General features: G+C 46.4%; 1 protein-coding gene and 1 pseudogene across 1 annotated transcript; one reads left to right on the top strand and one right to left on the bottom strand.

Moving 5' to 3' along the window:
- The window catches only part of LOC136533134 (uncharacterized), a 6,992-nt pseudogene extending 6,973 nt beyond the window's left edge, over positions 1-19 (top strand).
- A 50,215-nt stretch (positions 20-50,234) lies between these two features.
- Positions 50,235-53,429, bottom strand: LOC136533131 (uncharacterized). The gene is made up of 3 exons (XM_066525696.1): positions 51,298-53,429; positions 51,126-51,213; positions 50,235-51,038 (listed from the first exon to the last, which is right to left on the bottom strand). The coding sequence occupies exons 1-3, from the start codon at positions 53,427-53,429 to the stop codon at positions 50,235-50,237; spliced, it is 3,024 nt and encodes a 1,007-aa protein (XP_066381793.1).
- Positions 53,430-63,777: the final 10,348 nt, after the last annotated feature.

Genomic DNA, 63,777 nt, shown 5'->3' on the forward strand with positions numbered 1-63,777 from the left:
CCACCGCCCTATTTCTGAAACGACCCTAATTTCCGCGAAGGGAAATCCACAGCGTCGAAGTGTAATAAGATCGTTGTAGATCATATTACCCAAATTCCAGTCGAATATCACATCCATACAACGATAATATCAGAGTACAAATAGTGCAGAATTACATAATTTATTACATCGCCGCATTGGCGGAATCAAAAGTAGCATTCATTCAGAACAGCTTGAAGATAAGATCGCCAAACTCGAGCGTAGGCACGAACCCCTCATCCGTCAAACTCCTCGGAGCTATACTCCTCAGCAGAACCTGTGTGCCAAAATTTATCAGTACGATTTGCACTGGCCACTCCCATCCCTATGAGCATTGCTTTGTGGAAATTGGATGCAAGTTGGGTATAAGCAAAGTGAACCTATAAAGCTGGGGTTTCCTATACAATAGCATATCAAGTAAATAGTAATAGTTTGTCCAGTTTTAACACCATTCCCACACCTATTCCACCCATTCCCATCCCAGAGCCAGGTTTCGATCCTAGGATCGACATACCACCATCTCCACACCATCACCATACCATACCATCGCTCAGTCGATAGGCCAACTCCCTCTCGGCACTGTCTCAAGGCCCGTAGCCCCTGGCTACGACCGACACTCTCTCACGGGGAAAGAAGAGAAGGACTCATCTCACTATCTAGTTTAAGCGAAACCCAGGAAAGGTCCATAGCCGACAAGTCGGCACATATATCGATCGATCAACCATACACTCTATAGAGGTTTTACATAACCACAAGATCCGCCTTCCTCGCTGACCGTCGTCAACTAGGCTGATTCCGGCTGCTTGCTAGCCTAGGATACTGCCACTCTACCATTCAGCCTGGGTTCACCCCAAGTCAAATCTGGGGTGGCTGAAACTGTGAGTCATGAGCCGGGTCCACAAGGTCTCCATGAAGTCTCGGAAGGGTGTGGGGGAAATCCTCCACGCCCCGTACCTCCTTACACTATCCGCTATCAACCTAGCAGTAGTGGCAATATCCTACCAAGTAGTCCAGCCGTCCCGCACCATATAGGGCGAGTGGTACGTAAGGCTTCCCGGTGAATCTGAGTACTAGTAAGTCCTTAGGGGTGACTAAGCCAGAATGTCTCCATTAGGGTTTCCATTTACCGTGCCACCACAGCACCTCCATCCCGGGCTCCACCCGTTATAGGTTCACACCCAGGTCCACCTCATATACCATTTTACCCACCACAGGTATCCATTCCAGGGGTACCCAGGTAGCACCCCATGGTAAGACTTGCCCCAGGCTCATCGTATACTCCAACTTGGTCGACACAACCCTCACCCTCCACACACCCAAGTCACACACGCAGCACTCCCCATAGTCCAGGTAACACCAGTTTCCACCACATACGTAGTATAAGCGTAGAAGTATAAGCAATGAAATATATATAGCAAGCGTGTGTCTAGCCTAATAGCAGGGTATGCAAGGGTAAGGTTGCGTCAAGGTGAAGGCTTTCAAGCAAGCATACTACCATGCAAGTCCTAGCATAATAAATTTGTAGCAGTAAAGTAAAGCGATAGCAGTTCTATGTTAGCCATGCGTAATAGGTGCTACGAGATTGGGTGGGATGTGGCACCTTCAGTGTAGTCGTCTCCGTTCTCCTCACGGTACTCACGGTCCTCGTCCGTCAGATTCTCCACCGAGTCTACAAACGACCGCATTATAGTCGCGTTAGCGACGTCTATAGAATAGCACAAAGAAGCAATAAAAATTCAAAAGAACCAAATGCACTCAATCATGGGTCCATTGCGTAGAGCTTGATTTTAGATGAATTTTGGTCCTAGTTTCGTATTTTTCTGAGGTCATATGAATTAGTTATGAATTTCCGAAGATTAAATCTATTTATGAGAATGCAAAAAGGCTGAATTAATCCTAGGCTGACACGTGTCATGCTGTGGTTGGTCCACGTGGCTTGCTGATGTCAGCATGACGTCATCAACATCGTCCACACCGACAGGTGGGGCCAAAGTCTATTGGGTCACTGACACGTGGGTCCGGTCAAAGTCAACGCCAGTCAACGTCAGTCAACGGTCAACGGTCAATGGTCAACAGTCACGGTCACTGACATGTGGGCCTGATCTGCTGACGTCAGCAGCTGATGTCAGCGTGACATCATCATGATGTCACCTCGGCTGTGCTGGCTTCTGACATGTGGGTCCCACGTGACGTCATCATGACGTTAGCATCTGACGTGTGGGTCTAGGGTGTCCGTGTCACTGACAGGTGGGGCCAGGTCAACGGTCAGCATTGACCAATCAATGATTAATACGGGCCGGGTTCGAACTGGGCTAGTTGGGCTTCAGGTTGGGCCGGGCTAGGCCGAACACGTGGCACGCTGTGACGCGGCCACGTCACGGCCGTGGGCTCTTATTGGGCTGTGTCCACAGCGTGGCTCACACCGTGTGGTTCACGGTGGACCAGCGCTCATGGTCCATAGACCTACGGCAGGGCACATGGTGAACCGAGTCCACCGCCTCTTCTCCTTGGCTTGGCTCATGTGCACCGAGCTCACGCTCGAGTGCCAGCGAGAGGGGGGTGTTCCCCTGTTTTTCCCGCGGCGGCGCTCCTGTCGGTGGCGAGCTCGCTGTGAGTCCCTACGGTGGCGCTGGTGTCCAATTGGGGAGGGGAAAAACTTCCTCGGGCCACGGCGACTGTGTCTACGGGGTCAAGGTGGCGACCAGAGCTCCCCAAGGTGCTGGCCATGGCGAGCAGCGGCTCGAGCTCCACCGGCGTGCGGGAATGGTGCGGAGCTACGGCATAGGCCGGTTCTGTGGCGCGCGTGGGCGACACAATGCACCAGCGGGCATGTTGGGCAGGTCGAGGGGTCCTCCAGGGCCTCCGATGGCTTTGGCCACAGCGGCGCCCTTCCGAGCACGACGGCGGCGTCGGTGAGGTGGCTACGGTCATGGTGAAACATCTCGGCGGGGCATGTATGCTTCTACGGATGCGTGGGGACGCAGCAGGGACGTCCAGGCTCAAGGCGAGGCTCCGGGTTCTCCTGTGGCCGGTAGGGCTTCCCGGCGGCCACAGCGAACGGTGACGACGGCGAGGCGCGCGGGTCGCTATGGGGCTCTAGTGAGGTGGTCACGACGTGGTCACAGACGTGTGCGTGGGTGCGGGTGTTCCAAGTGGCTGAGGCAAGGCACTGGCCTATGCGCTCCAGGCGTGGGGCGCCATGGCCGAACAGCAGGGTCCGGCGGCGAGAGAGACCGGAAGGCTCACCTTAGGTGGCGTGGGAGAATGGATGGCGGTGCCATGATGATTCGAGGCCGTGAAGCTACGGAAGCCATGCAGTGCCATGCCGAACCGCGTCGGTGATGTAGACGATGGCGTCGCTCCCGGCTCTGGCGATCTCCCCTCCTACAGCGGCTTCGGCGTTTGCCACTCTTCCTTCCCTTCTCCCTCCTCTCTCTTGGTTCAGGTGCGCAGTGGATGGCCACCGAGGTGGTGGCGGGCAACGGGACAAGTGCTAGGGCAACCAAGGCCGTGGCTTTATAGCTGGAGCTCCGAGCTCCATCTTTGGCGGACGGGCAGACGGTTGGTGATGCACCGTGGGCATCGAACGGCATTGCAGCGTGAGGTGGTTGGCGCGGAGGTCGCGTGGGCGACGCGCTAAGGGGGAGACAGGACCATGCCCCGGGCATGACCCCTGGCCCACCCCTACCACCGCTGTCGGCTCTTGGTTGGGCGGCAGTTGAGCGTGGCGTGGAGAAGAAGAACAGGAGGGCTGACATGCGGGGTCCAGCGGCAGCGGCTGCAAGTGAGACGGGGAAACGCGCGGGCGTGGGCGACGTGTGGCTGACGCGTGGGGCCAAGTGGCAGCGACTGCTAGCGGGGCTGACGGGCACGCGGGCGTGGGCGGCCTACTGGGCCGGCTTGCTGGGCCGCGTGCGCGCGCTGAGGCTGGCTGGCCGGCGTGGGCCGAGCAGGCCGAGCCTGCGAGGCCTTCTTCTTCCTTTTTCTTTTTCTGTTTTACCTTTCTTTTCCATTGTTTGAATTTCAAATTTGGTTTAGAATTTGAATTCAAAACTAAGGTAACTTGTTCATTGGAGTTTAGGGAATTTTGTTTAATAATAACTTTATGGAATTGTTAAGCATAACATAAAGCAATGAGAATCCAAATCACAATTTAAGTTAACATTGTATGCAACCTTTTATTTTGTTAGAAAATCAAATAATCATAATCAACAAATGACATGCCATGCTTATGTGTTGTCTTGGGTTGGGGTTATGCCTAATGCAGCTCTTAGGGTTGGCTCCTACAATGTCACTCATCATCACATGGGAGTTTTAAGAAAAAATTTGTAGTTGTGATTTTTGGTGTGTGGATTTCTGGGTTGTTACAGTCCTACCCCCTTAACAGAATCTCGTCCCCGAGATTAAAGCGTAACGTACCCTTCGAAGAGGTAGGGATATCGTAGCCGGAGGTCAGACTCTTTTTCCCATGTTGCTTCTCTCTCAGTATGATTACTCCATTGAACCTTGCACATAGGAATAGTCTTGCTACGGGTCTCTTTGGTAATGGGCCCCATTCTCGGTAATAGATCAATGATGAACTCGACATCATGGTCTGGTGGCATACCCAATAATTCTTTAGGGAATACATCGGGATAGTCTCTGACTACTGGCACATCATGAACTGTCTTCTCCTCTTTTCGTGATTCTGATCTTGCTTTAAGGGCACATAGGATAGAGGTGGACTTTCCAGACTGGGGTTCACATCTAACGACTTGGCCTAATGGGTGGGTCGCTTGGACATATCTAGGTGAACATGATATGATACCTCGGTGAATGGTTAACCAATCCATACCTAAGATGACATCTAGGTTAGTGGAAGGTAGCAGGATTAGGTCGGCTCTAAAGATAAGACCCTCAATGGTAAGACTCACTCCCTTACAGATGTGGGTGCACTTTAGGTCTCCTAAAGGTGAGCTGGTGATGATAGGATCTTCACGTGGGGTTACAGATAGGTCATGATCTCGTGCAAACTTGGATGATATGTAAGAACAAGTTGCTCCAGAGTCAAATAGAACTGATGCAGTATTGCCATTAACTAAAAACATACCATACACAATGTTAGGGGCAGCTTGTTCTTCCTCGGCGTCCAGATGGTTGAGACATTCACGAGTAGCTGATCCCTTGAACTGAGACTTCTGTGCAGCTGAGTTCTGAGGGCACTCAGTGGCTTTGTGACCTGGTTGGCCACAAGCAAAGCAGGTGAAAGGCGTACCGCCTGTAGGGGTTGACGCGGGTGCCTTCTAGTTTCCAGTGCTTGGTGCGGAGCGGTTCTGTGTTGGGTGCTCATTCACTGTGCGGGGATAGTTGAAATGGTCCTGACTGTTGTGGTCCTGAGCATAATGGTCTCGGGTGTAACGATCCTAAGCAGGGCAGGAGTATTTGGTGGTGTAGCCTCCACTTCCCCTACTCGATCCTGGGTTGTCGTCCCTGTTATGGCGAGAGCATTCCCTGGATGGTGCATCTCTACGGAACCTCTTGCGATCATGACCACGGAGAGACTCCTCAGGCTTATGCTTCCTCTCCCTGTACTCTTCTCCAGCTTCAGCATGGTCCTTCTCAATCTGGATGCAGCGATCCACCAGAGCACGCAATGTGTTGCTCTCAATACCGCCAAACTTCAGCTTGATGTGCAGGTTAAGTCCCTTGCGGTAATAGTACAACTTCTCCTTCTCAGAGTTCACAACATAAGAAGGTGCATAGCGTAGAAGGTTGGTGAAACGAGTAGTGTACTCAGTCACCCTGTCTTTTCCCATCTTGATGTTGCGGAACTCCTCGGCTTTGGCCTCCATGATACCCTTGGGAATGTGATACTCAGTGAATGCTTCGGCGAACTCATCCCACGAGATGGTGGCAGGGTCCTCATGGGAATCACTGAAACTGTCCCACCAGGCATGTGCTGCACCTGTGAGCTGGTGTGCGGCTGCTCCGACACACTCATCATCGGTGAAAGTAGTGAGGTCAAGCTTCTTCTCCATTTCCTTGAGCCAGTCATTGGCTACAAGCGGGTCAGGGTCGGTGCCATCATAGGTAGGTGGCCTTAGCTTTAGAAATCCCTCTAGCTTCCTTTGGAAGTCGTTCTGCTGACCTCCCTGGCGACGGTTTGCCCCTTCAACAAGAGCTGCAAGAAGCTGGGTCTGTTGTGCCATCACTTCTGCCAGGTTCGGTGGTGGTGGTGGAGGAATGTTCCCCTCAGGCGGCGGAGTATTCTCCAGGTGGAAAGGTATCCCTCCACGTCCACGGCCATAGCCACGACCACGGTTGTTGCCACCACATCCCCCATTGGGTTCAACTGGTTCAGGGGTGGGCGCACGTCCTCGATTCATTAGGCGATTAGAACGGCGGTTCGGCATCTGCAACACGGATCATAGAGAGTTTAGTGCTTGTGCCATAAGTGCTTATAATTCAATATGATTACATGATTTTGACGATTTAAAGAAAAACATTTATGCTATGCAACACTCATTACAAAAGAAGCAATAAGATTCATAAAGATGCAATAAGATCCGAAACATTCATTACATGGTTTTTATTACATAGCATCATCTCCAGTAGCTACACTTGAAGACGTGCGAGAATCGTTCTACTCATAGTGTCTCATAATACATCTCATAAGGGGTACATCATGGGGTACAACTTACGGAAGCTACTGACATGACTCATGACCACGTAGGGTCATCTACTCTAACTCGTACACCGCAGCTGGGATACGACTGTTCTCGATCTCGATCTCTTCGTCAGACTTGTGAAGTCAGGACACGTACTTCAAGGCCTCGGCGAGCTCCTTAGTAGGCTTGGCTCCAGGTAGGGTAGGGCAGGCATCTAGGTTGAGGCGAGTCAGGGGTAACTCAAACTCCTCTATCCTAGGCTTCGTCTTGCTGCGAACCTCCTTGGGTAGCTGATCCCACATACCCTTCATCTCCCTGAGGCGCTTCCTGTCAGACTTCTGCCAAGCCTGCCAGGTCCTCTCACACTTGTCTTGTAGGTACTCGGTCTGCCTGAGTGCCTCGATCAGGTGACCCTAGTTGTGAATGGCCTTCTTCCTGAACTCCTCCAGCTCCTGAGTCAGGGTCTTGTTCCGAGATTGGATCTTCAGCATATCAATCCCCTTGGATCTCTCTCTGTCTCCTCTACGGTTGAACTCAGCCTTCTTGTCATCCAACTCACTCTGCAACTCCAAGACCTTGCTGTCGAGGTAGCAGTTCCTGTTGCGTAGGTCGGCTGCTTTGTCCTGTAAGTCAGCGACCTTGGCTCTGTGGTCCTCCTCATGACGGTTGAGCTCGTCCTACAGCTTGGCAACTGTCTCTAGTAGACTAGCTCGCTCCTATGCTCCCTGCGAGTCTCGCTCCTGGTACTCCCACCGGAGGGCCTGGTCCTGACATCTCCTCTGCTCCAGCTGGGTTACATACCTATCCTGCTCTAGTAGGTGAATGGCTGAGACATGAAGGCATCTATCCTCCTCGGCATGGATAACTCTGCCTACTGCGAAACTCTACTCACTGGGGGTAAGGCTGAGGTCGAGGGCCTGGGGAAGTAGACGGAACTCTATCGTCTTCAGGTGCTCATAGTGGTCCCTCATCACTATGCGAAGTGCCTTGTGTGAGATAGCTCACAGTCCCTCCCCGACTGTGTCCTCTGTAGTCAACTTGGTGAAAGCTGGGACAGAAGGTAAGGTAGTGCTAGCTGGGAACTCCACTGAGGTGACAATCGGTCCTTCGATTCCTCCTTCCTTAGCTGGCTTCCCGGTGCAGGTGACCTTGACAAGCTCGTCGGGGCACCTAACGTGACGAGAACTCGGCAGAGGGTCTGTGCAAAACCCCTAAGCTCACATAGGTCAAAGGTAAGCTTGGCATGGTCTAGAGGTAGCGGTCCTAGTGGCGGCCAGTCGATGTTCGTTGCCATCTGCATGTTTTAAGGGGACAGGTGTTAGCAGGTCAATAATAGACAAGCCTTGCATAAAAGTAAATGCAGGGTCGGTATATAACCGAAAGAAGGGTTGTTCACGTCCTATTCTATCATCCATTTATAAGGGTTTCGTCCTAAGGTCAAGTATGGCTCTAATACCAACTAAAACGACCCTAATTTCTGCGAAGGGAAATCCACAGCGTCGAAGTGTAATAAGATCATTGTAGATCATATTACCCAAATTCCAGTCGAATATCACATCCATACAACGATAATATTAGAGTACAAATAGTGCAGAATTACATAATTTATTGCATCGCCGCATTGGCGGAATCAAAAGTAGCATTCATTCAGAACAGCTTGAAGATAAGATCGCCAAACTCGAGCGTAGGCACGAACCCCTCATCCGTCAAACTCCTCGGAGCTATACTCCTTAGCAGAACCTGTGTGCCAAAATTTATCAGTACGATTTGCACTGGCCACTCCCATCCCTATGAGCATTGCTTTGTGGAAATTGGATGCAAGTTGGGTATAAGCAAAGTGAACCTATAAAGCTGGGGTTTCCTATGCAATAGCATATCAAGTAAATAGTAATAGTTTGTCCAGTTTTAACACCATTCCCACACCTATTCCACCCATTCCCATCCCAGAGCTAGGTTTTGATCCTGGGATCGACATACCACCATCTCCACACCATCACCATACCATACCATCGCTCAGTCGACAGGCCAACTCCCTCTTGGCACTGTCTCAAGGCCTGTAGCCCCTGGCTACGATCGACACTCTCTCACGGGGGAAGAAGAGAAGGACTCATCTCACTATCTAGTTTAAGCGAAACCCAGGAAAGGTCCATAGCCGAAAAGTCGGCACATGTATCGATCGATCAACCATACACTCTGCAGAGGTTTTACATAACCACAAGATCCGCCTTCCTCGCTGACCGTCGTCAACTAGGCTGATTCCGGCTGCTTGCTAGCCTAGGATAATGCCACTCTACCATTCAGCCCTAGTTCACCCCAAGTCAAATCTGGGGTGGCTGAAACTGTGAGTCATGAGCCAGGTCCATAAGGTCTCCATGAAGTCTCGGAAGGGTGTGGGGGAAATCCTCCGCGCCCCGTACCTCCTTACACTGTCCGCTATCAACCTAGCAGTAGTGGCAATATCCTGCCAAGTAGTTCAGCCGTTCCGCACCATATAGGCCGATTGGTACGTAAGGCTTCCCGGTGAATCTGAGTACTAGTAAGTCCTTAGGGGTGACCAAGATAGAATGTCTCCATCAGGGTTTCCATTTACCGTGCCACCACAGCACCTCCATCCCGGGCTCCACCCGTTATAGGTTCACACCCAGGTCCACCTCATATACCATTTTACCCACCACAGGTATCCATTCCAGGGGTACCCAGGTAGCACCCCATGGTAAGACTTGCCCCAGGCTCGTCGTATACTCCAACTTGGTCGACACAACCCTCACCCTCCACACACCCAAGTCACACACGCATCACTCCCCATAGTCCAGGTAACACCAGTTTCCACCACGCACGTAGTATAAGCGTAGTAGAAGTATAAGCAATGAAATATATATAGCAAGCATGTGTCTAGCCTAATAACAGGGTATGCAGGGGTAAGGTTGCGTCAAGGTGAAGGCTTTCAAGCAAGCATACTACCATGCAAGTCCTAGCATAATAAATTTGTAGCAGTAAAGTAAAGCGATAGCAGTTCTATGTTAGCCATGCGTAATAGCTGCTATGAGATTGGGTGGGATGTGGCACCTTCAGTGTAGTCATCTCCGTTCTCCTCACGGTACTCACGGTCCTCGTCCGTCAGATTCTCCTCCGAGTCTGCAAACGACCGCATTATAGTCGCGTTAGCGACATCTATAGAATAACACAAAGAAGCAATGAAAATTCAAAAGAACCAAATGCACTCAATCATGGGTCCATTGCGTAGAGCTTGATTTTAGATGAATTTTGGTCCTAGTTTCGTATTTTTTCGAGGTCGTATGAATTAGTTATGAATTTCCGAAGATTAAATCTATTTCTGAGAATGCAAAAAGGCTAAATTAATCCTGGGCTGACATGTGTCATGCTGTGGTTGGTCCACGTGGCTTGCTGATGTCAGCATGACGTCATCAACATCGTCCACACCGATAGGTGGGGCCAAAGTCTATTGGGTCACTGATAGGTGGGTCCGGTCAAAGTCAACGCCAGTCAACGTCAGTCAACGGTCAACGGTCAATGGTCAACAGTCACGGTCACTGACATGTGGGCCTAGTCTGCTGACGTCAGCAGCTGATGTCAGCGTGATGTCATCATGACGTCACCTCGGCTGTGCTGGCTTCTGACATGTGGGTCCCACGTGATGTCATCATGACGTCAGCATCTGACGTGTGGGTCTAGGGTGTCCGTGTCACTGACAGGTGGGGCCAGGTCAACGGTCAGCGTTGACCAGTCAACGGTCAATACGAGCCGGGTCCGAACTGGGCTGGTTGGGCTTCGGGTTGGGCCGGGCTGGGCTGGGCTAGGCCAAACACGTGGCGCGCTGTGACGCGGCCACATCACGGCCGTGGGCTCTTATTGGGCTATGTCCACAGCGTGGCTCACACCGTGTGGTTCACGGTGGACCAGCACTCATGGTCCATAGACCTACGGCAGGGCGCATAGTGGACCGAGTCCATCGCCTCTTCTCCTTGGCTTGGCTCATGTGCACCGAGCTCACGCTCGGGTGCCAGCGAGAGGGGGGTGTTCCCCTGTTTTTCCCGCGGCGGCGCTCCTGCCGGTGGCGAGCTCGCTGTGAGTCCCTGCGGTGGCACTGGTGTCCGATTGGGGAGGGGAAAAACTTCCCCGGGCCACGGCGACTGTGTCTGCGAGGTCAAGGTGGCGACCAGAGCTCCCCAAGGTGCTGGCCATGGCGAGCGGCGGCTCGAGCTCCACCGGCGTGCGGGAATGGCGTGGAGCTGCGGCATAGGCCGGTTCTGTGGCGCGCGTGGGTGACACAACGCACCAGCGGGCATGTTGGGCAGGTCGAGGGGTCCTCCAGGGCCTCCAGTGGCTTTGGCCACGGCGGCGCCCTTCCAAGCACGACGGCGGCGTCGGTGAGGTGGCTACGGTCATGGTGAAACATCTTGGCGGGGCGTGTATGCTTCTACGGATGCGTGGGGACACAGCGGGGATGTCCAAGCTTAAGGCGAGGCTCCGGGTTCTCCTGTGGCCGGTAGGGCTTCCCGGCGGCCACGGCGAACGGTGACGACGGCGAGGCACGCGGGTCGCTACGGGGCTCCAGCGAGGTGGTCACGACGTGGTCACAGACGTGTGCGTGGGTGCGGGTGTTCCAAGTGGCTGAGGCAAGGCACTGGCCTACGTGCTCTAGGCGTGGGGCGCCATGGCCGAACAGCAGGGTCCGGCGATGAGAGAGACCGGAAGGCTCACCATAGGTGGCGTGGGAGAATGGATGGCGGTGCCGTGACGATTCGAGGCCATGAAGCTACGGAAGCCGTGCAGTGCCGTGCCAAACCACGTCGGTGATGTAGACGACGGTGTCGCTCCCGGCTTCGGTGATCTCCCCTCCTACAGCGGCTTCGGCGTTTGCCACTCTTCCTTCCCTTCTCCCTCCTCTCTCTTGGTTCGGGTGCACAGTGGATGGCCACCGAGGTGGCGGCGGGCAATGGGATGAGTGCTAGGGCAACCAAGGCCGTGGCTTTATAGCCGAAGCTCTGAGCTCCATCTTCGGCGGACGAGCGGACGGTTGGTGATGCACTGTGGGCATCGAACGGCATTGCGGCGTGAGGTGGTTGGCGCGGAGGTCGCGTGGGCGACGTGCCAAGGGGGAGACAGGACCATGCCCCGGGCATGACCCCTGGCCCGCCCCTGCCACCGCTGTCGGGTCTTGGTCACGCGGCGGTTGAGCGCGGCGTGGAGAAGAAGAACAGGAGGGCTGACATGCGGGGTCCAGCGGCAGCGGCTGCAAGTGAGACGGGGAAACGCGCGGGCGTGGGCGACGTGTGGCTGACGCGTGGGGCCAAGTGGCAGCGACTGCTAGCGGGGCTGACGGGCACGCGGGCGTTGGCGGCCTACTGGGCCGGCTTGCTGGGCCGCGTGCGCGTGCTAAGGCTGGCTGGCCGGCGCGGGCCGAGCAGGCCGAGCCTGCGAGGCCTTCTTCTTCCTTTTTCTTTTTCTATTTTACCTTTCTTTTCCATTGTTTGAATTTCAAATTTGGTTTAGAATTTGAATTCAAAACTGAGGTAACTTGTTCATTGGAGTTTAGGGAATTTTGTTTAATAATAACTTTATGGAATTGTTAAGCATAACATAAAGCAATGAGAATCCAAATCACAATTTAAGTTAACATTGTATGCAACCTTTTATTTTGTTAGAAAATCAAATAATCATAATCAACAAATGACATGCCATGCTTATGTGTTGTCTTGGGTTGGGGTTATGCCTAATGCAGCTCTTAGGGTTGGCTCCTACAATGTCACTCATCATCACATGGGAGTTTTAAGAAAAATTTTGTAGTTGTGATTTTTGGTGTGTGGATTTCTAGGTTGTTACAATTTCACCCGAGGGCAACGAGTTGGATTTATAGCCGGGGGAGCACCGCCATGGTCACCACCATGGGTGTGGCGGTGCACTGCCCTATTTATCTAGAGAGGAGGAAAGACAAGGGCTTGGCTAGGGTGGCACCACCACCCCCTGTCTGGTGCCACCTCACCTGTCCGGTGACCCAACGGCTAGTTAAAATAGTCGTTGAGTCGACCGTTGGAGGGCACCGCCACCCCTTGTCCGGTGCCCTCGCAAAAAGCAGCTCAAAGGGGTAATGGCTCTATTTGCTTGTGTGGCTATAAATAGAGGGTGTGTGTGGTAGAACCGCCTAAAATAACTCACTTCCGGAGGTGTTTGCCTTCCATTAGACACTAAACACCCCAAGAGTGAGCTAATTTAAACAGTTCTGTCGAGCACACCCCATGGGAGAACCTAAAAATCCACATTTTTCAACAGGATCATAAATGGAAGAATAAAACTTACAACATTTTAGCCATTTCTTACATCACTTTCCATGCAACATCACAGTATAATATTTATTGTTTATAACAGCAGAATATAATCATGTTATCAGAGTTTTAGTGGAAATAAAATCATTTAATGATAGGTTAAACATTAACATGATGATCCGTTATATACATCATAACAGGTTATAAGTTTTTCCATTGTAAAACAGTTTGGGTGGAAGTTTCAAATAAACTCTATGTCCGCAACGTTAAGGAAATCCTCGCTGAGCCCACCAGGAGGTTTCCACACACAAGTGTCAGCTCTAGCATCCACCTATCACCTGCAATAGGGTAGAACAAATCCTGAGTACTCAATTGTACTCCGCAAGACTTACCCGTCAGGAGGAAAGAAAAGACTCCAAGGATATGTAAGGCTATCTGGCTTGTGGATTTATTGTATCTACAGGTGAAAGATCCTTGTGTGGTTTTGGTAATTGAGTGACAACCTAGGTGGACTAATTGTGTTTATGTGAGATACACAGGTGATTAGTCCACAGGTACATGTGTGTGAGAAACATATGCCATGAAGGTGAAAATGGCTCAGAGATGTTGCAAAGCTCACACATATGATGATGAAGGAGCTTATTGCACATGAGACATGACATTGAGTCATGTGATCAAGGTGGAGAAGATCAAGATAAGACTTGGCTTGATGGACCGGTTGCAAACGTGAAGGGCAAGTCGGAGGCTTTGGAGCGATGGACCGCGTGGCGGTGAAGCTTGTGCAAGACTTGGTGCCGATGGATGAAGGCAACGGTGAAAAGCAAATGAAGTCAAGATTGATGAACCAATATGATCATGTGATGATATGAAGTGGATCATATCATTGTTGATCATGTTGGTGCATGTGTTGCATCGATATTGGAGGAGATGGAATGGAATGCGCAAGGCAAAGGTATAACCTAGGGCATTTCATTTCACCGGTCATAGATGTGTAGAGAAGTTGATGACTGGGTTTAGGATAGATGGCCGTACTATCAAAAGGGGCAAACTTGTTTGCATATCAGTCATCTACTGCCACTCGAGTGATCTAACTTTGCATCATCGCTAGGATCGAGTGGCGTGGCAAGTTGAGTGGCTAATCCTTTGGAAAATGATTGTAAAAATGCTAACACACATACACATGGTGGTGTTGGCACATTTACAAAGGAGATGAAGTTGGAGTTGATATGGATCAACTCGGCGATGAAACAGAGGCGAGAAGGGTTTGAAACTTCATCGGCGGAGTGTCCACTCGTAGAGTGCGGACAGTCCGACGGTGCCATCAACGCCCTATATAGAAAAGACAGGGTTTCATAGAACTAATCGGACGCTGGCCTCGGTAGGACCGGCGCGTCCGGTCAGTGGCAGCAGTGAGCGCGTAGTCTCGGTCTCATGACCGGACGCTGGCGCGAAGAGTGACCGGACGCTCAGGGTCTGCATCCGGTCAGTGCTGACGCATGGTGATGTAGGTAGCGCTGAAGTTAGGCGCGTGGGCATAGAACTGATCGGACGCTGGTCTGCATCCGGTCATGGTGGTCTGGACACGTTCGGTCGCAAAACATAGGCTTGGGGAGCTCTCTGGAAACGACCAAACTCAAGCGCAGCAGCGTCCGATCATTCACTGTGAAGCGTCCGGTCGCAACTTAACCGTTGAGATCGGACGACTCTAGTTGAACGCAGAGCGATATGTGGACGGCGTAGAGCGATCGGACGCTGGCAGGGTGCGTCCAGTCGATCTGACCGGAGCGTCTGGTTGTCCTGAAATTTGCCCAGTGTAGGGTAACGGCTAGTTTAGCCCATGGGGCTATAAATAGAAGGTGGTCTCGGCCATGGCTCGTACAACAAAGAAAGCTCTCTCATACCATGTGCTACCGGTGTCATGAAGCGGGACACCTTGCAAATGGTTGCCCTAACATTGAGAAGCTCAAGAAGATAAGAGAAGAAGAGAGGCTCAAGCATGTGAAGTGCTTCAAGTGCCGCACTTGGGGTCATCTTACCTCAATGTGCCTAACCAAGCAATTGGTGAAGCAACTAGAAGAGCCTCAATCAAAGCCACAAGTTGAGCAAGAGAAGACACCCAAAGAGAAAATTAAGATCAACCATGATGGTGGTGACTTGATGACAAAGAAGAAGAAAACAAGAAGGGGTGAAAAGGCAAGGCATCCAATGCAAACTCAAGATACCAAGATGATGAGCAAGAATGAAGATAAGAAGAAAGATTATGCTCACATCAAGTGCTTTAAGTGTGGAAACACGGGACATTTTGCTTCTAAGTGTCCTACCAAGCTTGAGAAGAAGGCTCAAGCAATCCATGAGAGGCAAGGCAATGAGAAGCACCACATGAGCAAGGAAGAGAATGCTCAATCAAAGAGAAAGTGCTACTCATGCCAGAAAAGGGGACGCATGGCACATTCATGTCCCCTAGGTAACACTCATAAGCTTATTTCAATTGATGATGATTCTATGCTTAGGAAGGATGGCAATGGTACCTCATTGGTTGCAATTGCAAAACATCCCGCTATTTATACTAAGGCTATGCCTAAGTATGTTGCTCCTAACTTGAGAGGACCCAAAATTATTTGGGTACCATCAAAAAGTGGATAATTGATTGTAGGTACCATCAGCATTGGAGACTTGATTCAATTGATTTCATATTGATCATCATATGTTGAGTCAAGATATGAAGTTTAGTGCACATCCAAACCCAATGCCATGATAATTGAGTAAAGTCCAAATATGCTAGATCATACAAGTGCTATAATTCAAGTTGTTGGTGATTCATTGGATATATTTGATGGTTTGCAAATAATTGAGTTGAAGCTTGCAAGTTGAATGATCATGAGCTAACCAAGGTATATCTCTTGTTGATCATTTCATTTGGATGCATATAAGTTGATTGAATTGGACAAATATGCAAAGTTGCTTGCTATAAGTTGATTGAATGGATAATTGATTAGTAATAAAGTTTGGATTGATTTGTGTTGGATAAATTCATGAGATGACTTTTAGTAAGTGGTTTGAATGAATATATGTCTTATAGAAGTATTCAAACAAGTTAGTTTCAAGTTTGATTCATATTTGATGAAGTATACCTCAATTGTTGAAATCTGTCCTATATTGCAAAATCTGAGCTAGCTGTGATCTTAGCCATGTTTGAGTGATCAAAACTTATTGGATTGGCATAAAAATTGGTTTACATGCTCTAGACTTTTGGTATAAGATTCTGTACAAATTTCATAAGAATTGTATAAGAGATGCTTCGGTTTTGGAGTGGATCTTTTCAGCTATAGTGCAGCAGTTTTCAGCATGTAGCAGTGGTGGAAGAATTAAAATCTGGTAGCAATCTAGAAGTCAAATGAATCTCAAATTTTTATAGCTGCTAGATAGCTTAGTGATACACACCTCCGCCAAATTTCGTAGTATTTAGATTTGTACTTTGGGATATATGCATTTTTCTTTGAAGAGTACAAAATCTGCCAGAAAAGTGACAAATGTTAGATTAATCTAGAGTCACTTTGATTGAAAGGTCCTCAAGTTGGAAACATATTTATAAGAAATTGAGGTACCTAAGTTTGGTTTTGAGATGATCTAGAAGCATGACAAGCAAATAGTACAAGGCCATTTGAATGTGGAGTGTACTTTACACACATTCGGTACTCAAATTGGAAGATCAAGATCAAACTCAAGATGAAGATGAAGTTCAAGTTCTAGTGACTATTGGAAATCATTTGGTAGAAAGAAAATAACTTAAACAAGTAGAAAAAAAATGACTTAAAGAAGGAATCAAGGTTACTCATCAAGTTAAGTCCATCACTTGGATCAATCAATCAAGTTATTTTAAGTGAGTGTCAAGAATGGTTCTTGGAGAGAGGTCACTTCTCTCTATTGTAGAGGCTTGCCGCCTATGAGTAGGTAAACCAAGTGTGGTACTTGGAAGGCTAACATGGAAGTGGTAATCCGAGAAATATTTGAGATGCTTAGTTGAAGCAATCAAAAGGGTTGACCAAGAAAAGCAAGCAACACCCAAAAGAGAGCTAATCATAATATTTCAATTGGTATTCTCACGTTGATGCTCTCATGCACGCATTGATCAAAAGATGAAGCAAGCCAACCATAACAAGAAAGTGCACTTGATCATAAGTGGTATTCATTTCATATGGGTGAAGAATGGAATTCAAAATGTTATCTATTGGTCTTCACCAAGCTTATAATTGGACTTCACATTGCTATTAGAGTAATGAATTGGAATCTATATGACTATCCTCTACTCCAACATAGCAAAGGTATCATTGTAATGTGCATGATCATTTCATCCCTTACTAGTATGAGGTTAGTGCATATAGTACATACTTCATAGGATCATGCATAACAAATGAAATGTTTACATTCATAGCCTACCACTATTGCTTGAATGATTAATTGATCTAGTGGTTAGTATATAAATTTGTTCATGAGCTAAGTACACCCAAGTACTTGATTTAATTTGGATTGCCAACAAGTGATAAGTACAACATTGGCAAGATAACCCTTGCAAGAGGTGTGAAGAAGCTTGCCATTGGTTCAAACCAGACTTGGAAGCTTAGGCAAATCAATTTAGTTCAAGAAGCTCATGATGGTGATAAGAGTACAAGCATAAGACAACAATGCAAATGGATATCTAGTTTGTTTGTTACAAGTGGTATCTAGACTCAAGTATTTCATCAAGAATCTACAAGTGATGTCTAGATCAACTCACAAGTGATATCCTATAAGTGGTACTCATGAAGATAGCAAATGTTCAAGAAATAGTTTTTATTGATAAATCCAATAAGTGTTTCCATACTAGAAGATTCTTTCAAGTGGTATCACATCTACACATTGTATCAATCATGCAAGACGATGGTTCCACAAGTGATCCTCAACTTTAAGTAATCATCAAATAAAGAATGCATCCCTCACCTACAAGAGCTCAAGTGTATTAAATGGATGACCCATGCTATCACATAGGGGGAGGTGTCCTATAAATTGATATCAAGATCAAAGATCCTATGTGTGGTATCTCAAGAGCCCTACACAAGATACAAGTGGTATCTACAAGTGGTGTCATTCCAACAATCAAGTGATGTCCATAAAAAATGCAAGATTCAAGCCTCAACCATCTACCCTAAATGCATACCTTTGCATCAATGAGAAGCACACCTTTTATGGAAATTGATGACAAAGGAGGGAAAGATTGTACAAAGATGTGAAAGCTTTGAGATTGAGATTGTACAAGGGGAGAGATAAGACATGAAAGCTTTGGGAGAGATTGAAACAAAGAAGTAGAGGTTGGACATGGATATGGACAAAGAGGGAGCAACGTTGAAGAAAAGAGATGGATCAAAATTCTTGGACAAGAGAAGCACACAAGTAGGGGGAGCAACCTCATGAACTTTGATTGATTGCATTTGATATGTGCATACTCATGTGCTTGCTTGCATTGCATAAGTTCCTAAATCCAATATGCATGCTTGTGTGATGTATGCTAGTTGTAAAATTTGATTGATGAAGCTAGACACTTGGTATGTTTTTCAAGTAATGCTAGTACCTTGCTTTTATTGTTGATCTCACGAGGTATCTAGTGCTTTTTATTTCTCCAAGTGTTATCTAGCTAACCATGGTGCTAAGGATCAACTTAAAGGTGCAACTCTGATTGGTACACACTTCAAAGGTTTACTCTATACACCTTAGCATCATTCGGTAGTAATTACTCTCCCACAATTTCAATCTATGCATATGTGCGAGCTTCAAATCAAACACTCTAGTACGTATGTAGGGGGAGCTAATACTACCATCTCGGGTTTCTGGTACTTGTCCAAAATCATTTTCACATAGTAAAATTGCTTGGGCAAGCAACATGAATCCAAAAGAGCTTAATTTCCATATCTTTGTAGAGTTGTCATCAATTACCAAAAAGGGGTAGATTGAAAGGTCCTTGTGTGGTTTTGGTAATTGAGTGACAACCTAGGTGGACTAATTGTGTTTATGTGAGATACATAGGTGATTAGTCCACAGGTACATGTGTGTGAGAAACATATGCCATGAAGGTGAAAATGGCTTAGAGATGTTGCAAAGCTCACACATATAATGATGAAGGAGCTTATTGCACATGAGACATGACATTGAGTCATGTGATCAAGGTGGAGAAGATCAAGACAAGACTTGGCTTGATGGATCGGTTGCAAGCGTGAAGGGCAAGTCGGAGGCTTTGGAGCGATGAACCGCGTGGCGGTGAAGCTTGAGCAAGACTTGGCGCCGATGGACGAAGGCAATGGTGAAAAGCAAGTGAAGTCAAGATCGATGAACCAATATGATCACGTGATGATATGAAGTGGATCATATCATTGTTGATTATGTTGGTGCATGTGTTGCATCGACATTGGAGGAGATGGAATGGAATACGCAAGGCAAAGGTATAACCTAGGGCATTTCATTTCACCGGTCATAGGTGTGTAGAGAAGTTGATGACCGGGTTTAGGATAGATGGCCATACTATCAAGAGGGACAAACTTGTTTGCATATCGGTCATCTAGTGCCACTCAAGTGATCTACCTTTGCATCGTCGCTAGGATTGAGTGGTGTGGCAAGTTGAGTGGCTAATCCTTTGGAAAATGATTGTGAAAATGCTAACACACATACATATGGTGGTGTACACTTGCTGGTGTTGGCACATTTACAAAGGAGATGAAGTTGGAGTTGATGTGGATCAACTCGGCGATGAAACAGAGGCGAGAAGGGTTTGAAACTTCATCGGCGGAGTGTCCACCCATAGAGTGCGGACAGTCCGACGGTGCCACCGGCGCCCTATATAGAAAAGACAGGGTTTCATAGAACTGATCGGACGCTGGCCTCGGTAGGACCGGCGCGTCCGGTCAGTGGCAGCAGTGAGTGCGCGGTCTCGGTCTCATGACCAGATGTTGGCATGAAGAGTGACCGGATGCTCAGGGTTTGCATCTGGTCAGTGCTGACGTATGGTGATGTAGGCGGCACTGAAGTTAGGCACGCGGGCATAGAACTAATCGGACGCTGGTCTGCGTCCGGTCATGGTGGACCAAACACGTCCGGTCACAAAACAGAGGCTTGGGGAGCTCTCTGGAAATGACCGGACTCAGGCGCAGCAGCGTCTGATCACTCACTGTGCAGCGTCTAGCCGCAACTTAACCATTGAGGTCGGGCGGCTCTGGTTGAACGCAGAGCGACATATGGACGGCGTAGAGCGACGGATGCTGGCAGGGTGCGTCCGGTCGTCCTAAAATTTGCCTAGTGAAGGGGTAACGACTAGTTTAGCCCATGGGGCTATAAATAGAAGGTGGTCTCGGCCATGGCTCGTGCTGAGCACCTCAGGGGACTTTATGTCCATCCTTGAGAGTGCTTGGGAGCCCTCCATCTCTCATATGCTTGATAGTGATCATCCGATTGTATGAGAGAATGATTCTAGTGTGATTGCATCCTGAGGTTGCATCGAGTGGCACAACGTGATCGAGTTGCAAGGCGGTGGTGCTTGTTACTCTTGGAGGTTGCCACCTCCTAGATGACTTGGTGGTGGTCTCCGTCGAAGCCGCAAGTAGCTTGTGCGGTGCTCCGGAGAAGAGCTTTGTGAGGGGCATTGTGCTCGCCCCACGGGAGCTACGAAGAGCAACTCTAGTTGAGCGTGTCATTGAGCTACCCTCACTTTCGGGGTAGGTTCTTGCGGTGCTCGACGTGTAGGCTTGGTGGGTGATGCCAATTAGCCGTCGAACCACTAAGTGAGCGGTCGACACAATGGGGACGTAGCATGTTGGCAAGCACGTGAACCTCGAGAGAAAATCATCGTGTCAACATTGTTTTTCCCGTTGGTTTGCAATACCCTTACACAAGCTTGTAGTTACTTTCATATACATTGTGCTTGTGTAGTTGCTCTTGTAATTAGTTAGCTTGTGTAGCTCACTAGTTACCTTCTTGCTTGTGAAGCATAGAAGTAGCTCCCTTGCGTGGCTAATTTGGTTTGTGTAACCTTGTTAGTCATATTGCTTAGTTTGTATAGCTAAGTAATTTGCGCTCTATAATTTGGCTTGTGTGGTCTTGTTATTGAGCATTGCTAGTGAGCTTAGGTGGTTTTGTGCTTTTACTTACTAGCATGTGTAGGAGCTCCACCGTTGCTTGAAGTACTAGTGGCATAGGTTTGTGTGACCTTGCTTCTAGAATTGATTAGGTGAGCTCCAGCTAGCCCGATACCTTAATTGCTTAATTAGGATCTTTGCAAGGTGCTAGAGAATATAGATAGAGGGGTGTAGTCTTGGCTAGAGCGATAGTTTTAATTCCACATTTGTTTCGGTAAGCCAACACGATTAATTTTAGAAAGGACTATTCACCCCCCTCTAGTCCACCATCTCGACCTTACAACAGGAGCATTACTAAACATGCATCCTTATAGTCAATTTTATTAGCAGTCATCATTAGTTCATTAGTTAATCATTCTATGTAAGCACCTATGCTACTTTTAAGTAGATGGTAAGCAATCAGAACCATTTTACCATCTTTCAAATTCTAGTTCTTACTATGGTGCTAGATCGTAGCCAAGCCGTACCGTATCATATGGCGATTCGTGAACCAATGTATCCCAGCTGGGTACCCCAAAACATATGTCCCGCTTATACCCCAGACACAAGCAAGACCAACCCACCACTCTCCTGTCAAGGGGTCCTAGTCCCCGTCCAAACTTGGACTCCAAGCCCCCACTCCTGAGTCCCGGACTTAGTGTGGTTCTTAGACCTCCACCATCCCCATCTCCAATCAGTCGGTCCAGAAAGAGCTAGAACCCACGATAAGAGAGCAACGAGCCTTCCCGCTCCCATAAGCAAGTATGTGCTTATGATAGTAAGTCTGTGACCTGACTAGAATCCAATGCAATGGACGGTGCTCAATCAACACAGGGGGAACAAGTGCAATCTGAGCCTCGCTCGAATGCCAAACCAAGTCTAGATCCAAAGTACCATTCTGCCCGGTCTCCAATTATCATTCATATATATATTCTAGGTCATAGTAATATAATAAGAACAATAATATCTTTTCTATCTCTTGCGAGTAATAGGCAATCACTCGACTACTACAGAAGTCATGTAGCATAGCAATCTACACGATCCTGTCATACTATATGCAAGTGGGTTTCATTCAACTCCTTAAACTTAATGCACAAGCATAAAATAAAGTGCAGAATAATAGGGGTTATGCGTCGGGGCTTGCCTGGGTAAGATATAACCAAAAGTTAGCATTCCATCATAGTGACATGATCATCAAGGCACCATCTTTTCTGCTACCTCAGTCGACTCCATGATCCATCGTTGTTCCTATTATGATATACGTGGATGCAACACAGAGATGTAAATAATCAATGGCAACTACAATTCTAAATACGATTATGCTCCGCAAGCTAACAAGCTAGCTTTAATGACTAACGTACTAGCCTATGTATCCACGTTGTCGAATAAGGCGTTGTTTCCTGGAAAATGTTCTAGTTTTAAAATCCCAAGGTGTTTCAACATTTTATTGCTTAAACATATATTTTTGAACTAGGACTCATTTGGCTACCTTAGCAAACTAATTATTATGGAGCTATAAAAATTACAGTGACCACCTAATAATATGAGGAATCTACTATAAAAATTTCAGAGCCAACACTATCACCAATTCATCACAAAAATTCCTACAAGTTTATATCTTACAATATTAAGCATTCCAAATTGATTAGATAACCCCTGAAAATATTATAAAACTATATGAACAAAATATACTAACAGATAGATCATAATTTTATGAACCTAACAAAATTGGTTTCATAATTTTTTGTCCACTACACAAATTTATACTGAATTTACAATTTTAGCTTAGAAGCTAAATTAGCAATTACTTGGAAAAAAGAAAAGGGCCGACCTTAGCCCAATCCGGCCCGATGGCCCAGCGTGGGGTATGGGCGCGTGCACACCGCGATGGCCAAACGCGGCCCAAGGCCAGGATGCCCATGCGTAGTGGCATTCTTACAAAAGAGACCCTGTTCTTCTACGTAATAGCACAACCTCCCTACATACTATTCTCCTAGTCATCATTTTTGCAAATGCCCCCCCCGAATGTTGCCGACTTCACCACAGGGAGGTCCCAGGACTCCCCGTGCTCGCTAAGATAGGAGTAAGGGGCCAACCTCAATCCACGGCTAAACGCACACGACTAGGTGGTGGTTAGGGGCTCAGGGACGTAGTACTACGAGCTACAGTGGTGAGCGACCATTTGCGGTGGCGGCGTGGCCGTTTCCCCGAACCTACACGCTCATGGGAGAGTTAAAGTGGTGGAGAAGCATTAGGAGCTCACCAGGGTTCGTTCTACAGTGACGGTCGAGACAGAGGAGTGACGAGGCGACCTGGCCACGTGCGCTCGCACCTCATAGCGGCGTGCCGAGCATGGCACCGACGCGTCACCGCACCGATGGTGGTCCTCCTAGACAAAACAACATGAGCTCCAAGTGGAGGGGGTCAATGCGAGTTTAAGGTCTCAAGCAATTGAACTTCTACCGCTCCAATCCTACCTCTCTCCCTAGTTCCAGGTCACGGCGGCGACCAAGGCCCGCGATGAGCAAAATGCCCAATTGACCGTTGATAGCCCATGGCCAGGGGTGGAAGAGATGAAGTTCCAAGTGGGCTTCCGGTGCCCTCTTCTAGCGCAAAGAATCGGTTTGTGGAGGACAGGAGCTAAATGAATTGGAGGGCAAAAAAGGCGAGCTCTGGCCGTGCCCTGCTGTGGAGAAGCACACGTGCGTGGGCGGAAGGCTTAAGACAACCAACCCTGGTCACTGGCTGTGACACGAGCAAGTCCACGCGATGGACAAATAGGAGACTTGGCGCGACGCTCTTAACTCGGAGTGACCAAACCCAAGCCGAACTCTCCATGGTGTCTAGCGGGGCAAGGCAAGGCAGGGAAGCGTCCCATCGCTTCTGTGGTCGGGCCACCATTGTGACACGGTGCTAGGGCTCCAAGGCATAGACTGGTGTGGTAGGTAGAACGAGGGGTGGTGTGAGCGCCACGTCGAACAAGCGATGCAGCCACAACCTCAGCAAGGGCCAGCGGCCGGTCATGCGAGCACGGCACGCACGTAGAAGCAGGACTAGGCCACGGCCAGCTAGGCCTAGCCATCGCCCAGGGCAAGGCTGTACGGCGCCAACCAACGTAAGCTGGCCAGCGGCCGCAGCACGGTCAAGACGCGAGCCCCACACCAACAACGTACACATGCGCGGTGACTGTAGCTCAGGACTAGTGGCAGCAAACTATGTCATGCACGTAGTTTAAAGCTAAATAAAAACAACTAATTATCTCATCTAAGGTTCAACCACTTATGCTAGTTGAAAGCCAACAATACCTGGTTCCTAACGAAACAATCATTATGATCATAGAGCAGCTAGGGGGAAAGATAAACGAGTGCCAAGGTAAGCTCGTCACTGAAATGTCGGTTCACAAACAGAGAGCCAACGACATGGTTCACAGCGTGTTCCAACGTAGTTCGGACAATTTTTACGAGTTCCACGCGACAACCAACATGACTATAACCTACACCATGCCCAAGTGCTTGTCTTGATACAACCAACTGTACAAAAACATGGATGTATTGATTAATCATTTTTGTTGAATTTTAAATGCCAAAATGGCATTGTCTACAATTGTTTTCCGACTTGGACAGAGTAAAGGCTTGGTTAGAACTAACAACCTTTAGCGCTTTTGTCGTATTTATTAAAGGGTCTAAACCTTGCCGGTTTCAACTAACAATCGTACCATGACCCAGCCCATACTACATACTAACTTGTAGGAACAAAATATTAAAGCACTATTTAAGTATGTTCCACTATATAATTTACCAAAGATAGCACTTTAAACTTAAATCGTTTGTTTACCGACTTAACCGTGAAGAGTGGATTTAATTTTAATTTGATTTCTAAGCTTCCCAAAAATACTAGCTGATATTATTATTCTCCAAGATTTAAAATTGCATGCCTAGCAACATAACTTGCCCTCAAATATTTATTTCCACACTATACTACAGTTATAATTGGTCGTTATTCATAGAAATTGTTTTCATGCCAACAATTAACACAACTCAGTCTATTCTTTTTGTTAGGAGTTTTCATCACCACCTCTTTATGCTAAGTAAATGAACTCACTATATTATTACATCTATCTCTCATGCCATAATCTCAGTGCTTAGTGAGCTCATAACACCAGAGGTGTTACAGTGTGGCCGGCCTTGGCCATTCTCTTGGCACCTCATACACTTGTGCACACCCTTTGGAATCTGAGCAACACACTCCACTCACTTGTTCACTTGATTTCATCATCTTGAGTGAGATTGGAGAGCCTCTAGTGCATTGCATTGAGTTGCATAATCTCGTGGCACTAGTTGGGTGATTTGAGCTGGTTGTGAGCTTGTTACTCTTGGTGTTTGCCGACACCTAGACGGCCCGGTGATTAGAGGATAGTTGAGTAGAGTTGGTGATTGTCTCCGGCCTCGATCGGTTGCTTGCGAGGGGTCTTGTGCCTTCCCCAGCGGAGCGCCAAAGGCAACTCTAGTACATTGCTCGTGTCATTGAGCTACCTCACTTGTGGGTAGATTCTTGCGGTGTCCAATTGTGTGGACCAGGTTCGCGCAACACCTCTTAGCCGACGAACCACCAAGTGTTGGTTGACACAACAGGGATTAGCGTGCCGGCAAGCACGTGAACCTCGAAAGAAAAATTGATTGTCTCTTGCCATTGGATTTCTCCCGGTATTCATATTGTGTTGATTGGTTCATTGGTTCATCACCTCTACACGGCGGTATAAACTTCTCCATCCTCTCTTCACTTTGTGCAAACTAGTTGTAACAAGCTCTTTAGTGTAATTAGTTTTTAGAGCTTGTATTACCTTTGCTAGTTTAGCTTCTCACCTAGTTGAGCTCTTTAGTGTAGCTAGCTTTTGAGAGCTCTTAGTGACTTAGCCATTGATTGTCTTAGAGATTATAGCAACTAGAATTATTGGGATAGTAGTCTTGCAACACTTGTTAGAGCTAGTGCAAAAAACTTTATAGCCTTTTAGTTATCTAACAAGTTTGTCTAGTGTTTTGTAGTTTTTAAATTAGGCTATTCACCCCCTCAAGCCAATTAGGACCTTTCAGAGGGGAGTTCTTATCAGACAACTCGATCATCTAGTGCCACTAGGTTTTTAAATACTTGTATTGCATTTTAGGCCTAGTGCACAATCGGTGAGAAGTGAATAACCTTTGAAAAATGTTTGTGAAAATGCTAACACACTTGCACGTGATGGTGAAACACTTGGAGTGTTAGCACATTTGCAAAGGTGGTGAAAAAGGTGAAGAAAAGAAGGTGTAGCCGGGCTTGTGTTGCTGCCCCGAGGGCACCACCACCCTTGTGACGGTGCACCACCACCCCTATGGCGGTGACTGATAGAGGAGGCCGAGAGGGAGGTGCTCTGGGAGGGACACCGCCACCCCTAGGGCGGTGGCCACCTGGACATGGGCGAGAAGGGTTGATGTTGGGGCTGGCACCGGAAGTGGCACTGTGCACCACCACAGGCGCGACGGTGCACCACCGCCGGTGGCACCACTCCTTTTTCAATAGAGAGTGGGTGCACTGGAGTTGGGCACCACCACCCCTGGGCGGTGCACTGCCCTATTTTCTAGAGAGCATGGATTTTAGGGTGTTGGCTGGGGTGGCACCACCACCCCCTGTCCGATGCCACCGCTCCCTGTTTGGTGCCACCACCACCTGTTCGGTGCCGCAACTAGCCATTGGATGATCATTAGAGGGGTACCACTACCCCATGTCTGGTGCCACAACGACATGTCCGGTGACCCCACAAAAGCTGACTCAAAGGGTAACGACTCTATTTGCTTGTGGGCTTATAAATAGTGCTAGTGGCCGGCCTTGGCCACTCTCTTGGTACTTCTAACAGCTGCATACACCCTTTGAGAGCTGAGCACACCAGTCCACTCACTTGCACACTTGATTTCATCATCTTGAGTGAGATTGGAGAGCCTCTAGTGCATTGCTTAGAGGCACTAGTTGGGCGATTTGGGCTGATGGAGATCTTGTTACTCTTGGTGTTTGCCGACATCTAGATGGCCCGATGATTGGTGGATCATTGAGCAGAGGAAGGTGATTGTCTCTGGCTCTGATCATTGTGATTGTGAGGGGTTCTTGTGCCTTCCCTGGTGGAGCGCCAAAGGCAACTCCAGTGGATTGCGCGTGGCTTGTGGATCCTCATCTTGTGTTGGTTGTGCGGCACCCGGTTGCGGGTTTGGTGTATGATGCTGAACCTCTAAGTGAGTGAATTGCCACAATGGGGACTGCCTTGCCAGCAAGCAAGTGAACCTCGGAGAAAAAATCATTGTGTCTTGATTGTCTCCTTGGTATTCATTGGTATTCATTGATTGATCACTTGCCATGGCGGTATACCTCTCTACCACTCTCTTGTATTACATTGTGCCTTTACTTGTGTAGAGCTTGTGTAGTTGAAACTAGTTAGTGTAGCTCTTAGTTGTAGTTCTCTTGCTAGCTTTCTCACCTAGGTGTAAATTAGTGACTTAGCCTTGTTGTGATATACTAGAGATCATAGATTTTAGAATTGGGTAGGTGGTTTGTAACACAAGTGTAGTGCTAGCGCAAAATTCACTTTGCCATATTATTTACAAATCACTTGCCTTAATTTTATTGTAGAATTTTTAATAGGCTATTCACCCCCCCCTCTAGCCATTAGGACCTTTCAAGTGGTATCAGAGCCGTGGTCACCGTAATTTGAGGCTTAAAAACCATCGGTGTCAAAATGGCTCAAATCAACAACACCAAGACACCACCCCAATTTGATGGCTCCAATTATCCTTATTAGAAGGCTAAGATGACAACATACATGTTGACGGTAGTTAACAACCATTATAAACCATCAATATAACATGTATAAGGGCATAAATATAATCACCAATGAAGGTTTAGGGGTTTAAATTAATAAATTCCATGAGTTTTGGTGAATCTGTATTTTTTGTAGGGTTTATTCAGAAAACCATCAAGGTGGACCTACATATCTGATTTAATTGCGCTTATCTGTAGCTAAATGGACTCTAGAACACTCTAGAAGACTCGGGAGGACTCCACACCGAAGCGGAGGGAGAGACGCTGCCAGGTGGGGTAGGTCGGCCCCACCTGTAAGCCACCCAGTCCCTGGGGCCCACCTGTCAGTCCCTCATTGCAATGTCGGTTCTCCACCGCCTCCTAGGTTGCATCTATGCCATCCTTTAGGTCGGTTTGATCTAAGGGCTCACGTTGGATGCTCCAGCCTATATATATTAGCCCCTACCCCCTGAAGGCATAAGTCATTTGAGAAGACAGAAACCCTAATCGTCCTTAGAGCTCCACCATATTCTAGGGCATAGCTAGTTAGGCTAGGTCTAGAGGGAGGCAAGCTGGCTTCGCTTGCATTCCCGATCTTGTCAAGAGCGTGGTTCAGTATAATCTTTGTACCCCTTCTCTTTTGTATCTTCATTACTTTTATATGCTAGTTACAATTGTTATGACAATATTAGTATTCATCTTATTCATGTTCTTTGTTATAATGTTCATCGTCTGCTTTGGTTATATACTTAGTATAGCTAGTTTATCGTTATATCCATGCATAAGTTCGTATAGCACTCACTCCGCTACGCACGCGGTGAGTGGTTGACATTGTGTAAGCATGGTGCTTATACATTGTTTACCTGCGGATACACCCTATATTCTGGGTCATGTGGTAGATCGCGGATGTGACACTCCTGTTAAGTCCTTTGTAGTCCACTCCTCGAATATAGGCGCACGTAGGGTCCGATTACGAAGGAAGAGCAAGCTCTGTTCTTAACCTTCCTTAGTAATATCCCTTATGTGTAGATATGAGGATGATCTTAGCAATGACTACTAGGTATAATTGCACTAATCAATATATAATTTGACTTGTAATTAAGAATAACTTAGGAATTATTCCTCTAATATTCTACCTAACCATGCTAATGCCATAGAAAGGAGTACTCTGAGTGATTTATCATTATTGATCAATAATTATCATATATATATATATATCTTATCATATGACTTACCCCTGTTATGAGTAGAATATTGGTTATGATTTATTTCTCCTTCAATAGTATAAGTTATCAATACATGTCCATGCTAGACCTTCCCTATGATAAAAATATAAATAACGATACCTGGAATACTCTCAGGAAAGTGCTACAATGGTATATTATTTATGCGCTTGCAGATCTTTTTAATCATATATTTATATATTCTTTCTAGTCACATAAAATGATAAAGAACTACTTAGTATTATTCTAGTAGTAATGTTGTGTAGTACCAACAAGCATCTCTGACATCATCATTAGGGATGACAACCTAGTAAAGTAATGTTAGGAGATATAGGTTTATAATAGGTGGCTACTTAAAATAAGTGACACGTTAATAAATACCAACAATACATCAAGTCAATCAATAGAAAGGTGTGGAAGGTGGTGGAGACCAAGATTGAGATTGCCAATGAGGAGGGTTCCACCGCCGCCGAAGAAGTGCTACTCCAAAATAATGGCATTGCTCTTAGTGCCATTCATGATGCTTTGGATGAGAGAACATTTGAGCAAATCAAGAATATTAAGAGGGCTCATAAAGCATGGAAGAAGTTGGAGGAATTCTTTGTGGGCACTCAAACTATCGGTGTTTCGAGTTACCACCGACAAGTAAATTTGTATTATTGCGCATATGGCTCTAATGGTGTACTTAGATGACACGAGGTTTATATTGGTTCGGGCAGAAAGTCCCTATGTCCAGTTCGTCGCTGCTGCTCATGTTACTAGCACTGAAAGTTTGTAGTAGGGGTTACAAACGAGCAAGAGAGGGACATGTCCCAAGTCTCTAATGTGTGTGTGCTCCTAAGGCATGTTAGGGCATGTGTTTTGATGTCTATAGCCATGTAGAGTGGTCAACCGCCCCCTTCCTGGGACATCCTGCTTTCCCTTTTATAGATGAAGGGGAAGAGCAGGTTACACAGAGAGAAAGGGGAAGAAGAGGCAAGGAGAGGAAGGCTTCTAGGACCACCGAGCCTTTCTTTTCCTTCATGTGGGTCCCGCCGACACTGCAGATGGTGATAGGGATGGCTCCATGCTGGGCGCCTGTCTGCCGCTGATGCCACGCCCTGGCATTGTCAGCGGGTCATGACGTCCCATTCCACCTTGGCGGGCGACGCGGTGAGCCAGCGTGCTGGTCAATGGTCGTATAAGGAGTAGGTAGCATAGTGACCATGCATCCATCACTGTAGGTGATGTGAGTTCCCTCGAATGACATGTTGCGGGCATGGGTCATGTTGAGATGTGCCCACTCCTAGCACGATGCTAGAAGTTTGACCTTGGGTTGTACTTTCTAGCTTGTAGTGGTTGGCGATGGTATGGGCTTCTGTCAGAAGCCATGCCTGAGGGGTCGGGTGGGATGGAGCCCCTAACCTAGAGGCTAGGCGAGGTGGAGCCCTCGACCTAGAGGTTAGGCGAGGTGGAGCCTGCCCCTAGCGCTCGGGCGATTCAGAGCCTGTAGCCTTAGGGTCGGGCGAGGCGGAGCCCGTGGCCTCAAGGTCGGGCGAGACGGAGCTCGCCCCCAGGGGTCGGGCGAGGTGGAGCCCGCCCTAAGAAGCTGGGTGAGGCAAAGCTCACGGCCTTGAGGTTAGGCGAGGTGGAGTCTGTGGCCTTGGGGTCAGGCGAGGCGGAGCTCGCCCCCAGAGGTCGAGCAAGGTGAAGCCCAAGCACCTGGGGGTTAGTTGGAGCTGTAGTCATGCTCTTGACTGCTTGGATGAATCAATGTTGATGACCATTAGCTCCTCCTCTTCGGGTACCCTAGTATTGGTCCCTGATAGTAGCCCCTGAGCCTACGAAGGAGTAGAATACTCCTTCGGAGGCTTTTCTGAATGGGAGGACTCTGAGGGCCTTGGCCTTCTTTTTGTTGCCCACAGCGTGTCCTAGGGATGGTGATTCCTTTTCATCATGATCGGACCCCTTGGGGTTATAGCCATGAGATTTGGTGGGTTAGAAAAGGTCTTTCCTGATTTCGACCCCTACGGGGGTCTATCATTCTGCGACCGTGCATTCGGTATTCTTGTGAGTCCAACTTTCCTTGAGCCCCCGCCGATAGCTGGGGTTCGGTCGAGGGTTGGGTCGGCTCATCTTCATGATCGTCTTCCCTCAAGCATTTTTTCTGATAAAAAAGGAGGGACTGAGCCGTGCCATGATTTCCCCCTATGGACGAATTGTGGTACTCAGTGAGTTGTTAATGGGCTAGTTCGAGTGGGGCCCTAGCATCCTGTCCTCGGGGGTCCGGCTTGGGTCAGCTGGTGACCGACTAAAGATTCTCAGCGGTCAATCCATATAGTTCTCGGGTCCGTCCGACCGGTCCTAAGGGCTCTCTGCCTTTCTTCAAGGAAAAACCATGGATCATATCCGGCCAAGACTCGAACATCGGCCGGGATGCCTAAGGCGCTCGTGCACTCGGGTACTAGCCGCTAGTAGGACCATCCCTTTCCACCCCTCACTCTAAAGGTGCCTAGAGCGGTTGTCAAATCCATCAGTGGGCCAACCCTCGAACTCCTAGGCCTAGATGGGCCGTAGGAGCATCTTCAGCTCTGCATCCCTCTTACCTATGATGGGTCATGGCCTATTCGGGTAGACAAAACGTTCGGTGCATTTTCTGAGGGGACGGACATAGGTTGTGTGCACACGCCCCGTGATAAGACATGGTGATAGGTCATGGCAGGCGTGGAGATTTAGGCGAGCGGTTGGTTTCCTCGCACCCGTCGCCCCTATAAAACCAAAGGGTTGGCCCTCCGTGTTTCATACGCATGCTTGCATCCTTACCTCCACAGCCATGCCGCCACCACCAATGCTTAGGTTTCCTGCCTCCGCATCTCTGCCACTGTTGAGCTCGCATCCATCCACCCCCACCTCCAATGGATCCGTGGTGCCATTCTGACATCACCTTCCAGCGCATGGAGGCCCTCGTCCATCGTGGTCTTCTCAGCACACGGACCTCCGCTGTGGAGTGGTTGCTACTCGGCGATGAGGATTCATCGTCGCCGCCCGACGGCTATGTGGTGTCGTTCACCCACTTCCATGAGCGTGGACTTGCGACCCCCGCCCACAAATTCCTCTAGGGGCTGCTGCACTTCTATAAGATCAAGCTACAACATCTCAATCCCAATGGGATCTAGCACATGGCGGCATTCATCGCGTTGTGCGAAGGATTCCTAGGGATCAGCCCCACTTCGACTTGTGGAGGTATTTCTTCACCATCAACCTCCAGAAGAAGAGGGAGAAGGGAGGTAGGCAGGAGCTGCACATGCGGATGGGATGTGTCAGCATCCAACTTCGGAACAATCTGGTCAGTGAGTACCCATCCATGTAGCTCTCGCCATCCAACAAGGGGTGGCACTCGTAGTGGTTCTACCTCAAGAATGATGTCGCTGCCCCTCTACCAAAATTCACTAGGCACCTGATCGAAGAGGCCCCGGAGCAGTGGAGGAAGTGGGGCATCCTAGAGAAGGACAAGAAGAAGATCTGAGACCACATCGCCACCATCCACATCCTGAAGGAGAACAACTTAAAAGGGTCAGGTGTCATCGGGGCTTACCACGCTAGGAGGGTGGCGTTGTTGATGACATGCGTGCTTCTGCTATACACGATGGCGCCCGAGGCGTCATTTGACAGAATAGCGCTTGCCAAGGGAACGCTCCCCAACTTCAAGATCACACAACGCATCAAGAAGGCGATAGAGCCTTTGCTGGACGACATGGGTGCTGCCCTTGACTTTGTCTACCCGGTGCCGGGGCATCATCCGATGCGGCCAGAGCCAGGCTACGTTGTCTTTGTAAGTTTCCCTTTCTCTTGCCTTCTCTTCAATTGATTTCCTGACCCTATGAGACTAACTTTAAGAGAGGTGGGACTAGCCGAGGGTCGTCATCCTCATGGATCACCTGACGCTACTACCGAGGGATTTGGTCATGAGGATGGCGAATCACACCGAGGGCGAGCGGTTGAGGAAGGCAAAGGAGGACAAGAATAGGAGGAAGCAGCAGAAGCTATAGGCATGGGAATGAGGGGAGGACACTGATGACAATGATGATGATGACGATGGTGACGACAACGAGGTGATAGAGGAAGAAGAAATGGTAGCCGACGATATCGAGTGGGACAACCTAGAGAATGAGGATGCACTAGTAGGCGTCGGTTTGTCCTTGCATGCACTAGGACCCTTCCTGTTCCTTGGAGGAGAGGGGACGTGTAGGGAGCTAGAGGAGGCAGGACGTACCGTCAGCCTATCCTAGGAGCCAACAGAGGCGGGCGGCTCTACCATCGTGCCTGAGGTGCTAGCAGAGGTGGATGGCTCCACTGTCATGCCCTAAGAGCCAAGGGGAGTGGGGCGTTCCACCAATGTGCCCTAGGATTTGCCAGGGGTGAGCTCCTCTACCTAGGAGCAGGGGGCGGGCTTGAAACAGCCTCATTCCGATGAGGCGGACCAAGGGTCAGGGGGTTCGTCCCCCTAAACGCATCTGCCGCCCGACGACGCTGAGGTGAGTGATCAATTCCTCTATTTTTCCTATTTTAGTTGGATTTCAACATGACTTATGTTTTTCATCCCTTGTAGCGTCGGCAGGCATCAAAATCCTTTGGTGCTGGCATCGAAGAAGAGCATCGCCCTCCAATTAGGGCAGCGGCCATCGGCTAGTGTTGCACCCATTTTGTGTGGAGCTATGCCAGTGTGACCGCGTCGCCAGCCGGTCGGGCACCACCCATGGTGGCGCATGTGCCCTTAGCAGGATAGGCGGACATGGGCGTTCAAGGGACACCTTCGGAGGTCATGGAGCAGCCGGTGACGGTCGTGATACCGCTACCAATGGTGGGGCGAATGGGGCTGCTGACTATGCTTGTGGTGCCAACCATGGCAAGCGCGACATAGCTGGTCATGACCCCACTACCACAAGTGGAGGTGGTGGCGGCCATGATAGATGGGTCACAGCCGAGCGCAACCATAGCGTCGCCTAAGGCACCGGTGAGACCCGTGCCATCGGTAGCCCAAGCGATGGCGTCTGGCATGGGCCAAATGGAGGGAGGCATGGCCGAGGGGTTCCTAGGAGTCATGGTGCTAGGAGAGAGGTTGACATTTGCACCACTGGCCTCTTCCATCACCGGAGGGGGCGTCCTAGTGGGGACGTCACGTGAGTGGGGTCGATGGTGCTTGGAGCTAGCGGGGAGTCGTCCCTGACCCTAACATCAATGGATGGTAGCTCGCCAACGTGGGGCGAGCCCCTACTCCAGTGGATGAATCTGCAGGATCCGACGTCAATGCTTTTCACCCTTGACGACGCCACAGAGAGCATGGGCGGGAGAGCCTCGATGTAGGGATCATGTCCGTGCTCGAGGCCCTAGAGCACGCCATGGCGCATTGTGCGATGTTGTTGTTTCCTCTAGCCAGGTATTGTTTGGTCCTGCTTCTTGCCCTTTTCTTCCTTTATATACTTTTTGTATCCTGACCATCGTCTCCCTATAGTCCTTTATAGCTCACAGGCGAGGGAAATCGCAGTTCCTTCATCAACAGAAGGAAGCCTAGGACCGCCTCGTCGAGGAGGCGCGGCTACATGGGGAGGTGATAGCTTAGCTCATTGCTGCCTAGCAGAGGGTGGTCGAGCTGACTCCCCTCGCCGAGGAGGCAGCCAATCTTCGTTCATGGGTGGCTGAGGCCTGTCGGGATGCTGATTAGGCCAAGAAGGCATTCGAGGCCCTATTGGCGAGGTCATGGAAGGATGACAAAGAAGCTGCCAGGGTTAGGAAGGAGCAGGATGAGTTGCTCCAGAAGGACGCCGAGACCCGCTAGTGGATCCTTGACCTTCTAGGCGAGGCTGAGAAGGAAAGGGATCTGAAGCTAGGGGCCAAGGAGAAACTTGCGGCCCTAGAGAAAAGGGCGAGCTGGATGCCACAGTGGTCGCTCGACTGCGCAAGGAGCGGGATGAGCTGATCCAAACCACAGAGAGGCTTTGCTCGAAACGTGGCATGGCTCATGAGGAGTGTGACCAGGCTTTCCAAGAGCATGACCAAGACTACCAAGAGCATGACGACGCACAGCAAAAGGTTGGCTCCCTCTAGGCCAAGCTCGAAAGCAAGATGACCTAGAAGTTGGAGGCTGAGAGCGTTTCTATTGGGCTAGCCATGGATCTCACCGAGGTGAGGAGAAATCTTTAGGTAGAGAGTGATGAGCTTGGTATCCCGAGTGCCACCCTTAGAGTGGTCTGTGATGACCTTGAGATGGTGCGGTCAGAGGGGACCAGCTCGCTCGCGGCTCGTGCCATCGAGATCATGGCTCGGGTGTGCCAGCTCGAGAGGAATGCCCTTTGTGCTAGGGTCAATTAGTCCTTCATGATTGCTCATTCTCATTATGGAGACAACATGGATCTAGAGGTGATGAGCCATGGCTATGTGCCCGGTTATGATGTCCATGAGCTGGAGGAGATGGAAATGGCGGTGGCTCCCCTTTCGTAGGACCTGGCGAATAGGATAGAAGACATAGTTCTCCCCTAGAGGGACTAGTTAGTTAAATAGGTCGAGCAGTCATTTTTGTAATAAGAGGACAAGTCCTGACCCTTGTGTTTCATTAAACAAGCTTATTATTTCGTTTGAACAAATTTGTTCTTTCTCCCTTTTTATGTGTAAAAAGGAGTTAATGCATTTCGACCTTTCCTGTTGTTAAGACTGTAGAGCTCGAGGTCTAGATGGGAAACTCTGATCACGCTGGTAAACAAGAGTGTCGTAGCTGCTAGGGTGTAGGTTTCTTGCAGTCCGACCAGCTTTACTCAGTTGTTCGTTTCCTCAAACCTTGCCTCTAGGTTTTAATCGTGAGAAAGGGTCGGGCACGATGACTGTTTTAGAAAGAGTATATATATACCCTTATCGGCCCCCGAGTGAGACCCAACCCCTTGCCATTGCTGGGGTCAGGTTTTACTAAAGATTGAGAAGACGATAGAGAAACTAGTAGGAGAAAGTGTTTCTTGTTTTAGAAACATTATTCTTAGTTTTCGTACGTACCGCCTCCCTAGGATCTGAGCCATCATTCTACGACCACGCAAACAGTCTTATTGCGAGTCCAACTTTCCTTGAGCCCCCATGCGTAGTGGGGGTCTAGTCGAGGGTTGGCTCATCTTTGTGATTGTCACCCCATCCATGGTTTTCGCAACTAGAGGGTTGAACTAGCGTCACTTGCCTCGATGGCTCGAGTGACGTGCTCGGTTAGCTCGCTAATGGGCATGTCTGAGTGGAATTCGGGTCCATCGTTTGTGACAGGGTCAGCATAGCCTTCATGTGGCATTCCACTACTGCTTAACCCACCTCTTGGCAGATACCTGAGTCATTTCGGAGACTGACTCAAGTGGCCCGCTAGCCTCCTCTCGATGGAGATTCTATGGGCTTGGCTTGAGGTTAGGATCGAAAGAGAAGGTTGAGATGACCATGTTCGCTTCTGAGCGGTCGGGCAAAGGCCGCTGGGGCTCATCTGCGTTTTCTCCTATAGCTCTATTTGACGCGAGGCGGCCTCAAGCCCTTCGTGGCCTGGCCTTCGAACCTCGGTCGGTCGGATTCCCAAGTCAGGGTCAGGCGGCTCGAGCCCCCAAGACCTATTAGGCTCGATAGGGGTCGGCCAAGTTTTATGCGTCACCCCATCCATGATTTCTACAACCGGAGGGGTTAAGCCAATGATACTTGCCTCGATGGTTCAAGTGTCACGCTTAGCAAGCTCGCTAACAGGCATGTCCGAGTGGAATCTGGGTCCGTCATTCATGATGAGGTTGGCATAGCCCTCATGTGGCATTCCACTACTCCTTAACCCACCTCCCAGCAGTGGCCTGAGCTCTCCGATCAACTTGGGTGACCTACCGACCTCTCCTTGATGGAGATTCCACCAGTAGGCCCCTCCAAACCCTTCCTAGGAAGGCGAAGGCTAAAGCTCAGGGTGCGGGGACAAAAACTTTGAGCATGCTAGTGAACCAAAACTCCATAGCCGCTGGGGCGTAGGTTTCTTGTGGTCCGACCAGTTTTACTCAGCGTTTGTTTCCACACACCTTGCCTCTAGGTTTTAGCATGAGAAAGGGTTGGGCATAGATAATGTCTACCAAATAGACACTCTTGCTAGCCCCCAAGTGAAGCCCAACCCCTTGCCGTTGCTAGGGTCGGGTGTCACTTAAAGATGACCTATCTCTCGGTAGTGGCCCGAGCCATCCGATCGACTTGGGTGACCTGCTGGCCTCTCCTCGATGGAGATTCTACCAGTGGGCCCATCCAAACCCTTCCTAGGAAGGCGAAGGCTAAAGCTCAGGGTGCAGGGACAAAAACTCTGAGCGTGCTAGTGAGCAAGAATGTCGTAGCCACTGGGCTTAGGTTTCTTGCGATCCGACCAGTTTTACTCAGCGTTTGTTTCTGCACACCTTGCCTCTAGGTTTTAGCATGAGAAAGGGTCGACCATAGAGAATGTCTACCAAATAGACACTCTTGCCAACCCCCGAGTGAGGCCTAACCTCTTGATGTTGCTAGGGTCAGGCAAGGCGGAGCCCGCCCCTAGAGATCGGGCGAGGCGGAGCTCGTGGCCTCGGGGTCGGGCGAGGCAGAGCCCACGCACCTAGGGGTCGGTTGGAGCTGTAATCATGCTCGTGACTACTCGGATGAATCAATGTTGATGACCATTAGCTCCTCCTCTTTGGGTACCCTAGTATTGGTCCCTGACACAAGCCATGAAGGGTGCAAAGGCATACATCCTCAAGGAGAAGTTTGCTAGTTTCAAGATGAAGGATGATGAGAGTGTGCCAGAGATGTTACATAGGATTCAAGTGCTTGTCAATGATCTCAAAGCACTTGGAGAAGAAGTGAAGGAGAAGGACTTCTCCCACAAGTTCTTGAGATGCTTACCTTCGAGATTTGGCACATTGGTCACTATTCTAATGAGTGGTTTGGACACCATGACACCAAACCAAGTATTAGGAGATGTGATGACCGATGACACCTATAGAGATGATGATAAGGAAGAAAAGAGGGAGAAGAAAGATGAGAAGAAGGATGAGAAGAATAAGAGTATGGCATTCAAGGCCACATCATCCAAGGGCAAGGCAAAGCAAGAATCATCAAGTGAATATGAAGACTTGAGCTTTGATGAGATGGATGATGAGAAGATGGCTCTCTTCGTGAAGAGATTTGGCAAGTTCATGGTGAAGAAGGGCTACCGTGCTAGAAGAAAGAAGTCTTCATCCAAGAACAAGGATGAGTCAAGAAGGTGCTTCAAGTGTGGAAGCAAGGATTATCTTGTTGCTCAATGCCCATACAATAACAACAATGATGACGATGACAAGAAGAGCAAGAAGAAGGACAAAAAGGAAAAGAAAGAAAAAGAAGGACAAGATGATCTTTAAGAAGAAGAAGAAGAGTGGTTCATATGTGATCACTTGGGATAGTGATGCTTCCTCCAGTGATGATGATGATAGTAATGATGACAAGACCACCAAGAAGAAGGCTCTTACAAGCATTGCTATAAATGAGAAGCCTTCTCTCTTCGACACTCCATCATGCTTCATGGCTAAGGCCACTAAGGTACAAACTTATGATGATGGATGTGATGAGAAACATGATAATGAAAGTGAAAGTGAAAGTGACAATGATGATGAACCCACTAAAGATGAACTAATTGACATGTTAGAAGATGCTAAAGAACATTTTGACATTAAGAGAAGGGAATACAAAGACTTGCGAAAGGAACTAAAAGCCCTTAAACAAGCCTTTGATGAGATCAATGCATCTCATGAGAGGCTAGAGGAAGCCCATAAGAAGCTTGGCAAGGCTCACAAGAAGCTTGAAAAAGCTCATTCCTCTCTACTTGATGAGCAAAATGAGTAGGAGCATGTTGTAACATGTGGCAAAGGCTTAAATTGTTATATAATTGATGAATCATTCAATAAGCCTATCATTGTGGCTCCCACTAACCCTTCTTGTAGCACATCCACTTCTACCTCATATAGTAGTGATGGTTTCACTTGTGATGCCTCACTAATGGTTGAGAATGAGACACTTAACAAGGAGGTAAAAGAGCTCAATCACACCTTGGCTTAGGCCTATGGTGGTGAGGATTGCTTGCTTATGTGATTGGGTAGCCAAAGAGCATCTCTCTGCAAAGAGGGATTGGGCTATACCCCCAAGAAAGGCAAGGCGACCTTTGCTCCTCACAAGACTAGTTTTATGAGGAACAATGGTCAGTTTTGCATTAGTTGCAAGCAAGTTGGTCATGTAGAGCAAAAGTGCATGAAAAAGAAGCCTCAAGCCAATGTATCCTCTATTAATCTTGATTCTTTCTATGTGCTTACTAAGGGTACTAATGGTGTGAAGGCTAAGCTCATTGGTGACCATGGATGGGCTCAAAGAAGAAAGTCATTTGGGTGCCAAAGAGCTTGGTCACTAACCTTCAAGGACCCAAGCAAGTTTAGGTACCTAAAAATAATTGATCTTCTTTTGTAGGTTAGTTACAAAGCCAGAGGAAGGTATTGGGTACTTGATAGTGGGTGCACTCAACACATGACCGGTGATACAAGAATGTTCAACTCAATCAATACCAATGGCAATGATACTTATGATAGTATCACATTTGGTGACAATGGCAAAGGCAAGGTCAAAGGGCTTGGTAAGATTGCAATATCCAATGACATGAGCATATCCAATGTGTTGCTAGTTGAGAACTTGAACTTCAATTTGCTATCCATAGCTTAATTGTATGATCTTGGATTCAAATGCATATTTAGGATAGATGATGTAGAGATCATAAGTGTAGATGGCTCTAACTTGATCTTCAAAGGCTTTAGATATGAGAATCTATACTTGGTTGATTTCAATGCTAGTGAAGCTCAATTGTCAACATGCTTGTTCACTAAGTCTAGTATGGGTTGGTTATGGCATAGAAGGCTTGGTCATGTTGTAATGAAACAATTGAATAGATTGGTTAAGCATGACTTGGTTAGAGGCTTGAAAGATGTTGTGTTTGAAAAAGATAAGCTTTGTAGCTCTTGTCAAGCCAGCAAACAAGTTGGAAACACCCATTCTAAGAAAAGAATGATGAGCACTAGTAAAGCATTTGAGTTATTGCACATGGATTTGTTTGGACCAACACAATACACTAGCATCGGTGGAAACAAATATGGCTTTGTGCTAGTGGATGACTATACAAGATACACTTGGGTATTCTTTCTAGTGGACAAGAATGATGTATTTGCAACTTTCAAATCATTTGTCAAGGGCATTGACATTGAATTTAAAACAACCATCAAGAGTGTTAGAAGTGACAATGGTAGTGAGTTTAAGAATACTAGAATTGATGAGTGTTGGTATATTTAATGCACATAGATAAATTTGCATATGTACGGATACCGCTGTAGCTTTCACCTAAAAGTATTCCAAGTATCGTATCCACAGGGAAACTATGAGATTAACTACGTTGTAACTTAACTAGGGGTAGCAATAAGGTTAGGATGAATAGGAGAGTAGAGAGGAAAACTAAGGTTCTCTAGTTCTGACTTGGGTAAGCTATGTCTTCTACTATTGAATGGGGACATTATTTAAGGAAAGACACTAGTAGAGGATGATTCCTATAGTAACTGCGTCCTACTTGCCCTAAAATGGGAGGTGGACTACAGAGGATTTAATGAGGCTATAAGAGTCACCCTTGCGAGCTACCACCGATCCAGAATGCAGGATGCATCCACAAGTAACCAGAGTCTAAGCACCATGCTTACACTACAATTACTACTTTACTCTTTTCGGATAAAGAATAAAGCACTCAAACAAGTTGTGAACCTGATGAATAATATAATCAAGAAGCTTACTTGAATTAGAAGTTGATTACCAGAGAAATCTCAGAGGCAAGCTCAGATAGAACTTGGATACACCAAGGTACAAGCCATAGAGAGAGCACTGATAGGCTGACTTCTCCTCCAAACTCTTCCCTCACTCTTCATCTTACTATTATTTACAATACTAGATCCTATGGAGGACTAATCTTCTCTTAATAGATGGCTCTAATCCTAATGAGGAGGATATGAATTAGGGTTTCAGGATTGCCTCTAGGGAGGGGGTAGGGGCTGCTATATATAGGTCGAGGTGGAGTAGGGGGCAAGGAATCGAGGTGGAGTAGGGGGCAAAGAATCACCACATCATCAATCTGCATTAATTCCCTCGATCATCGTTGGATGCACCGACTATAAACCACTTTAAATTAATGGTGTAAATCTTGGAAACACATACAAGGCGGCGGAGGGCAAATGGACTCTAGAGCAGGCCGGCTGGCCCACTTTCATGGTCGTTTGGTCCAAGCTTCGGCGTGGTGTCTTCAAGAACCTTCTAGAGTTGTCTTTCATAGTTTTCGTGGGTTGAATCACTTGTTGTTGTCGGTTTGCTTGTTTGGAGTGTATGACAGTGGTCCCAAGAGCTATTTTCTGGATAAATCCTCCTACATACAAATATTTACCAAAGCTCATGGAATTCATTAGTTTAAACCCCTATACCTATGTTTTGTGATGGAATTAAATATAAATGCAGGTTATGTTGATGGTTTATAATTGGTGTTAGTGACCGTCAACAAGCTGCTCCAAGCTTAACCTTTGCCAGTCCCTGAGCAAAGCTAAACTCAGCAATGGATCAAGAGTTGCTACTATGCTTTCACCCCTCAAAAGTACATAGGCGTTCAATCGAGAATTCTTCTCCGAATTAGAATAAACTGATCTAACTTTCAAACTTACCCATATTACCTTCAACCATGGGGCTTCTTAGCCTTTACTTAGGTCTTGAGCAATTGAAGGATAGAATGATTAAGTCAAGCACTATGTTTCAAGTTCTTTGTTCCACCATTGTTCTAGAGTTTTTATAAGTTTTCAAAATAAAACTCAGAGATTCCATTGTATGACACTCTCAAGTCTCTCAATATATGTGGTATTTGGGGATCCTCACCAAGGCAATAAAGATGTTATGCCTTTTCTCTTCCTACTACTAAGGCTTATGTGGAGTTCATAGGTAGAGAGAAATTTAGAGCATACTTGCAATGCATATATTGTAAAGTCAAACAATGGATTCAAAGAGAGTTGAGTCATACAATCAAATCAAGATGTGCATGTGTGTGGATATATCATGGATATAAATGGTGGCTAACCTAATTCTACTTTGCTCCTTGAAAACATATCTCTCTTTTGAAACTTGGAAATATTTGCTAGAGAGCAGGGGCTATCTTATTCATCTCTTTTTTTCAGACGGACATCTAAGTACCCATTGTTTTAGATATCTCGGACACTTGTCCATTTTTTCTCAATCTCTTTTTTTTCTTTTCTTTCTTTTTTACTTTTGAATAATTTTTGCAACAAAACTTTGAGAGAGATATAATAAGAACCTAGAGCATTTATTTGGTGGATGGAAAGCCTAACAAGCATGTTTTTGGGTTCACTCCTAGTGTAGGAGTAGAACATTTTTGAGTGGATCTAGATGGAAGGCATGTTTTTGCACCTACCCCCAGTGTAGGAGCAGTGCATATGTGGGTGGTGTGTACGTGATCTTGATTTTAACAGCATGACAAATCTATCATAAGGGTCAACAAAGCTTGACAAAACTCAATGCAAAAGCAAGTAGCATATATGTGGAAGTTTTCCTAGCCTAAATAACATGTATGGCTCTGGTGAGAATTCAAGCTTTGTCATACAGGAACTCATCATATAGCATTTTTATGTTTTTCAAAAGATAAATCTCCAAAACTTTAGTGTCACTTGGAACAAGATAAACAGCAGCTCAGACCATCTCATATCATATACGTTAATTACCTAGACTTATATCAAGCATATGCTACCCACGAGTTTCAAGTTCAGAGTAAATTCTTATATCAAAACAATCTTATCCAAAACTCGGGATGTTGGTGAATTGAGGCCTAGACAAGTTAATGATGATGAAGATGATTAAGTGCAAGTGCTCTCTAACTCAAATGTGCAAGTTGACACTAATCAAGCAAGTACAAGTGGCTCTCATGACAATGTGCAAGATCAAGTGGCTAGTACATCATCTCAACCCAACGATCAAGCAAGTGTAAGCAATCAAGTTCCAATACTCCAACCAACCAATATTGCAAGAGATCATCCATTAGACACTATAATTAGAGATATTTCTAGAGGTGTACAAACTAGATCAAGATTGGCTTCATTTTGTGAGCATTTCTCATTTGTGTCATCCATTGAACTAAAGAAGATAGATGAAGCATTGAAGGATGTTGATTGGGTGAATGCTATGCATGAAGAATTAAACAACTTCGCTAGAAATCAAGTATGGGAGTTAGTTGAAAGACCAAAGGAACATATTATGATTGGAACTAAATGGGTCTATAGAAACAAGCAAGATCAAGATGGGATAGTAGTAAGGAACAAAGCAAGATTGGTAGCACAAGGATACACTCAAGTTGAAGGTCTTGACTTTGGAGAAACATATGCCCTGGTTGCTAGATTGAAAGCAATTAGAATCTTGCTAGCCTATGCTTGTGCCCACAACATCAAGCTCTATCAAATGGATGTATGCAATTCTAAATGGCTACATCAATGAAGAAGTATATGTTGAACAACCTACTGGTTTTGAAGATGACAAGAAACTCGACCATATGTACAAGTTGAAGAAGGCATTGTATGACTTGAAGCAAGCACCTAGAGCATGGTATGAGAGGTTGAGAGACTTCCTACTCTCAAAGGGATTCATGATGGGTAAGGTTGACACCACTCTTTTCACCAAGAAGATTGGCAAGGACTTATTTGTGTTGCAAATCTATGTTGATGATATTATCTTTGGATCAACCAATCAAGATTTTTGTGAAGAGTTTGGGAAGATGATGGATAATGAATTTGAGATGTCCATGATTGGAGAGTTGAGTTACTTCATTGGTCTTCAAATCAAGCAATTAAAGAATGGTACATTTGTGAGTCAAGGCAAGTACATCAAAGACATGCTCAAGAAGTTTGGCATGAGTGATAGCAAAGCCATTAGCACACCAATGGGAACAAATGGAAATTTGGATAGTGATGCAAGTGGCAACATAGTGGATCAAAGGTTGTATAGGTCTATGATTGGAAGCCTACTCTATGTGACCGCATCAAGGCCGGATGTCATGTTTAGTATGTGCATGTGTGCAAGAATTCAAGCCTCACCAAGAGAAAGTCATTTGAAGGCTACAAAGAGAATACTGAGGTACTTGAAGCATACACAAAATATTGGTTTGTGCTATCCCAAAGAAGCAAAGTTTGAGCTAGTTGGTTACTCCGACTCGGATTATGCTGGATGCAAGGTTAAAAGGAAGAGCACCTCGGGCACATGTAAATTGTTGGGAAAATCACTTGTTTCATGGTCATCAAAGAAGTAAAATAGTGTTGTATTATCAATCGTTGAAGCCAAATACATATCCACCGGTAGTTGTTGTGCACAAATACTTTAGATGAAGGCCACCTTAAATGACTTTAGAATCAAGTTCAAGAAAGTGCCATTGCTATGTGACAATGAGAGTGCAATCAAGCTAACCAACAATCCGGTTCAACATGCAAGAATAAAGCACATTGATGTCCGCCACCATTTCATTAGAGATCATCAACAAAAAGGGGAAATTTGCATTGAGAGTGTGGGAACCGAAGATCAACTTGCTGACATATTCACCTAGCCATTAGATGAGAAAAGGTTTTATAAGCTAAGGAATGAGTTGAACATATTGGATTTCTCAAATATGTGTTGATGCACCCCCCCACTTATATGACATGCCTCTCCTTCAAGCAATCCAAGGTAAAAGTTGATTAGCATGCATACATCCTTTGCTAAGGATATGTTTAGTGCATCTAGTCATTCTTCACATTAAATAGGCTCATTCATGAAAATCAAATGAAATTTGATGCTTGTATGGTACCACTATTACTTTTATGCTTGATTTAATCTAGTGGTAGCATATGACATGTTTGTGGGCTTGTGAACCTAGTGTTTGATCTAGAAAATGAGCTATAAGTGTTTAACTCAACATGGTACAAGATAACCCTTATTTGGAGGTGTGAAGAAGCTTGTCCTTGGATCAAACCGAGTTAAATATCTTTGGCAAGTGATCTAGATTGAACCAAATTTGGAAAAATGATCCTCACCCCATTGATTGACATTGATAATCTTAACCTCTCCAAAATTGAACCTTTGTGGTCATTAATGGCAAAGGAGGAGAAATTGCACAAAGATAGTGAAAAGGTAACAAAGAGGGGGAACTTTGACATAGGGAGAGAAATATGAAAGTAAGGGGATCAATTAAAATTTGAAGCACACAAGTAGCGGGAGCAAGCTCATAAACTTGATTGATGCATTTGAATGTTCATTTTCAAATGTTTGCTTGCATAGCACAAGTGTTTACAATTCAATATCCATGCTTATGTGGTGTATGCTAGTTGTAGGTTTGAATGATGAAATAAAAAACTATCATACATAGGTTGAGTAACTAGACTTATGTTTATTTTGTGAAAACTAGACCCTTGCTTCTAATGTTGATCTCGTGGGGTATTCTAGTTTTTGTGTATGTCTAGTTACTAATGGTGCTAAGGATGGTATATTTATGCACTCCGATTGGTATCACGCTTCAAAGGTCCATCTCTTATACCTTAGCATCATTTGGTTGACATTGCCTTCCCACATTTCAAATCCATGCATATGTGCAAGCTTCAATCCAAACTCTAAGCACATATGTAGAGGGAACTAATGCTACCATTTAGGGTTCATGAAACTTGTCCATATCCTTTTACACATGGTAAATATACTTAGGCAAGCAACATAGATTCAATTGAATTTCAATTCATATCTTTGTAAAAGGGTTGCCATCAGTTACCAAAAAGGGGGAGATTGAAAGCTCTAGTTTGGTTTTGGTGAATTGATGAAACCATAAGTGCTAACCTAGTTTATCAAAGTGATTATGAGATAGGTAGCACATTCCAAGTGGTGAAGCAAATGGTGAAGATCATGATGATGGTGTGGACATGATGATCAAGTGTTTAGACTTGGAAAAGAAGAAAGAGAAAAACAAAAAGCTCAAGGCAAGGTGAAACTTGATAGGAGCTTTTTGGTTAAGTGATCGAGACACTTAGCGAGTGTGATCACATTTATGATCGATAGTCGTACTATTAAGAGGGGTGAAACTCGTATCAAAATACGGTTGTCAAAGTGCCACTAGATGCTCTAACTCATTGCATATGCATTTTGATTCTAGTGAGAGCTAACACCCTTGAAAATGTTTGTGAAAACATGCTAACACACATGCACAAGGTGAAACACTTGGTGGTTGGCACTTTTGAGCAAGGGTGGAGAAGTTGGTGAAGTAGAGGAGTTGATTTTCACTAAAAATCAGTGACCGGACGTGGGGACATTGAGTCCAGTCATTTATAAAAAGGTTGGCGTGCTCGGCCTCTATCTGGTGCTTGACCAGATGCTGAGGCAAACGGCGACCTGACGTGACGCTAGTGCGTCCAATCAGGCTAACGTCTGATGATGTTGTGGTGTGCAGCGAGCTGAAGGGCGAGTAGACGCTAGGGCACGTACGGTCGTGGTGGACCTTACACGTCCGATCGTGTTTGGGCGGCTCTAGAACCTCTCTAGAATTGACCTGACACATGGTGAACTGAGGTGATCGGCACGTCCGGTCACAATCTGGTGGCGCGCGGGTTTGCGTTGACTTGACGCGGCACGGGAGCGTTAGGTCATTTGCCGATGCGTCCGGTCTCAACTCAACACGCGAGGGTTTGATTTTGACTATAGAAATCATGTGGACGAGGTTGAACTGAGGGGCCACATGGCGTGCATCGCATGACCGGGTGCTGGGTTGAAAGGTCCTTGTTGGTTTTGGTAATTGAGTGACAACCTAGGTGGACTAATTGTGTTTATGTGAGATACACAGGTGATTAGTCCATAGGTACATGTGTATGAGCAACATATGCCATGGAGGTGAAAATGGCTTAGAGATGTTGTAAAGCTCACACATGTGATGATGAAGGAGCTTATTGCACATGAGACATGACATTGAGTCATGTGATCAAGGTGGAGAAGATCAAGACAAGACTTGGCTTGATGGACCGGTTGCAAGCGTGAAGGGCAAGTCGAAGGCTTTAGAGTGATGGACCGCGTGGCGGTGAAGCTTGAGCAAGACTTGGCGCCGATGGACGATGGCAACGGTGAAGAGCAAGTAAAGTCAAGATCGATGAACCAATATGATCATATGATGATATGAAGTGGATCATATCATTGTTGATCGTGTTGGTGCATGTGTTGCATCGACATTGAAGGAGATGGAATGGAATGCGCAAGGCAAAGGTATAACCTAGGGCATTTCATTTCACCGGTCATAGGTGTGTAGAGAAGTTTATGATCGGGTTTAGGATAGATGGCCGTACTATCAAGAGGGGCAAACTTGTTTACATATCGGTCATCTAGTGCCACTCGAGTGATCTAACTTTGCATTGTCGCTAGAATCGAGTGGCGTGGCAAGTTGAGTGGCTAACATCCTTTGGGAAATGATTGTGAAAATGCTAACACACATACACATGGTGGTGTACACTTGGTGGTGTTGGCACATTTACAAAGGAGGTGGTGTTTGCAGGGTTGAGATTTACGTGGATCGTGTCCGCTAGGGGACCCCTGCCTCTCCTTATATAGTCTGGAGGGACAGGGTTACAAGGTAAGTATCCTATTTGGTACTATACAATAGCTTGCGGTGCACGCTGAGCAGCGCCGTACACGCCATCTTGTGGGCTGGGCCACCTCTGATGATGCGGCCCATGTCTTGTCTTGTAGATACCGGGGGCCATATCCCCACAGCTAGTCTCCGAGCCTGACAGTAGGTGACGTAGTCGTGTGGTGCTAGGGTCAGAAAGTAGAAGATCAGGCGAGCAGACAGCCAGTCCCCGGTGAAAGGTCCTTGTTTGGTTTTGGTAATTGAGTGACAACTTAGGTGGACTAATTGTGTTTATGTGAGATACACAGGTGATTAGTCCACAGGTACATGTGTGTGAGCACTACAAAAAATCCTTCTTTTTATGACAAATTCCCTTATGACGGGTCCTATTTTTGTCATGTAATGTAATATAATGTGACGGAAAAATATTGGTCGTCATAATTTTATGAGCCCCAGTAGCATTTGTGATGACATCGTATATAGTGTCACAAAAAAGTAACAAATTTCGTCACTAAATGTTAGGCGCAAGGAGCCGGTTGACGACTTGTTTTTTGTGACGCCATATGCTAGTTTTATGTGACAGTTTGTCGATGTCACTTTATCATCTTTCAAAAAATGACCGGCCCCAACGTCAATATACCCCCTGAAGGTGGACCCTACCTCCTTGCTGTTGACCAATTTCATTTTTTCCATCTCCCCTGACCGAACTGAAGAAGGAGGCGAGCGGAGGGCGGCGAGCCTCTAGCGGTGCAGCAGGCGGCGAGCGGAGGGCGGCGAGCGGTGGTTGGCGTCTGTGCGGAGCATGGCCATGGTCGAGCAGGCTCTGGGCGAAGCCAGCTCGCCCTCTCCCTAGGTAACGGTGAGGAAGTGGGCTGAGGCAGCGCGAGATCCGCCGCCAGGACAGCCGGCGAGCGCAGATCACCAGTGAACATCGCCACTGCCTCAGGTTGGTAGGTGGTGGCGCATGGTGGGCAGTGTCGCCATCAATCCCCTCCCCGTTCGCCTCCATTTGCTCGGCTGTGGCACCCTCATCCCCCTCCCCGTTCCTCTTTCTTCTGCTCATTGCTCTACTGTCAATCCAATGTGCAATTCCTAATCAATTTCTTGTGTATCAATCAGGGCTCATGTCTCAGGCGTCGTCGTCTACCACTTGCACTGGGCGGTCTAGCGCAGCTAGGGTTGCCCTGCAACCCACACCCCTTGTTGTTGTTGCTGCAGCTCCTCTGCCCACGGCCATCGATCTAGAGACGCTGATTGATGATGTGAGCAGGTTGCCGTTGATTATGTGCCCAGATTGCAAGGATGTCAGGGTCTTTGCTGCCAATACCACGCAGTCTGGGTTGAACTTTGGAAAGAGATATTTCAAGTGCCCTAGGAAGAACTATCAAAATGTCAGTGTTATAATCATTTCAATCTTGTTTGAATGAGCATGCTTGAGAATGGTAGTGTTTTTAGCATTCAGTTGATGTAGTGTATTGATTTTAATTTCCCTGTTGTTTAAATTTGGATGCAGGGGACATGTGCTAGGTATTGGTTTGAGGAAGAATATGTGGTGTTCCTTCTTGATAATGGTTATCTACCATTAGCTGCTTCTACCATTGCACCAGCTTCGACAACTGAAGTTCCTGAGCTTGTTGGAAAAATTGATAGCTTAGAGCAGAGTCTGAACAAGGTGAAGGAAATGGTTGGCAAGAACAGGGAAGGCATGGGAAGCTGCATTTGTCTTGTCTGTGGTTGTCTAAATGTAACATTCCTAGTGCTGGCCATTCTTTTGGTTGTAATTATAATGTTGAAGTAGGCAATGATGATGTAGCAGGACATGCTGTGAAGTGGGTTGGATATGTTTGCCACATTTGATATGCTTTTGGCTATGATGATGAAGTAGGCTAGCTAGGACATGTAGTGAACCTGCTGTCCAGGATGTATTTGTAGTTGGTATGAAAATATGGGCCTTCGTGCTCTTGGACTTCTCTTGTGTAACCTGTACATTTCTGATGTATGTTGGAAATAAAGATCCCTTTTGCTTATGATGATTTACTTGTGTGGAATGATTTTTTGGCAGCATGTCTGTAACTTCTAGGCTATACATTTTGTGACAGATTCTGTACATTCCATGATAGATTCTGGGCATTACATGACATTATCATGTGTCATGAAAACACAACAATCTGGGCACTATATATAACTTGCATCATGTGAATGAAGTCTGGGCACTATATATAACTTGCATCATGTGAATGAAATCTGGGCACTGTAACTTCCATCCACTAAAAACAGAGTCATTGCATATAAGGTCTTACAATTTCATAATTCAGATATAAATGTAGTAGCATAATTCAAATACAACAATATCAATAATAGAAAAGTTCATGGTTCACAAATCTCCAGAAATGCAAAGGTCAGTCATCATCACTGTCTTCTCCTGAAGTATTGCCTTCTTTAGGACTATGGTACTCAAGGTAGGTTTCATCTTCATCTTCATCATCGCCATATGTTTCATCACCTTGAGTTGTATGTTTTTGTCGACGGATGCTCTCGACGAGGTCTCTACTAACAGGGCTGCCTGGTTCATTATCCATGCGCAACAAATCCATATCAGGATGAATGTCTCCCACTGCACCATCTCTTGATGAAGTATGCTCCTCTTGGTATGCCTCCTGACATCTCATCTGTACTTGTTCATGGATTGGTTGGTTTGTGTCGGTCTCTTCAACATCAAATATATGTCGGTGGCCAAATTCTTGTACCACTCGCCAACATGGACCTAACTTTGTATCTTCCAAGAAAAATACTTGTGAAGCATCAGTGGCTATAATGAAAGGATCATTCTTATACCATCGGCCTTGGCTATTTATGCTCTTGAAGTAACCATCATCTTTCAGCTGGTATGTCTTTCCCTCTAGATTGTACCATTCACACCGTAATAAGATAACAGTTCTATGCCCTTTGCTGTTTTTACTGTAACTCAACTCAATAATGTCTGTGATTGTCCCATAGAAGTCAATTGTGTCACCACCGTGAGTACCTACAGTTTTGATGGTGGAGTTCTGTGTCTTCTTGTGTTCGTCACGAGCCATAGTGTGGTACCGTACCCCATTGATTATGCAGGCTATGTATGAACGCACTCGCGGATCCGGCCGACATGCTAGTGAGTACAGGTCTTCATCAACATGTGTTGTGCCTTCATATTTCAATTTCGTAATCTGCAGGTTGTAAACATACAAAATTATTGAGTTTCAGAGTGTATTGTATCATAAATTATTAAGTCATGTTGTAGAAGCTGCACACACATGATTCTCAAACCATGCAGCGAATTGTGTTGACATCATTTTTTCAACATCGTTGACCTCTTGTTGTTCTAATTCTACCCTATACATGCTGCAAAGGAAGAAGATAGTTAGTCTTTTTGTGACACTTGTTTTGAATAAAGATGGCTCAAATGAAATTACAGCAATTACTCACTCTTTGTATTCATCAACCTCTTCGCAGTTATTTAGAACAAACCAAACCATGGAGTCATAGTCTTTGTCTTCATAACGAAGTTTTGAAGCACCCAACAGGTTAACACCATGACCAAAAATAGAGTAACCATTGGGTGAGATGTTCTTTTCTCCATCCAAGTATCTTTCAGGCCTAGTGAACCTATTAATAATGTCACTGAAATATGTTGAGCACTGGGTCATACACTCATAGGCAGTGTATGCCTCTGCAATAGAACCTTCAGGTCTTGCTTTATTGCGGACGAAACGCTTAAAGGTGCCCAATCTTCTCTCAATGGGGTACATCCATCCATACTGCACCGGTCCCCAAAGGAGTGCCTCATCAGGTAAGTGAACTGCTAGGTGAACCATAACATCAAAGAATGCAGGAGGATAAATTTTCTCTAGCTTGCAAAGGATAAGCACAATATCTTCCTTCATTTGTTTTAGTGCATCAACCTTTAGAGTTTTTGAGCAAAGTTGTCTAAAAAACCTACCCAACTCAGCAATTACTTCATATACGTCTTTTCGCACCAAACCACGAAGGCCAGCTGGTAAAATACGCTGCAGTAGTATATGACAGTCATGTGTTTTCAGCCCATGCATTGATCCTCCTCCCTCCATATTGACACATCTTGATATATTGGAGGCATAGCCATCTGGAAACTTAACATTGCTCACAAATTGCAAGAACTTCTTCTTTGCTTCTGGTGTTAGAACGTAACAAGCTCTTGGCTTTGAGGATGCAGCACTAGTGTCATCTAACAAATGAAGCTCTTTTCTTATACCTCTTTCTTCCAAATCTACTCTAGCAGCAATTGTGTCCTTTGTCTTGTTCGGAATATTAAGTAGAGTTGACAAAATGTTTTCACATATGTTTTTCTCTATGTGCATAACATCAAGGTTGTACTGTAGCTTCAATTTTGACCAGTATGGCAAATCATGCAAGCTAACCTTCAGATGCCATACTGGTTCTCCACCACGGCATCGTTTTCTTGATTTCGGCTTATCTGGATTCTTGCCAGGAACATAGCAAACTTCATCCAACCTTGCCATAACCTCATCTACACTAAATTTCCTTGGCTGCTCCCTATTTTCATGGTGGCCATTGAAAGATCTATTTTTCCTCCACGGATGGTTGTTTGGGAGGAAACGTCTATGGCCTATGAATCCAATTTTGTTGGTCAGACATTCGGAGCATGGATTCTCATCACAGTGCACACATGCAAAGTAACCCTTAGTGCTTCTGCCTGACATGGTACCTAATGCAGGGTAGTCATGGATTCCCCATAGAATCATTGCACGTAGACTGAAGTCTTTGCCTTCATATGCATCATAAGTAGGGACACCATTCCAAAGAGTTAGCATGTCTGCTATCAAAGGCTGCATGAACACATGGAAATCTTTGCCCGGTGATTTTTTGCCAGGAATTAGTAAAGCAAGCATGTAATTGGATTGGTCCATACACATCCATGGTGGAAAATTGTATGGAACCACTATCACTGGCCAGATGCTATATGAATTGGTCATCTGACCAAATGGGTTAAATCCATCAGTAGCAATGGCAAGCCTCAAACTGCGAGGATCATCTGCAAAAGACTTGAAAGTATCATCAAATTCTTTCCAAGCTTCTCCATCAGCAGGATGTCTCATTTCATTCTCAACTGCTACCCTCTTTTCCTTGTGCCATCTTGCATATTGTGCCCGCTGCTTTGAGATAAAAAGCCTTTGGAGGTGTGGAATTATTGGAAAGTAACGGAGGACCTTGTGAGGAACTTTCTTTTTGCCCTCCTTGTTCACTTTCCATCTTGTGAAGCCACAAACTGGGCAATGATCATCCTCTTCATGGTCTTTCCAAAATAAGGCACAGTCATACTTGCACACATGAATAGAAACATAACCAAAACCAAGCTTCCGAAGTAGAGCTTTCATTTCATTATAGGACTTAGGGAGGCCGGTCACATTTTTGAATGATGTTGAAAGCAACTCAAGCATTGCATCAAACCCAGAATTTGTTATCCGATTGTACACTTTTATATGCAGCATTTTAATAATGAAACTTAGCCTAGACTCCTCGGTGCAACCTGGATAAAGTTCACGCTTTGCCTCTTCCATGATTTGCTTATATAAGTTGGCACCGACGCCATGGCTTGCTGCGGTGTACAGATCTTGAATCAAACCCTAAACTCCCCGTTCACTATCATCTAATATGACATCTTTAGCTTGTCCTTCATCATCAAGTGGAGCCTGGTCATTTCCATCCCATGACATATCTTCAGGTACAACAGGGAGTTCTCCATCTTGTACAACATCATTATCTCCCTCTCCATGGTGAATCCAACTTGTGTACATTTTAGAAATACCATTGATTTCTATATGCTCTTGTACCTCAGCTTGACTTTTATCTCTTTGGTTCAGGCATTTGCGGCATGGGCACTTGATTTCCTCATGAGGCCTATATCTAGCTCTGACATGTGCCATGAACTGTTCAACACCATCCATATAGGCGGGAGTAAATGGCGCACTGTTATAAACCCAACTCCTATCCATTTAGACAATGTAAGTGCCAAGAATTTAAAAATCATGATGTGGACAAATTATGTTTATGCTTCATATATGTTGAAAAATCAACCTTGAACAATGGCTGCCGAGCTAGTGGCAAGCAGATGGGCTGGGCTGCGAGGCTTCAGCAGCTCCTCTGGCTGGCCGGAGATGCACCAGCTGTGGTGGTCGGCGAGGCTTCAGCAGCTCCTCTGGCCGGCGAGGCTGCAGCAGCTCCTCTGGCCGGCCGGAGATGCACCAGCTGTGGTGGCTGGCGAGGCTTCAGCAGCTCCTCTAGCCGGCGAGGCTGCAGCAGCTGCTCTGGTCGGCTTGGCTGCAGCAAGCACACGGTCGAGGAGCAGCCGACCGGTGACACGCTGGGACCTGAGAGGAGGAGCAGGCATCTAGGCGAGGGAGCAGTCGAGGTCAGCGCGCTGGGACCTGAGAGGAGGAGTAGCTTCACGCGGTCGGCCCCTAGCGCGCGCTCATCGAGCCCCAGCGAGGAGCACGTGGGGTACGGTGTCGCCGGCAAGGAGCAGGTGGGATAGGGGTCGCCGGCTATGGAGTAGGTGGGGGTGGTCGGCGAGGAGCAGGTGGCCAGATGTGGCCGGCCTCAACACATTTGTGTCTTAGTGGAGCAAACTTTCTATGACAGGTGGGGCCTTCATGGTATTTAGGCCTTCATTGTGCAAAGCTCATTTCTTTTTTTGATCTTTGGCAAAAAATTGTAACTAGTATTACTCCCACATACATGCTCCAAATTTGATGTTTTTTTTTTCTAAAATTTTCTAAAATCATGATGTATCCATTAGTTGCATTGAGTTTGGTCATATTTGAATGTAACAAAAATTGAACACTAACAACTTTGAATTTCCAAAAAGTGACAAAAACAAACCACATTTAGACACTAAAAAATATTTCAAATGAAAAAGTCATGAATACAAAAATTGAACAACTCATCAACATCTAAAAATTTTGTATAGACCATTTTTTCATATGACAAAGTGATTAAAACTTTGTTCTCAAATTCTACTTATCTCTCTCTTATAGTTCATGAACTATAAGAGAGATAAGTAGAATTTGAGAACAAAGTTTTAATCACTTTGTCATATGAAAAAATGGTCTATACAAAAGTTTTAGATGTTGATGAGTTGTTCAACTTTTGTATTCATGACTTTGTCATTTGGAATTACTTAGTAACTCAAATTTGAGTTTCAAGTTTAAAATTTTCTAAATTCAAAGTTTGAACTCTCTAAACAAAGTCAACTGAAAAAATATCAAAAATACAAATGGTAGATCTCGATGCGCTGAACAACTTTGTTTCTTACCATTTTTCCAGTTCGAATCATTTAGTACCCCAAAAATGTATTTGATTTTGTAATAATACTATTTCTATGACTGACATAGGGGCCCCACCGCGCCAGGATAGAACAATGCAAGTGCTGCATTCTGCCACCGACACAGCGGACCCACCGCGTCAGACCAAAATTGGCTACCTCCACCGCCCGCTCTCCTGCGCGTTGGCTGTGACCACAGTCCACTCCCGCGTCAGACCAAAATTTCCCCTCCTGCCTTATCCTCTTGGGCACCACAGTCCACTCCCCTCCATCCCCGCACCGCCACACCACCGCACCACCGCCTACCAAGCCACCGCACCGCCGCCCATCCCCTCCATCCCCAGCCAGGATCTACTCCTCCTCGCGCATACCATGGCCTCCTCCTCCCTCCCTGAAACCTAACGGCACCCCGCTGCCACCCCGACGCCGTTAGCGCCGACGCTAGATCCATTCCTAGACTCCGTCAGCACCGACGCTGGAGGCCAGAACCACCCCGACGCCGGAGGCTAGATCCATAGCTCACGCTGCCCCGACGACATCCATGGCTCATAGGGCACCCGTCCACCACAGGGCGTGTGCTTACCGCTGGGGCTCCACGCCACGTCGTCTGCCTCGCCGGCTACACGCTGACACTTAGTGAGCCCGCTTGTAGCATCCTTGATACTTTGCCTTCTTTTTACTATTTAACAGAGTACTGATGTGTTAGTTATTTCTTCAACTCCTTTTACAGAAACTGAATCTAGTTTCTGCTCTTTCTACGTTTCATCGTACTAAGTAATAGAGGAAATGACAAAAACCAGTTATGAGCAGAAGAGGGATGAGAATGTAAAGCATGTTCAGGAAGTTTTTAAGTCTTTCGGTATTCCAATCTTAGCTCAGTCTATTAGAGAAGTTATATCAAAAAAGGAAAAGGGCAGGGGGAATTCAGAATCTGACAATCCAGAATCTGACATTGAATATGACCCCTCCTCTGATGTTGATAAACAATCTGACACTGATGATGGCTATGACGATGACCTCAATAATGAGGTCAATATCGAGGTGAGATGCATTACTAGGCCAACTAACAAGTTTATGGTATATCTATTTCAAACATATAGTTCATTGTACTTAATTATGCTACTTGACACTTCTTTGTTCATTACTAAGATGCATGTTTCTCTTGGCAGGTAGGAGCGATGGTTCCAGGAACTCGCCCTCAGAAGAAGCAAAAGGCAGCAACAATGGCGGCTGCCAACCAGCAAGAACTGTGGACGCCAATAAAACTCACTAGGCAAAGTGCAGCCATGCCTTCGCCTAGAGGCCGTCCACCACCTAGGATAAGAAATCCCTTGCCTCCTAAGAACACTTCCAAAGCCAACCCTAAACCTATTGCCATCTCTAGTGCCAGCCAACTGCAAGGCCACCTCACACCAAACACCAGCAACACCACAGAGACTACTAGCACAGTGCCTAGTAATCCAACTAAGACCACAAACAGTCTAGCCATGTCTTCGCCTAGTGCTAACCCTGAGCATACTAGGACCAGTCCAGCCATGTCTATGCCTGCTGCAAAGCCAATGCCTAGTCCTCCTAGATTCACCAGGCAAAGTGCAGCCATGTCTTCGCCTGGTGCTAACCCTAAGCATACTCCTAGACCCACTATTACCATGTCTCAGTCGAGGCAAATGACTCCCGCAACTAGTATTAACCAGCCAATCCCTATAGACACCTCGCCAGGTGGCCAGAGCTCTAGGCAAAGCAATGACATCAATGAGTCAGCTGAGCAATTTGATGCTGCTAATTCAGAGGGTAATACATGTGAAGGAGAACCAAGTGATGACTTAGTTCTAGGTAAACAATACATACTGCCAAGCATTTGTTTCTCCAATCATTATCTACAATTGTTACTGCTTTAATAACACATTTTGATCAATATTTGCTAATGCAGCGCGCCAAAAGAATGTCCGCAAGAAAACCATGGGTCATGGCTTAGAGAAGATGATAAATAGAGGAAAGAAGTTGGCTATCCAGGTGGCTGAAGGGAAGAAAAGACCTGATGTACCACTTCAGGCAGCGAAGCTGGCATCAGAAACTGGTGTTGCCCTAAGAGACAACCTGCCTATCTTAACATCTTGGAAGCTATATCAAAAAGATGCGGGACCGGCACAAATAACAAAAGTGCTTGAGAAAGTGGCGGTAAGATAGCTATTTCACTCCAAATACTTCCTTTCATTACTCCACTACCATGTCAAAAATTGTGTCTAATATCTCATATGTGTGACTGTAGTCAAGGTTGGATGTGGATATTAAGAACGAGGGACCAAGCAAAGCTGCATGCACTGATATCATCAAGAAGGGAGTAAGGCAGCAGAGGTATCACCTGAAAACGAAGTACTTCGACCCTACACTCACAATGGAACAGCTCTTGGCCAAACAGCCTCCACCAAAGATGAAGAAAGAGGAGTGGGTAAAGCTGGTAGAGTACTGGTGTGACCCAAAGAATAAGGTCCATGCCTAAATTATCTCCTTTTGTTATTATGCAATGCAACCTGTGCATGTGAATGACAACTCTTTATTGCATTTGTGGTGCAGGAAAAATCTGCTAAGAATAAAGTTAACCGAGGCCAAGTGCAGCTGCACCAAAAGACTAGAGCTAGGTCATATATTGCCCATCGATACAGCTTGGTACAGATACTATGTCTTTTGTATAATTAGCTTGAAAGATGGGACATTTGTAGCTTAGTAATTACCATGTGCTTGTGGACTATCAAGTTAGCACTTGCTCCACTTATTTCTGAGATGAGCTCTAATTTTGTATTTGATTGTGGCTTTGGCCCTTTGATTTCTGAGATGAGCTCTGATTTTGTAGTTGATTGTGGCTTTGGCCCTATGATTTCTGAGATGAGCTCCCATGTTCATAATATTTGTGCTGTGCTGAGTGAGCTATAATCAGTAGGTGTTTATGCTCCTAATCTCTTAAGTTCACCATTTCAAACTAAAATATGCAATACAAATTGTTATGTCATCAGAGATGCTCATCAACAGTAGTAGTAGGTGTTGATTAGGCCAAGTTATTCTTCTTGATCTATCCAGGTTGGATTGATGCATAATCCTGAGTTGTTTTTCTCCAACTGTCAGAAATTAGTTGACTGTTAGTGATTGTATTTGTTGTTGGCATAAAAAATCTAGAGGCAAATACTTAGGCAAAAACTAGTATGATGTCTAGTGCATACATATTTTGGCATCTTGGTGTTTGGCATGTACATATAATTCATGGCTACTCTTATATCTTCTGCTTTTAACATGCTGCAGAGGCCTAAGTACAACAACATGGAACCAGATGCTGTTGATTTCTTTGGGGAGTGCATGACTAGTCGCCAAAGTGGTCGTACTCCTCTTGCAGATGAAATATATGTAAGTTCCTAAATGATTGGATACATCTACTGTACTCAAGTAAATGCCTGCTTCTGTACTGTTCTATGGCCTTGTTATTAACTGCATTCATTTTATGTAGGAACAAATGGTGGCAGAGAAGGAAAGAGAGCCAGAAGAAGGAGAAGCACAAAAGTCTCCCTCCACTATTGTTGCTGAAAGTCTCAGCCACATCAGCCATTCATCCACCTTTCTTCCGAACATTGGTGTCCCTAGACTTTTGAAGACTGGCCAAGCCTCATCGACAGCAGCACAAGCACGCCTTCAAGCTGAGTTTGAGGCAAGACTTCAAGCTGAAAGAGATGAAGCTGCTAGGAAGCAGGAAGAATTGCAAGCACAGCTTCAAGCTCAGCAGGCCGCACTCCAAGAAAACCAAAGTTTGCTGCGCCAGACTCAAGAGGAAGTGAAGGGGATGAATACCAAGTTTGAAGAGACTAATGCACTGCTGCGAGCTATCCTCAAACTTCAGAAAGATTGAGGTAGGTATGAATGCAGTTTCGCAGGATGAGGCTTTTGCCTATGTTATTGCTACCTAGCTAGAACTTACTCTGTGTGGTTGGAACTTTGTCAGTCCAATGTGCTATCTATTTATCTGTTATGTTGGTGACCTGAAACTATGTGGTGGAACAAGTGTGCTGGAACAATGTGTGGTAACCTGCAACCAGAAACTTATATGTATGCTTGTTTGTGGATGATAACAATGTGTGGCTGGAACAAGTGTGTATGATTTATGACCTGTGATGTCAATCATGTGGATGATGGCTTCAGTGCATTCTGTGGATGATGGATTGGATGATATATGTGTATTATGCTTTTGTGAGATGTGATGAAAGATCTGTGTCGTCACTGAATATGCATGCCACGCTCGTCATGAATGAAGACAACTTGTGACACCATACAGTCGTCTCAAAATGCATCAAACTACCATCCAAAACAAGACGAAATATAGTTGTCACAAAATATAAAATTGTATATATGACGCTATTGTGGCGTCGCAAAAACCCATCCAAACATGTCTTCCACCGAATCATTTGTGACGGCGCGTACATAAAGTGACGTGTTGACTATCCAATATGTGACGAGCACAGCCATCATAAAAGATAACTAATATGTGACGCTGGAAACACACCGTCATAAAAGGTAACCACATTTTGTGACGGTTCTCCATGGTATCGTCACGAGGTACATTATGTGACGGTCGTTATATGACGATCGGCGTGACGCTGCCTTTTCGTCATAAGATGCTTTTTATGACAAATTATGTACTTACCATGACAATTTGCCTTTGTCATACAAAGCCCAAATTTTTGTAGTGGAGCAACATATGCCATGAAGGTGAAAATGGCTTGGAAATGTTGCAAAGCTCACACATGTGATGATGAAGGAGCTTAAATGCACATGAGACATGACATTGAGTCATGTGATCAAGGTGGAGAAGATCAAGACAAGACTTGGCTTGATGGACCGGTTGCAAGCGTGAAGGGCAAGTCGAAGGCTTTGGAGTGATGGACCGCGTGGCGGTGAAGCTTGAGCAAGACTTGGCGCCGATGGACGATGGCAACGGTGAAGAGCAAGTAGAGTCAAGATCGATGAACCAATATGATCATGTGATGATATGAAGTGGATCATATCATTGTTGATTGTGTTGGTGCATGTGTTGCATCGATATTGAAGGAGATGGAATGGAATGCGCAAGGCAAAGGTATAACCTAGGGCGTTTCATTTCACCGGTCATAGGTGTGTAGAGAAGTTTATGACCGGGTTTAGGATAGATGGCCGTACTATCAAGAGGGGCAAACTTGTTTACATATCGGTCATCTAGTGCCACTCGAGTGATCTAACTTTGCATTGTCACTAGGATCGAGTGGTGTGGCAAGTTGAGTGGCTAACATCCTTTGGGAAATGATTGTGAAAATGCTAACACACATACACATGGTGGTGTACACTTGGTGGTGTTGGCACATTTACAAAGGAGGTGGTGTTTGCAAGCTCGGCGGGATTCGGCGCTTTCGGGAAAATGGAATGCCTATTTTGCTATTGCGCCGGATGCAAATTCTTGGTGGTTAGCTCATTGGAGCAAGGGTGAAGATGTTAGAAGTGAAAACACATTGGTCGCAAAGATGCTGGCGTCGGTCAACTGACCGGACGCTGGATCTGAATGCACCGGACGCTGGCAGGCTGCGTTCGGTCAGGCTGACGTACGATGACGCAGAAGTTGGAGTGTGATCGGACACTGACTGCGTCCGATCAAGTGTGACCGGACGTGTCCGGTCGAGGTCGATACCTTCCTGGAAACGACCGGACGCTAGGGGTTCAGCGTCCGGTCAGTTGAAAGTTGCTGCGTCCGATCAAGTCAAGTGACCGTTGGAACTAGGACACGTGGCCGTCTGCGGGCAATCGGACGCTGAGGTCCAGCGTCCGGTCAACACGACCAGAGCGTCCGGTCGGCCCGACCGTTGCCCAGTGAAGGGGTAACGGCTAGTTTAGCCCTTGGGGCTATAAATAGAAGTGGCCTTCGGCCATGGCTGGTGTGGAGCACCTTGGGGGACTTTTGTGTCCATGCTTGAGAGTGCTTAGGAGCCCTCCATCTCACACATACTTGATAGCGATCATCCGATTGTGTGAGTGAGCGATTCTAGTGCGATTGCATCATGAGGTTGCATCGAGTGGCACTAGGTGATCGAGTTGCAAGCCGGTGGTGCTTGTTACTCTTGGAGGTTGCCACCTCCTAGACGGCTTGGTGGTGGTCTCCGTCGAAGCACGCAAGAAGCTTGTGCGGCGCTCTGGAGAAGTGCTTATGAGGGGCATTGTGCTCGCCCCACGGGAGCCGCGAAGAGCAACTCTAGTAAAGCGTGTCATTGAGCTACCCTCACTCAAGGGGTAGGTTCTTGTGGCGCCCAACGTGCGGGCTTAGCGGGTGATGCTAATTAGCCGCCGAACCACCAAGTGAGCGGTCAACACAACGGGGACTAGCGTGTTGGCAAACACGTGAACCTCGGGAGAAAAATCATCGTGTCAACCTTGTTCTTCCCGTTGGTTTGCATCCCCATTACACAAGCTTGCAATTACTTTTATACATATTAAGCTTGTGTAGCTTGCTAATTACCTTCTTGCTTGTGTAGCATAGAAGTAGCTCCCTTGCATGGCTAATTTGGTTTTAGTAACCTTATTAGTCACATTGCTTAGTTTGAGTAGCTAAGTATTTGCGCTCTCTAATTAGGCATTGGTTGCCTTATTATTGAGCATTGCTAGTGAGCTTAGTTAGCTTTGTGCTTTTGCTTACTAGCATGTGTAGGAGCTCCCTTGTTGCTTAAAGTACTAGTGGCATAGGTTTGTGTAACCTTGCTCCTAGAATTGTTTAGGAGAGCTCTAGCTAGCCCAGCACCTTTGTTGCATAATTGTTATCTTTGCAAGGTGCTAGTGAACATATATAGTGGGGTATAGTCTTGGCTAGACCGATAGTTTTAATTCCGCATTTGTATCGGTTAGCCGACGCGATTAATTTTAGAAAAGACTATTCACCCCCCCCCCTCTAGTCTGCCATCTCGACCCTTCATGGGTGGTGTGCGTCTGGTCATCCCAACCTACGTGTCCGGTCGATGCGCAGTGGGCTGCTCTGTGAGCCCAATGGCTCTATTCGTGGGGGTTCTCTGTTTAAGCCCCTTGGTCGGTTCAAGCTCACTCTCTTGGTCATTTTCATTGACATAGCAACCTTGTGAGCTTAGCCAAAGCCCTCTCACTCATCTCCATCATTGATTCATCATCTTTGTGAGATTGGGAGTAAATCCAAGTGCATTGCTTGAGTGATTGCATCTAGAGGCACTTGGTGTTCGTGTTTTGCTACGGGATTCGCTTGTTACTCTTGGTGATTGCCGCCACCTAGATGGCTTGGTGCAGCGAGGATCGTCGAGCGGAGGAAGGTGCTTGTCTCTGGCTCCGATTATGGTGATTGTGAGGGGTTCTTGACCTTTCCCCGGTGAAGAGCCAAAAGGTACTCTAGTGGATTACTCATGGCTTATGTGATCCTCATCTTGTGTTGGTTGTGCGGCACCCTATTGAGGGTTTGGCGTGTGATGCCAATTAGCGCGTGAACCTCCCAAGTGAGTGAATCGCCACAACGAGGACTAGCTTGCCGGTAAGCAAGTGAACCTCGGTAAAAAAATCTTGTGTCATCTTGTTCTGAGGATTTCTTGATTGATTGCGATTGATTGGCTCCATCATATTGTGATTGGCTCTATCCTCGACATGGCAGTATAATCATCACATCCCCTCTCTTGTATTTACATTTCTAGTGTTGCTTTGCTCTTTAGTGTAATTAGTTTTGAGAGCAAGCTTGTGTCGAGTCTAGTAGTTAGCGTGGCTCTTTAGTTAGTCTTTAAGAGCACTCTAACTTAGTGTAGTGGCATAGCCTTTGTGTGCTTAGAGATCACAGTCACTAGAATTGTGGTAGGTGGCTTGCATTTTTAGTAGGCTAGCGCAACATTCATTTCGCCTCATATTTGTCTAACTGGTTTGTTAAGTGTTGTTGTAGAAATTTTTAATAGGCTATTCACCCCCCCCCTCTAGCCATTAGGACCTTTCACCCTCCTTATCCCGTTTGTGACCCGAACTCACAACCTGTCCTCATACGAGTTCGAACTACATGCTCCGCGTGTTTAGTGACGCTGTACAAATACTGATTTCATGATGTAGTGTTTAAATCTGAGGCACAAATCGTTGTGAATATGACACAATAAGTTGTATACTTGTATATTTCATTGTAACATACGAGCATATTTACCCGTTACATTAAGAAAAATAAGAACCAGTAAAGAAAATACCATGTCAGCAATCAAATTTGACAAAGTCTTCACCTCCACCACATCCATCGTAAAACCATGGCGACATTGTGTTGTCTTCTGTCACCATTGATCATACCATTAGTGTAGACAAGGATGAAAATATAGCCAACCAAAATTTCGATGAACCCTGATCTCGTAGTGGCTCTTAAAAACCATAATAGTCATTCGACCCAATTCCCAAATAATATATCCCAAATTGCTGAAAGAACGTTAGGGAGGCCACGCTATGAGCCCAATCCAAATATACTCTTGCGCTGCCATCCATCAACACAACCACAAGCCTCAAAAACATGTCATCAGCGTCGGCACACCATAGTTGAGGCAGAGAGA

Source organism: Miscanthus floridulus, unplaced genomic scaffold (assembly GCF_019320115.1).
Source record: "Miscanthus floridulus cultivar M001 unplaced genomic scaffold, ASM1932011v1 fs_78_2, whole genome shotgun sequence".
Classification (NCBI taxonomy): domain Eukaryota; kingdom Viridiplantae; phylum Streptophyta; class Magnoliopsida; order Poales; family Poaceae; genus Miscanthus; species Miscanthus floridulus.

Bases quoted from the DNA above. Each gene is read 5' to 3' on its own strand.
- LOC136533131 (XM_066525696.1), bottom strand. From the start codon at position 53,429: ATGGAAGAGGCAAAGCGTGAACTTTATCCAGGTTGCACCGAGGAGTCT. The intron at 51,214-51,297 runs GTGAGTAATTGC...CTTCCTTTGCAG, and splicing joins GAGGTTGATGAATACAAAGA to CATGTATAGGGTAGAATTAG. The intron at 51,039-51,125 runs GTGTGTGCAGCT...TACAACCTGCAG, and splicing joins CTGCATGGTTTGAGAATCAT to ATTACGAAATTGAAATATGA.